This window comes from Haliotis rubra, unplaced genomic scaffold (assembly GCF_003918875.1).
Source record: "Haliotis rubra isolate DU_JTF1 unplaced genomic scaffold, ASM391887v1 Scf40, whole genome shotgun sequence".
NCBI lineage: Eukaryota > Metazoa > Mollusca > Gastropoda > Lepetellida > Haliotidae > Haliotis > Haliotis rubra.
Genome location: NW_025767080.1, coordinates 2,153,251 through 2,225,339, shown reverse-complemented (window position 1 = coordinate 2,225,339; position 72,089 = coordinate 2,153,251). Strand labels below are relative to the sequence as shown.

The 72,089-nt window shown below is 40.0% G+C and overlaps 2 protein-coding genes across 2 annotated transcripts in view; one reads left to right on the top strand and one right to left on the bottom strand.

Moving 5' to 3' along the window:
• Positions 1-16,530: 16,530 nt before the first annotated feature.
• LOC124287366 (neuroendocrine convertase 2-like) lies at positions 16,531-60,540 on the top strand. Its single transcript, XM_046723876.1, has 13 exons — positions 16,531-16,922; positions 40,216-40,320; positions 41,059-41,235; positions 44,493-44,601; positions 45,324-45,361; positions 48,107-48,183; positions 49,673-49,761; positions 50,482-50,657; positions 52,244-52,459; positions 54,867-54,967; positions 56,729-56,962; positions 57,560-57,724; positions 58,043-60,540. Exons 1-13 carry the CDS (start codon positions 16,725-16,727, stop codon positions 58,344-58,346), a joined length of 1,989 nt encoding a protein of 662 aa, XP_046579832.1. The 5' UTR covers positions 16,531-16,724; the 3' UTR covers positions 58,347-60,540.
• A 9,337-nt stretch (positions 60,541-69,877) lies between these two features.
• LOC124287401 (titin homolog) overlaps positions 69,878-72,089 on the bottom strand; it is a 124,149-nt gene continuing 121,937 nt past the window's right edge. The window contains exon 36 of the mRNA XM_046723935.1: positions 69,878-71,198. Within this exon, the coding sequence (XP_046579891.1) occupies positions 71,070-71,198 (129 nt within the window). The 3' untranslated portion in view covers positions 69,878-71,069. The remainder of the gene's footprint in view (positions 71,199-72,089) is intronic.

Genomic DNA, 72,089 nt, shown 5'->3' with positions numbered 1-72,089 from the left:
CGAACGGTAACATTCCATTTCTCCAAATTAAAGGCCCCACATTCGATTGCCCTCATTGGTACAATATCCATTTATGGTGTCTCATATCTTGAATTTGATGGCGTAAACAGGCTGGAAACCACAACTAGGAGACTCTTTACACGCGGGCACGGTGGGGTTAACTTGGCTCTCATAGTTAGTCTATCCATAGAGCAACATACATGCATGTACGTGTGGTTACTGCATAAATCGAGACAAATACTAATATTGAACACCCACCGAGACACAGTGCCGCACTGTAACTTGGATGCTTCACTTAAACACAGGAAGCTGAACAGACCGTTATATCATATTAGACCTCCTCCGTGATGTAGTGGTTAGAGCGTCTGCCAGGAGAGCGGAAGGTCGCAGGTTCGATCCCCGGCCGCGTCATACAAAAGGCGTTAAAATATGGTACTCGTTGGTCCCTGCCTGACGCTCGGCATTAATGGGTACAACACGAACTGGTCGGCTCGGAGTCAGTTTAATGTGTCTGAGTGGGTATTCATGCTTAACTGCTTCATCATATCTCAGTGAGCTAGCACTATAAAACCAGCCTAAGTCTGGGCTAGTACACACACATACACACGCATGCACGTCGTCATATGAGCGAAATACATGTATTCTTAAGTACGACGTTAAACCCCATTTCACCTCATATACATCATATCTCTTCCGATCGCCACGGTGGTAACATGTATGGTTGTTTGACGTCTGTTGAGGTAACGCAACCAGAGGATCGAACACCGGCATCCGCTGCCAGAGAGACGACCAATCCACTGGACCATGGAGCCGGTTCTGTATGTGACAAAAAACAACAACAACAACAAACAAAACAATGATGCATGATTGTGTGATGTCTGATTACGACTCTAGGTTCCCAGCTGGTATGATCTGTGCAGATAGTGACGGAACAGCAAGGTCAACCTTTGAATTAGTAGTACTGTAATTCCCAAAGGGTACGGACTTGTTTCACCAAGCCCCAACGGCACAGAGATATGCTCATCATATCAATCATTGGTTTACTGCATCAGAACCGAATTTTGCAGACCTCTGTAATGTAACTGAAACATTTGGCATTTGCTAAAAACAATTTGAAAACTTGATTCGACGAGAAGAAGAAAAAATACAATACTAGCAATTCAAATAACAAATCTGTTCCCAGTTTAGGAAATGTGCAAGGACATCTGAAAATATTTCTGTAAGAGGGATTGTAATTGAACGATACATGATAGTCACAGAGATCAGGGACGTTAATCCCCTCGATCCAGAACGTCGCATCAATTTCACATCACAGCTGGAGTGGCGTTCGGGGTCATGAAAAACGAGTGATTCCATTAAAGTCTTATGTTGCAGCTCTATAGGGTTCCACCAAGGCGGTGGAGCATCACAGTATCGTGTCTTCAGGCAGAACTCTTGGAGAAAATTCCTGAGGCAGGGTGCCACGACAGATCTCTTGAAACATTTGTAATTCAAAGAGATAATACGATAAATGAGAATATGGATAAACTGGCCACGGTGGCGTTCAGATTTCTTGCCTTGGCGTTGTGTATTAGCATTTGTGAGCGTGATTACACCATTACGACCACGAGGCCTTCGTGTGTTTTGATTAGTGTTACAATATTCAAAGCGTGTGGAAAGCTTTAAATCGTTTATGGCTGGCATGTGAAGGGGACTTCCGAATTTTCACACATCCTTACTTTGACTGCGCCCAGATGGTTAATGCCGTGCCTTTGCTTGTGTTTCTGACGGTACACCGGTTGGGCACAAAACGCTCATATTTTAGATAGATATTCCTCTTGATTTTGGGAAGGGTTCTGTTGCTTTTATCCAGGTCATCGGTCTGTGTTCAAGATGTATGTTTAGATGGTCACGTTGGAATGTCCGGGCGTATTTCCAATGGAGAACAAATATACTCTGCAAAAAAAAAGAAACGCACAGGTGATAATGAAATTTAAAATTAACTTTATTTTATTTCTATGCAAACAAAACCCGGTTACTTTAACCAAACATAATGTATACTTGTTCATATCCATTAAGTATCGCTCAAACACACCATTTCATGAAATATTGTTGTTTGATGATGGTTTTTTGAAAATATCATGAAATTTTCACGTGTAAATGACACTTCGAACGATATGCACGTGAAAGTTGCTTCACCTATGCACCAGTGTGTAGGGTATATGAGGAAGGCAGTTTAACGTGTTCAATTCACTTTCAACGCCAGTTTACTGACGAATTCAACATGCCACGACTTAGCGAAGCTGACCGGAACATCGCCATCGGACGTCTTGAAGCTGGCGAATCTCAGTCATCAGTTGCAAGACACTTCAACGTGCATCACACAACAATTTCCCGTTTATGGAGGCGCTACAATCAACTGGGCTCGACCCGCGACCGACCTCGGAGTGGTAGACCACGGGTAACCAATGCTGCACAGGACCGCTACATCCGGGTGTTCCATTTACGTAACCGGGCCGTCCCAGCAACACAAACAGCAGAGAACGTCCCAGGTCTTCGCCGCGTCTCCGCCCAGACCATCAGAAATCGCCTCAGACAGCACGGGATACGCCCTCGACGACCTCACGTAGGATGCACACTACGACCTCATCATCGCCTGGCACGTGTTCGATGGTGCAGGAACGTCCAGAGATGGAATTGGAGACATTGGCAGCGAATTTGGTTCAGCGACGAATCTCGTTTCCAACTTCAAAGACACGATGGTAGGACGAGGGTCTATAGACGGAGAAACGAACGTTACGCCCGTAATTGTGTAGTTGAAGCGGACAGATTTGGAGGGAAAGTGTGATGGTATGGGGCCACTTCTTACAACGGGAGAAGTGACTTGGTGCACGTCCGTGGTAACCTGACTGCAATTCGTTACAGGGATGAAATTCTGCAACGTCATCTTTACCTGTCATCAACCCTCAACGTCACGTTTTCCAACAGGACAACGCCAGACCGCACGTGGCTCGCATCACGATGGACTACCTGACGAATCAGAACATCACAGTTCTTCCCTGGCCTTCAAAATCCCCGATTTGAACCCAATAGAGCATTTGTGGGACCAGCCTCTCGAAACGCGTTCGACGTCGTCAGCCTCAACCCCAAACGTTGCAACAACTGTCTCAAGCCTTGCAGGAGGAATGGAGGAGGATCCCCCAAGCACGGATTCAAAGACTGATCATGTCCATGGACAGGAGGTGCCAAGCTGTGTTGCAAGCTCGAGGTGGTCACAACAGGTACTGACCTCCACGCCATCTGTACGCCCGGTGCAATGGTTTCAGAGACAAATGATAGCTGCATGTTGTAAAGCTGACTCTTGACAACATCCATGTGAAATTTTACGTTCGTGCGATCATTAGTTAAAGTTTTATTTGGAAACAAAATAAAGTGTTTACATTCCTGAGTTTTCACCTGTGCGTTTCTTTTTTTGCAGAGTATACCATGAGCATATTCCTTCTCTGAAAGAATACATCCACCGTCATGAATAAGCAAGTGTGTGAGATGGGTTTCACGCCTTAGTTATCAGTATTTCAGTTATACAACATCGTGTGAGCTCTTAGATGTTCATCACTTGGTGAAGTTCCTGCGCACTGGTATGGATCTGACAAACAAAGAAAACAATCAGGTCGTACCCGTGAACCCTTAAATCGGCAGTCCAGAGAGTTTATTTATCCAAGTAACATATTAACACTTTCGGGGCGGTGGGGTAGCCTAGTGGTTAAAGTGTTCGCTCGTCATGCTGAAGGCCCGGGTTCGATTCCCCAAATGGGTACAAAGTGTCAATCCCATGTTGCTGGAATATTGCTAAAGGCGGAGTAAAGACCCACTCACTCACTCACTCACTCACTCACTCACTCACTCACTCACTCACTCACTCACTCACTCACTCACTCACTCACTCACTCGCTCGCTCGCTCACTCACTCACTCACTCACTCACTCACTCACTCTCACTCACTCACAACACTTTCTCAGTACTTATCCACGTGTTACTACCTGTGTTTGGTTATGCATGTTATACAAGAATGTCCAGATGAAAGATGAGATGAAGCTGAAAAAATACTATGAATTTGCGTAGGCTTCCAGACAAAGAAGGCTTTTATTAACTGTCTGTGTGATACCCCTGAAACACGATTTCTTCTACATGGCATCAAATCAATTGTTGAATGTACTAGACAGCACGGGTTGCCTACAGACTATAGTGAAGTGCGTGGGTATATAACTGATGTTTTGCTGCCACAGCACAATGCCACGGTAATCTGTTCACAATCGTCTCTTTTACTTTCTCCCCCTCCTGTACTACATCTGTGGTTTACTGGACAGAACGTTTGCAGAAAAGAGCACATGGTTCGATCCCCTAGCTACATCATACGATATAACGTTCAAGATGGTACTTATGTGCTTGCAAATCATTATTAAAGTACCATTCCCTTAAAGTGCAATACGCTAGATTACATTGTATCAGGTGTCATCCATTTTCAGATATATGATGACCGAATTATACAAATGTGAAAGAAAGAGTCACTAAAGGACATATGCTTCAGTTCAGTTGCACTAGTGCAATATGCCTAGATACAACCGAACTGCAATAATACATATGATATTTCATTTGTGTAAACACGGCATATTGTGTACATATACTCATTCCAATAATGGTTGTCACCCCCTTCAATTTGTTTTATTGGAGAGGGTGTGTGGTGTGTGGTGTGGGTGTGTGGGGTTGGGGTGGGGGGGGGTGACAACCATTATTGGCATGAGTATATTTAACCGTCTATTTTTCAATAAGTCTTTCTAACACTTTTTCCTGAAACTTCTAAATCCACAGGTTAGCCTGACTAAAATAAAGTCCATGGTTTTGTGTTGTCTTCTTTTAAAGTGGTTATGTGAGTTACCTCCCCTAACCGAAAGCTCGGAAAGACCTAAAACTGTCTCCTGTGGTCAAACATTTTTCTAAGGTTTTGCTTTTAATTTGGTTATCATGAGTAAACTAATGGCTCTGAATAGATTTCGTGATCTGAATCGGGTAAAAACAATTGCTCAGCCTGCGGGTAATTAATGTCCTCTAGGATAGGCATGGAGATTGTTGGAAGGGAGAATCAGGGATTTGGATAAAAGAGTTCGGCTTATAAACAATATTCAGGGACTAAACTATGGGGTTTTCTCTAAAATTCGGAAGATGCTGCCTTCGACTGATGTCACTGATAATCTTTCAACCATTAAGAATGCGGGAGATACTATTCAGATGATCAACGGCTATCTAGACATCATGGCAGAGGCGTTTCTTTATTCCCAGTCTCTACTAGCGAGTCTTGTGGACCAATTGCAGGATCGTCATCTGCATAATGCTGTATTTGCAGCCCCTCGCCGATCATCGCTTCAATGGGAAATGCGAAGATGTCCTTAGAGTCCTGCAATGGAAGAAAGATAGGATTCTGGAAAAGGTTTCAGGCCAAGAAGGGTGGAAAGCCGGTTCTTCCCAGTCTATGATAAAAATGATTTCGACCATGGCCATAGACAATGATCATGTGTGGAAGAGGCCCGTGATTCCTTCGAATGTTTTTCGCCCTGTAGGACTCCGGAAACACAGGTCTTCAGCGGCCATGACAGTCACAGATAAGCTCTTGGACAAGGGGACTGTGATCGAGTTGAATCTTTTCGACACCCAGAGCAGGGTTCTTCTGTAGGCTATTCCTGGTCCCTAACAAGGATTCAACAGACCTCAGGATGATTATCGATCTAAAGATCCTCGACAGGATATACCTTAGACGAACTCCCAAGTTTTGGATTGAGTCCATACGAAACCTCAGAAAAACGATCTGTATAGGGGACTCTATGAGTTTTATGGCTGTCTTCTAAAATTAGTTTGGGGTTACTCTGGGCCCTATCAAGCCTATGTGGGAGTCACTAATAAAGTGGAAGAGGGACGTATTTTGGAACATTATCAACGATGACAATAATTCCTTGACTACTACCTCTAACATTCAGGTAAGGGCCAGCCCATCCTTCACCAAGACATCCCTGGGTACTTTACTTAAGGTACCCTAGGAAACATTATGAGCTTTCCCGTGCTTTCCGTTAGGGGAGATAGGGATGGATGACCACTGGGAAGACAGATAATACAAAACCCATGACAACCAAATAAATCAAACCTTAGAATAACACGTTTGACCAAAAAATTCAGAAAACGAGTAAACACATGCTTGCATGCATGCCACAGTAGAAATTGTGAGGTTTCGAGGGCCTCCCGTTAGGGGAGACAACTCCGAAAACCACTAAGAAGAAAGACGACACAAAAACAAGGACTTTGATCTGCTTAGTCAAGCTCAAATTATGGATTCCGAAGCAAGTTTCAGGAAAAAGGCAGTCAATTGTTAGAGTTGGTCATCTGGGAATTACTGTCATTGTTGATAATGTTCCAATATTCATTATTTATTCGTTCAACACTGAATAATGCACAGAGCTAGAGCATACACCATCAACTGGCAAGGACGTAAACGTAGGTTTCCAGGATAAAAATATCTGCGATAAGATTTAGGATGTAACGAGCACTTACAGTGACGGTACATATATCTCTCTGAAACATATCTCTGTGCATGCAAGGCTGAATGCAAGTCTTAAGGTTGTCTAAACAATGCAATAGTTCCAACAGGAATGTGTGGTAGATGTGTCATTAGAGTTTACCAATAGTTTTACAAAGCCAAAAGCATACGTGGAAAGTTCTGTACCTATGCAGGTAGCATATACAAACAAACATATATAGTCTTCCATGAAAGATGTGACAAGGGGTTTTCTCAATATGTTCAAAAGGATGACGCATGAATCCTGATAATACTTCTGATAAATCCCATTTGTAGTTGTGAGGATGTCGGCTTTTAAATCACCTAGTTCAAAAGATCGTAAAATACTGGCAAAAACCAGATCCTTCGCAATATGAGTCCCTTTAATAGTCACAGGGTAAGTAAATCACAGGAGGCCATTAACAGTGTGAGTCACAGTGTACGTCATTAACAGTGTGAGTCACCGTGTACGCCATTAACAGTGTGAGTCACAGTGTACGTCATTAACAGTGTGAGTCACGGTGTACGTCATTAACAGTGTGAGTCACGGTGTACGTCATTAACAGTGTGAGTCACGGTATACGTCATTAACAGTGAAAGTAAATCACAGTGGGCCATTAACAGTGTGAGTCACAGTGTACGTCATTAACAGTGTGAGTCACAGTGTACGTCATTAACAGTGTGAGTCACACTGTACGTCATTAACAGTGTGAGTCACGGTGTACGCTATTAACAGTGTGAGTCACGGTGTACGTCATTAACATTGTGAGTCACACTGTACGTCATTAACAGTGTGAGTCACGGTGTAGGTCATTAACAGTGTGAGTCACTCTGTACGTCATTAACAATATAAGTCACGGTGTACGTCATTAACAGTGTGACTCACCGTGTACGTCATTAACAGTATGAGTCACAGTGTACGTCATTAACAGTGTGAGTTACCGTTTACGTCATTAACAGTGTGAGTCACGGTGTACGTCATCAACAGTGTGAGTCACGGTGTACGTCATTAACAGTGTGAGTCACACTGTACGTCATTAACAGTGTGAGTCACGGTGTACGTCATTAACAATGTGAGTCACCGTGTACGTCATTAACAGTGTGAGTCACGCTGTACGTCATCAACAGTGTGAGTCACGGTGTACGTCATTAACAGTGTGAGTCACACTGTACGTCATTAACAGTGTGAGTCACCGTGTACGTCATCAACAGTGTGAGTCACAGTGTATGTCATTAACAGTGTGAGTCACACTGTACGTCATTAATAGTGTGAGTTACGGTGTACGTCATTAACAGTGTGAGTCACAATGTACGTCATAAACAGTGAAAGTAAGTCACAGCGTCATTCATCAACGATGACAGTGAGACATGATACACCCGTTCCATGTACAAGACGCTTAAACGATCGCAACGTGAAACATATCTGAAGAGTTGTCACTGAACGTGTAACCGATACGATAAAATCTACATCACCATAGCTGGACTGTGTGATCATTAAAAGTTCATTATACATACATGTTAAGCAGTGGATAAAGTAAATATATCAAAAACTAAAGATAGCTGCCATCTTGGTGTGGAGTCCATTACTTTATTGTCATCAATTTTTCACTGGTAATGGCGGTTCGCACAAATTCAGTTACCGATGTGAAGTCAAACTGTTTCCACTCTGTGTCACATCCTACATATATATTTGTGCTACTGAATTCCCACTGGTTATACGGATGTGTAAGTTGTCGGTATATACGTTATTTCTAGAATTCAACACCACATAAAAAACCGCACGAACGCCAAAGTGTGTCTTCCATACACTTATTAACGTCAGTTTCCAAGTAATGTGATCTGCCTTTCGTCACGTGGGAAATCCTGATATCAGGTAAATGTCATATTAAAACATACTACTTGAATTTGAAACGTTAATATTTCTTGCTGCCCACAGCAATTCGTACGATTAGTAAAAAAACGAAAGCGTTCTGAATATTTGTTTCTATATATTCTAATCAGTGTTATCAACTACTATTCCTTAAAAGACATTGCCAACCCGAAAGAATATTTAATGAAACATGAAAACACCTATTCTACAATACAGTACAACCAGAAATTATTGAGAATTTAATATTGTTTTAAAAAATAAATTCACTCCTTACTCACGTATTAAATGTGAATATTAGCAGAACATAACTCCAGATTCAAAGATAGGTGAACAGTTAGTATTTTGTCAAGTCACCATGGGCAGCAATGCAGGCTTCAATGCGGCGGGGCATACTACTGATCAAAGAAGTTAGAAAGTCGTGGTCCATGCTGTCCCAATATCGGACCACCTCTTCTTTCATTTCAGCAATATTTGTCAGATTTTTCTTATTGACACTTTCCTACATAAGTCCCCAAACATTTTCTATTGGATTTAGGTCAGGGCTATAGCTTGGCCAATCTAATAATGTCATAGTTTGGGTCCGAAACCAGACCTGTGAATGCTTTGAACGATGTTTTGGATCGTTGTCCTACTGGAAAATCCAAAACTTTCCATAGAACATGTGAGCAGACGGAAGAAAATATCCCTCGAGAATATCTGTGTACCGCTCACTGTTCATATTCCCTTCAAATACACAGAGGGGCGTTGCCCCTAACACAGATATGCCAAATTTCGGACTGTACTTTGGGCGCTGATACAAAGGTTTTTCAGTTTGTTTGGTCCAGAATTTCAGTGTATTAGGAAACAGCCACACAGAACTTTCATCTGAGAAAATCACATTGTCCCAGTTAATATTTCTATGCTGTAAGCACCAGTTCAACCTTCGCTCCTTTTGTTCAGGTTTCATGATCGGTGATGGAATTCCTCGACTTTTCTGCCAACCCATTGCATGCAGCTCAGTTCTAATTGTCTCCTTACAGACAGCCACAGTTCCTCTATCAATCATATCCAGCCTTAAGTTTTCTAAACTCCTTCGTTTGTTTTTAGAAACAAGAATACCATGCCGCCTCCTGTCACCGACAGTCAATTTTCTAGGCCTACCTGCGCCTCCCTGGTGCAATATTTTTCAAAACACGATAAACAGTGGACAAAGGGATGCCAGTTCTACTTGAAATCACTTTAGCTGATCTGATGTCCTTGTTATAATACTCTAAAATCAGCTTCCTCTTCTCTAAATCATCCATACTGAGGATCACTTAAAATGTCGTCTGCTAGCAAGTAAACAAAGGGGGATAACTCTTCACAAACTAATGAAAAACGATTAACGGAGTTGTCTCTCTTGAATAAAACAAAGCACTTGATAGCTGGTCTAGGTTGCTTATACTAGAAATCCAATTAAACATATTCCTAAAATTCTCAATAATTTCTGGTCATACTATACAATGATACAACCGGACTTTTGATTTGTAGATATTAGGCTAAGTGTGAAGTGAAGCTCACGCTGCCATGGGCAACGTGAATGGGATGTTCCATTAATGTTCAACTTATCATCAATGATTTCCGGGCCATGCAGCTGTAATGCATTAAACAAGGAATTGTGTGAAGCGTCTGCGATGTGGATGGACCATGTCATCCCCTAGCCTATAACGCACTTCACAATGGGGCCCCTCATGGGTATGGAGGTAAGGATGATCCCGAGTGGTGGTGAGGACGTTGATGGTAGGGCTTGGTGATGATGAGGACAGATGATGTGAGGTCGGTGATGGTGAGGACAGATGATGGTGAGGTCTATAGATAATGAGTGAGTAAGTGACTTTAGTTTTACGCCCGCACAGCAATAGTATAGCCATATGGCGGCAGTCTGTAAATAATCGAGTCTGGACCAGATAATCTAGTGATCAACAGCATAAGCATCGATCTGCGCAATTGGGAACCGATGACACGTGTCAACCGATGTTCCCGTTAGTCGCCTCTTACGACAAGCATGGGTTACTTTAGATCAATATTCTAACCCGGACCTTCACGGGTACTATAGATGATGAGGACAGCTGATGGTGAGGTCGGTGATAGTGAGGCCTGGTGATGATGAGGACGGCTGATGGTGAGGCCGGTGATGGTGAGGAGGGCTGATGGTGAGGTCGGTGATGATGAGGACAGCTGATGATGAGGTCTGTGATGATGAGGTCGGTGATGGTGTGGACGGTGATGGTGAGGACGGCTGATGGTGATGTCGGTGATGATATGCTAAAATGTATCTACGGCAGTTTCTACGGCCACTGATATTATCACCTCATTCAGCGAAACCTTGTCCGGAACTACAGAACTGATCTTGTAGGAGTGACGTATTTATCTGTACCCAGCAGCCTCACGCCCAACCTTTAACTCGTTAATCGGGACAACCTATGAAGGAGTACCGTTCAGATTGACATGGTTGAATTATCCAGTTCAAATCGATCTCACTCCCATCTCACTTACGCTTCCCCGGTGCTGCCCTGTGGTCAATTCAGTCAAGTCTCAGGACAAAGAGATGGATCATTCTGTCCATACACCCACAATCTCTCTACTGGCTGATGTGGGTCTAAATAAGCCAACTAACCTGCCACTGTTTCAACGATGCAAACACAAGATTAACACAGATGACATTCAAGTAACATTCAAGTAACGCATTTCCCATTTAAACGTTTCAAAATGGGAGCAAAGCAATTGCAATTCAATGTTATTGAAATAAAGAACAATAAATGTTATTGAATACATTAGCGGTAACATTTGCAGCCTGCAAATCTGGAACACACAAACCAGTAACTGACTGCATGAGCAATGCTACGTACAATCGGTGCACAATAACACGGAATCATTTGTCGATTTCGCGTACCTAATCTTGTCTCTATGTAACCTTCAAGTGCTTTAGAGAGTGTGTGTGATTTTTCGCTTCGTTTCACTGTGCGATTGTCGGATTTTCAAATAATGTCGGTCAATCGTAGGTCAACTTTCATATGCGTCTGTGACACTTATCACTCCTTCCTCTTCTGTCGACATGATTCTTCCTATAATGACAGTCTGGTGTACTGTCCTGTGTACATACCAGCCGAGCAAGATGTCCCCGGTTCCCAATCTATCGGCACATATTTTGAGATCTTAGCTATTTCCTTTACTCTTCACAAATGCCCCGCCCTCGGGGCTGGGGGATATATCACCCCATTATAGGCTGCTTCAGTGATCCTCGACCAGGTTTCAGTGGAACATAACATAACTGTTTTGACAAGAGGACGAGATCGATGAAGAAATCAATAAGTACTCCCTGTGATCTTACATCGGAGAGGTCAGTGGTCCCCAGACATGCCATGTGTAATTGAAGTCTCTGGATGAATGACAGGCTGGAGGGATGGGAGGGGTGTGGGGCAATGGCGAGGATACTTTCAAAGATGTTGTCAGGGATGTAGGACCTAGAAGGATGTACCTAACAAATAGAACGTGGTAGACGTGTTTTATTAGAGACAAGAAACTTCAAGATGACAATTGTGTTCGTCCAGTACGCAGAAATCGGGACCTATCATGGACGTCATCAAACGCTTCTGTACATTGGAATATATTGTTCCTGTTAAAATAATAGTTTCGGGTTCACTTTCCTCAAACGATTCTTCTTTGACTGAATCTTCTGTAGATCTGGGATGTAATTGCAAAGAGTGACACATTAACAAAAGAGCTTTCTCCTTCTTCTGGAACATTTCTTCATCACATTGCAACTTCCGGCTAAGTATACAAGACAATCACACGGGTATATCTCATACAACTGAAATGGAAAAGCATCATGTCTGTCTGTTTTCATTCACATTTTTATTGACCAACTTTCGTATCATCTATTTGTTCACACAGAGCGACACGGTGTAATTTTTCATGATTCACAACAGCAGAAGCGATTTGTCGAGAATTATTCTCGAGAATTATTGTCGAAAATAATTCTCGACAAATCGCTTCTGCTGTTATAAAACGTAAAGTTATAAAAAGATGTCGGTATCACGTTTCCTTGGTGACGAAGCATGACAAAGACTGTCATTGTCGAGCGGGGATGACAATCTAGTAATTAATGTATTATGGCCTTACTGAAATATCATGTGCACAAAAGGGCTATAATTATCCCTCATTGAAAGCCAAGACAGTCACTGTTATGTGTGATTAGAACAGACCGACAGGTGGGCACGGGTGTTAGGTTTACATAATGCCAGATGTTGAGAGATAATAGTCGTGACGTAAGCCTCCAATACAAGACATGATACAGCTGGCGACTGATCGGAAGTGTGTAATCAACAACCTGTTAACGCCGTTCAACAATCAGCATGATGAAATTGCTCAATTCAAGAACGACGCATATTATGCAATGGCCAACCATTTGACTGTCAGATCGTGTACAATCGATCACACTGTATTAGAACCTGGCCGTGGGCGACAACATTTACCTAATTTCATGGACCTTTATGAACCGAAATTGTTCGTTTTCGTGCAGACTGGCACCGGTCTATTTTCTCACGTCGAACTACGGCCAGTGTGAAGCAAAGTCGCTGTATTGTAATAAAATATCTTTCCTTTTATACAAATAGCCACATTGGCATCACCGTGCATACGAGTACATTACGAGACTTTTGTTTATGCTGCTTCAGTTACATCACGGCGTGTGACGTTGATGTAGGAGCGGTGGGGTAGCCCAGTGGTTAAAACGTGGCTCGTCACGCCGAAGACCCGGGTTCGATTCCGTAATGTGTGAAGACCATTGCTGGTGTCCCCCGCCGTCATATAGCTGGAATATTGCTAAAAGCGGCGTAAAATTAAACTCATTCAGTCACTTTGCTGTAGGAAGAAAGATCGAAGTGACCTAGGTCTCTGACGTTAGTACTTTGGTGAAACCCACAAGCACTGGTATGGTACCGTGACTACCGTCAAACTTAGAAACATATAATTATGTTAATGTGGACAAACAGAGATTCGAACCTACGTCCATATCATATTCTGGCATGTATCAGGGACCTTCATTAACCAATAATGAACATGTCATTTCCAATATGGTGTTGGCTTACTTCAAGCTGACAATATGGCAACGAATGAAAATTTAATTATTGATGTACTAGTAATACTGAACTAATTCTGAATAAATAATGTCATGTGGTCGGCTAAAAGTGCATGTATGAGCTATAATAAAAGTGGTGCGTCATTGGAGAATCAGTCATAAAACCTAACTATAAGATTAACTCAGTTTAAGTTTAAATTTGCAGCGGGATGTTTACTTCAAGCATCAGATGAATATATAATCTGACATCATTCAATAATGGTTTACTATTGAGCTCCCTTCCGCTAAAATACTGATCTAGAAATAAAAATGCAAGTAAAACCATCTCATCTGTTTCATATTTAGATCTGGCATTTTAGAAATTGATGAATAATTAGAAAGGTTCGATACGTTATGGACAACAATTTCTTTATCCATAATGTATCGTACCTCTCTTGTTATAACAGTCGAGGCCCCAGTAAAACTTTCAAAAGGTTTTCATGGTAGATACTTGGAGGGCATTTCAACATTTGACAAAAAAAGTTAGGCTATGCAATTCCCTATTTTGACTTTTACCATGTGTTCACATGTTTTCTGTGAACACCTGACTTGCCTTTGCACGTGTTTGTGACCGATGCAACAGATGGGTCACCTGTATGCGAATACCTGTATAATGTGACAGTGATACAAACAAGATTATGACATAGTCGGAATCGTATAATGAACTATGCTTGAAGCACATTTTCTTATCACGAAGGGAAAAAGAAAATGGTTTTGTGGCTTTCATTTGCTAAATGAACTTTACAATAGATACCAAGGACCATACATGTGAATGTTGTAGCATAATGAAAACCAACAAAATCATGACCCTTTGGTCTTTTGTGTCATAATAGATCTGATAACTCCTGTTTGTCAGGGCTAAACTGGAATCGGTAGTCAGGCTCGTTCAGTTTGCTGATTGTATCATCCCACAGCGTCAGCGTGTAGAGTTACCTGTAGATTAGCCTGAATGTCAACAAAGACGCATTTCATTGGTTTCATGTCAGTGGTATTTAGCATAGGCATGGAGTACTGATTTGCGGCGTTAAACAGTATGTACTGACTTTTAGTGCACACTTTGTGAATCGTGGGTTTTATCAGTGAAGCTAGATATACGTATGCACACCAGAAATGGGCTTCACAAATTGTACCCATGAGGGGAATGGACTAGTCTGAATGTTCTATAACCATATCCTGTTTTATTTGTTTACAGTAGTGCTGGTGGGTTGCTAAAAGTGCCCTCGTGTTTGTATAGCTATAAATAAACAAACTATAGACGTAAATACATTTGTTGACATAGCTAAAATGTTTACGCCTCTGTGCAGGTGGTGTATAATTACTGTTACACAATAGCACAGTCATTAATGTGCCCACAATGTCCTCTTGTATTTTATTGTACTGATGGTATTTGAGGCCTAAACTAATATACAGAGCCAAAGAAGTTAGAATCATGACTATTTTTAGAGATGTTTTTGCAGTGAAGACCGAACAAACAATTTCATGTTGATAATAATATCCTCCCAAACTATTCATGATCCTGAATTTTATTTGGTCAGTATACATTTCCCATTGTCATATCATCTTCCCTAAAGCATCTTCTCTATGGTTTCAATAGACACTCCAATACTTTACAGAAGGTGTACGCGAGACCAGGTGATAGGCCAAATTGGCCCTCGCTGTCTCGAAACCCATTTGTCCCTGGTCAAGTCACCATTAATTGATAAGTTGCTTTGTTGTGACGATGTCCCGCAGAGGAGGGGCGGTCGATACTACTTACGCTTAAACGTAATTGCACTTTTATTACAACTCTGGTCGCAGTCGGCATATTGTATTGCTATCAAGTCATGGCAGATCCATGAAGGTGAACGTGTAGACCGATTGATATGCTGAACGTCATGGGTTAGACATAAACAGTTGAGTTTCAAACGCCACCATGTCAATAACGACAGACACGGCTCTTTTAATTTCTTTTTTGTATTTGGAAAACCGATAGGTCACGACGTGGGGAAAATGTATGCATTTGCTGTCCCAAAATGACTCCGAGTTCTATGTTAAGAAGCTTAACGGATTATAATTAACAATTAGAAAACAAACGCAACCACCTCCGTTTCAAACGCATGATATGACCGATTCCGAAAAGTCGAATGAACTATCTTAACTCAAAAATTCAAATTTATAAAAAAAACAATAGCTGCTTTGAGAAGAGGGATTTTTTTATACACCAATTATCCCATATCTACCTCGGGCGTGATGATTTGGAGATGAACAAAGCTTTGAAAGAACAGACATCTCTTCAGTGAAATTATTTTTGTTTATTTCCAAGCATGTTAAAGCAGGCTGGTGCTACTCACATGCACGATGAATGTTCTACTCGAGGTCTATATTGTTCTTCGAAATTCACAGTCCATTTATAACAGTTCATTATACCTTTAACAAACAAGATAAACCTAACAACACGGAAATGTTTGTCTGTACGACCGTGAGGTGTTGGCTTTATGTCGATCATTAATGATTTATCAAATCTCTGCGCTATTGTCTGGTCTTTTCAGTGTTACCTCAACGGACGAGATATAGCAATTGGCCCCGGGCGGCAATCGTTCACGCACAAGACTTCCCTGCTAAATTTAATTACTAGTGAAATCGATTAAAAGCATTCTTAGGTGGGGAGCATAATAGCCAAAGTAAGTTGTATATGGTGGGAAATTGCATGAGATACTGTCTTGGGGTACCACAATTCTAGACGATCGGCAACAGGACGATTCTTGAAGGAGGACTTAACGAAACAAGGAGACATACTCCCAGTTTCATCAATCTGCAGCCCAGACCCATCTTCGGGTGCATCTGTAGTGTCAAGCGGCGTTCTGTTGTCCGCGGAATTTTCCCAATAATCCCAATCGATCTGCCATTATGGCCGCCGTTTCCTAGGATGTGACGTCAAACAACCACGTGACCAGAAATTGTTATCGATCGCGCGCCATCACCGCGCGAAGGCAAGCGAATATTTTATTAGGTGCTTTTTGCCAAGAACGACCAGGTCGGGGATTCAAGCAGAGGAAAGGAACATCAGATATTGAAGTAGGAACACCGAAAACAGCACCTGAAGATTGTTGTTGGAAACACAAGAAGGACAGACCGGAATTGAGGGCGTACTGTTTGAAATGGTTAATTTTCAGTCATGGAGAACTAGACGATTTCTGGGAATATTGGTAACATTGGCTCTAGTCCTTCCAGAGCTGGTCGTATGTAAGGAGGTCGAAGTGCTTACTAACTCCTGGCTAGTGGAGCTTGAGGCCCCTGGAGGAGCAAGAGTCGCCAGAGATGTAGCAAAGAGAACAGGATTTACCTATGTGTCTCCGGTAGGTAACTGTGGTTCATGGGATCTTCTCTTCTTGTCAAGTGGCCGTGGTGATGGTCAACGATGGTTGTTGTGGTCGATGCGAGTTTGGAAGGCCAGTAGTGCCCATTCCATTCTTGCTAGAGCTTGGTTGATACTGTAGCACGTATATCTGTACGCTTATTACTAGTTCTGAAATCGCTATCTATAGATATGTGAAATGTTGACTGAATCAATGCATTTATTGACTTATTTCATATTGTCAAAATGTATAATCTATGACAAATGGGTTTACTTTGACATGAGATTGTTGGAAAGATGACGTTTTACGGCATGTTTGTATCGTATTTTTACGTTTTCAAATAGTCATCTGCAGCTGAATATTGGAAAATATCTATTTCAGAATGGAGAATATACCATATAGAGTATTCATTAAGCATCGCCATATGATTACACAGGTCTTGCTCTTACCCTGACAGAGTAATCAGATATAGTACTTTTTTGTAAGTCATTGGTGGTGGTCACAAAGGGGTGTTAGCACAGGCGAGAAATTAAAATTGAACCTTTGTACCAAACAAGTTGGCTCTAAAACACCTTGCAATTATGTATTTTTGTATTTGTAGAGTATGAAATGGTTGGTCCCTTAGCACCTCCAGATATTGTATCCCAACTACGTCATCAAGCGGAATCGTTAGATTCGATGATGGCACCAAAACAAGAGCCCTCGAATCCTATCGATGTTTTCACACTTACTGTGCAGGTGCTTAAACGTACATCACTCAACGCACACGGCACGTCATGACTCACGGGTTAATACACGTCTAACAAACGTGACGTGGACGGTGTTTCACCTCTCTAAGGACCTGTAGCGGCATGTCGATCAGAACTTGTGCTATAGGCGTACACTCGGCATTAGTAGTATATTACATCACATACCATTAAATCTGTTAATATAATACTGGTGTCGCCACTATCAGAAAATTAGAAAAATTATAATTTTTACTTGATGTGTCGGGCAAAAGAAAGTTTCAACTGGTACTTGGGTTAAACCGAACTATCTGAAAGTTTAACAAAACCTTATTGAGCTGACACGGTAAGACAAGAGTAATGTTCAGGTTCAAAACGCAACTATGATATTCGTATTAAAATACATCACCACCATTAACATTCCTTGCTTGATTTATGCTTAGCCATTGTCGATCATGGACGTGTACTGTTTAGTAAGGTAGTTAAGCTTTGTGACATATGGCGATTTGGAGAAGTTGGAATTATCAAAATAGTCATCACTTGGTGACCTTTGTGATCTCTCAATCATGACTGAGTGTTGGTTATCGCTTCCCGTTTTGTCTAGATATTTCTCATATTTCCTATTTCTGATATGCATATGAACACTTCTGTGGTATGGCTGTACGTTGTTTTGTAGCCAATATTCAGTAAACTACGATTTATGAGATTCCCGTCACTGGGTTTCATAACGAAAGCTTCTTCTGGAACAGGTAAATTAGTCCTTACCACGTGAAACCCTGTTAATCCAGATGGCACAATCCCAACTAAAGCACCCGTGTTAACAGACAGGTATTGCCACTGACCTGGTCCCTGTTTCACAAAGCTATCGTAGCTACGACTGTCGTAAGTCTATGTGACATTATAGGAGTTACGACAGCCGGACCGCTACGATAGCTTTGTGAAACGGAGCCCTATACAAAACATGTTATTGAATCGAACTCATGGTGTTTGTATTTGCAATATGTCAGATTGGGAATGAAAAACAAACCTTTTTATAAGTTGATCTCAACAAAATGACAGAAGAAAACGAGTTTACAGTTTCATTGCATTTCATCTGACAAAACAAAGTCATTATCTTACGTTTCGTTTTTATCAAAGTTAAAGATATCCTCTCTTTAATTATAATTGCTTTGTCCTTTAAAAAGGTTAGCCATGAACAACCTATACTATATATGTTTCTGCCTTAAAATGGCCAAATAATAGTATTTCTTTTTTAATTTCTCTATGATCAAAGATGGAACTGATCTTTCTTCATTTTTAAATATATTTTATTTCCCTCACGATATATCGAAATTATGTTATTGTCCATCTAGACATTCTAAATGCCAATTTCTATTTTAGTCAAATTCATAACATTTCCAGATTACACATAATTGGGAAGCTGTATATTATTACAGCAACTCCCACGACATTCTGGCCATAATGTTCTAGATACACCACAACATTTAAACATATCACGTCAATATTTACCGGCGCCAATTATTCAGAAATCAGATTCTATCTCATACTTCATTATCTCAGTCAGTTCAATCTCATGTACAGAGTGGCAGGCATCCTTGCATTCTCAAGACATGGTAACATGAGTGCGACTATTCACATCTCCCGTCGGCTGTAGAATATTCACGTATCTCCCGTCGGTTGTACAATATTCACATATATCTCATCAGCTGTAGAATATTTACATATCTCCGGTCGACTGTAGAATATTCACGTATCACTCGTAAGCTGTAGAATGTTCACATATACATCGTCGGCTGTAGAATATTTACATATCTCCCGTCGACTGTAGAATATTCACGTATCACTCGTCAGCTGTAGAATATTCACATATATATCGTCAGCTGTAGAATATTTACATATCTCCCGTCGACTGTAGAATATTCACATATATATACATATTTCCCCTGTCAGCTGTAGTGTATTCTCCCGACAGCTTTAATTGTAGTCTATTCACACATCACCTTTCATCTGTTGGTTGTTCGCATTTCTCGAGTCAACTGTTGATTGTTGAGATTTTCTTATTTCTCCCACCAAGTGCTGTATCATAAAATACATTTTACACACAATCTAATGGAGAGAACTAACATACATAAGTTTGAAAACTGCATGTTACATTGTATCATTTTACGTGAACAAACATTCTTCTGTTGTTAACATAAGATATTTAAACACCACCAATAGCATCACTTACTATAAAATATGATATGCCGAAACAGCTTTAGGAAATTTAATGGAAAATAGGATTTTCAAGATCGGAAATGCCTTTAGGCTCATATTTGATTGTAAATGAAAACTGGAAATTACACAAAAGCAGGAATTAATGTATAATATTTTGAGCTGACAATTAGCCTGATTTGTTGTCTCAATACCATTATTTATATACTACTATTTACAGCTAAATGTGATCAGCCAATTTTCCACAACGATCGCTATGCAAATAGGAGGTTTGTCTGTCAACTACTTGCTATGCACAAACAGGCCATACCTTCCCGGACAAACAGTAAATTGCCCGCTATTATGACGAAGTCTAGGATATCGCTTGCCTCGCATTTAAACCCTGCCGTGTTGCCTAACACTGGAGCAGTTCTAGGGTGGCGGTATGACGACTATTTACTTTCATTTCCAAATTGTACATAATTAATAATGTGCGTCACCGAGGAAAACGTTTCCGTAAGCGTGTTATAAACACTTTCAAATTTGCATTGTGCTTGTCTCCGGGTATTGGTTTGTTTCTTCGTCATCAATAATTCACTCATTTAAAAAATAATTATGTTCGTTGTGACATATTTCTGAATCCCTAATATATGAAGCTTTTTCAAACTATGTGAATATTTATCTTTTTATTCGGTTCTATTGTATGTCAAAGGTTCATTTGTTTTTTATTCATTCGATAAACTTCACTCTTTTGGGGGGGATTTCAGTCTTTTCATTGAGTTTCGATGACGTTTGAAATGTCCAAAATTCATAAAACCTTACTTGAAATGTTGATTGACATAAAGAAATACAAGTAGCCAATTAAATGCCACTGAACCTGAACGCTCCAGTTCTGTAAGTACTGTTAGGTTTACTGTGCCGTAGACGTGTAAGGAAGTGCTAGTCTGGGGTTCGAATCCCAGCTTCGACTCAGTTTTGATATCCACTTAGCTTATAACGGTGCTATATATGAATAGCCTGCCGGACTGTGGTCATTCCCCAGACGATATGACATGTTATAATCAAACTGTTCAAAAACAGAGTAACATCGAGCACACTAACACACCAAGAGTGAGTGATTGAGTCGTGTTTGACGCCGTTTTGACCAGTATTCTAGTGAGGTGGGAAGTAAGCGTCGTCCATGACAAACCGGAAGTTCCTAGGTAGTAAGTACCAGCGAAAATGATGTAGGTTTTAGGGTTTTACTCGCTTTAATTAAGATTTTGAACCTAAATTATCGTTAAATCAGTATAAAATTCCTGATTTCAATCGCTGTAGCATTTTAGCAGACAAACAGACAGACAGACAGACGGACAGACAGACAGTTTTTATTTACCTCTCACCTCATAATATAAAATACAGACATAGAATTTATTTAAAAGTACAGCGAGCCACCCCAAAAAGGGTTATGAGAGACGATGTAAAACGAAATGACATAAGATATTTACATAAAATAGCAATATATTGCTTACCACAAAGTGCATTAAAAGTACATAGGATACTTAAATAAGTATACATTGTAAAGGTATTTGTTAAATATGAATTGTACACAAGGATTATAAAACCCAAGCATGTCAACACTCAATGATATTACTTTACTTTCAATGTTATCTGGCGTGATAGCAACGATTAGCGAAAACCTGGGCGTCTGACAGCGTGAACACATTATTTATTCAAACTAGTGTACGTTTGTGTTAAATTTAGTTTTACTCGGCTATTTTAGGATTTGTGTCAAGATATAACACGAGCTGATTGTATTTGATTGCGAAGAATTGTACTCTCACGGTTGTTAAAATGAATAAAACTGTCTGGGTAGGTAGTATGTGAACCGATTACACATTTAAACAATAACAGGATATTATGCAATAACCAAGAGCAGCTGAAAAGCCACTGTTACGAAATAACACTGAACACTATATCTTCACCGAATCGACACCGGTATAATGACTACAAGTAGTCAAAATTGACACAATTGCAGTTCCCAAGGAACCCACGTGCATATACCGGTTCGTACTAATGCATTACCGTTCTGAGATTTGTTATGTGTTCTGTTTATAACCGCCTTGTAATTTGCTTGTTTCTATATTAAAGTCGCCAATGCTAATCTCGTCGACCACGTAGGTGTAACCTCCTCCCATGCCGCCTCTGGCGTCCTCCTGCTTCCCGTCACAGCGTAGGATCATCGCTGATAACGCTATGTTTAGTCCGTTACCGTAGACATCCCCGCGGCTCGGGTGCAGTAGAGGAGCGCCATCTGGCCATAATTGTTACAAGTTGTAGTGTTTAACTAGATTGTAGTCGATATTGCCACACCTACGATGGAGTCGTAACCATGATAAAATATTTATGTTTTGGTGTCGATTTTGAGCTTATATAACCAGTTCACAGTGGATGTTCTGATATCTAATGGCAAGCGTCTATGGAGTGATTGTAAAGAGGTATTATGAACTGACCTGTTATACATCATGTTGTGTTAGTTGATGTACATACTAATTCAAGCTATTTGAAGACTTCGTGGATTGTTGATGCATCATTTCGTTTTTGATTATCAAGTTCAGAACTATCACTTGTCATCTGTTTCTACTTTTTTCTTGTTTCTGTCAGATACGAATATGTGGCAGGTATAACTATGTAATACGAACATGTGCCGGAGGTACAAATATGTGGCAGAGATACGAATATGTGGCAGAGAAACAAATATTGGCACGCGAATGCTCTCAAGACATTGACATTATAAATACAATTTTTCTCACTACAAGGCCGCATGCCTCACTTTACTACAGCTTGCTTATGTCCTCAGTGACTTCACCAATTGAGGATATCAGAAACAGGCAGTTGCATTATACAGTTACCAAGCCAGATAAGGCATGGGTTGTTGTAATTGATATCTAGAGTGGCAAATCCCTTAAATAAAGCCTTGTCACGTCGAACAACCATTCTATTATACGTAATCCGCGACCATGACCACGCGAGAGTTGACTCTGTGTAGCTACGGTGTACAGTTCATCGATGTTTGGATAGCGTTTAGATATTTATAGTAATTGGATGGAAAGGTGAGAATGTTTATAGTTAGCTGATAATGAAAAGATTACCGGAAGTTTACTAGATAGATATGACGTGACACTTTTACCTTAAGCTACAAGGTAGGTTTTTAAGTCATAGAGTAGTTTTTTGGTGACTTAAAGGGTAAGAGTCACAATACTGGTTTGATGTGTCTTATGGGGTAGGTTTACTGTAAGTCGATGTTTAGGTTTACTGCTATAGTCCGTTTGGCTCAAAATCGATGAATTGCAATCTAACTCGAAAACTACTAAACATATAATACTCAATGAAACGCTGATTATAATCAAAACATCAGACCAACTCTGTGAGTTTTTTTGCAGAATTTAAGTCCTAAAAATAAAAAAAGTTGTTTAACAAACTACCATTAAATTTTTAACACCGTTCACTATTTGTTACGAGGGAGGGGTGCAAAGAGAGGAACAGCCAGGTGTGCGAGAAAGGATGGAGACAGCACAGGTATATGATTCCATAACTTTGTGGGCACTTGTGCACGTGCTCCGCGTACACCTGGCTGTTCCTTTCTTTGCAGTCCTCCCTTTGACTACAGTGCCTATCTAATTTTGAATTCGTACTGACGTTGTTTTTTCTGCTGAGTATATTTTATGTATGTGAATAGTTTACAGTAATGAAGCCATTTGTACGACATGTGTAATATAGTTATTGATTCCTTTCATCCATTTATGATTTTTTATTATCCTGATCCAGATTATATCCAGTAAGTGTTCTAGTTCATGCACACTAATATAAGTCATAGTACTTTAGCCTTCTGTACAGTTTCATTATCATCTGTATGTCAGTGAAATGGTTCATGCACACATATATAAGTCATAGTACTTTAGCTCTCTGTACGGTTGGGGAGGTGGGATATCCTAGTGGTTAAAGCGTCCGCTGGTCAAGCCCATTTCTGGTGCCCCCCACCGTAATATTGCTGCAATATGGCTAAAAGCGGCGTAAAACTAAACTCACTCACTATGTACAGTTTCCTTAGCATGAAATAGTTCAGGCCCACTACCAGCAAGTGGTCCCCCCCTCGTTAAAAATAGCGAAAAGTGAAAACAAAATAAAGATCGTTTGTTAAACAACTTTTCTATTCGGGTGTCTAAACTTATGACACTCATCATCCCATCAGAGTTGGCCTGTCGAATTCATGTGACTGTGCCAAATTTGGTTGTGTTGCAATTATTAGATTGTGTGTTAGTAAGCAATTCATCGGTCTAAAATAAAGTCAAACGCACTACATAAGCCATCTGTCTGTCAGTATATAAGGGAGAAGCGTCAGCGTATAAGGTGTCTTGGGCCATCTATTAAACAAAATGCCATACAGACAACCATTGCTTTGCTCTGCGGCTCAGATCTCAACGTAACGGCATGATTATGACTACAACACATTACCATAATGAAATAGTCATGCAATACCGAGCCTGCAGACTGGGAACGAGACTTGTGTTACTGCACACAGTTGTGGCGATGTACATTGAAATAGTAACATTCACCCACACCCATAATCAGAACTTAGCTTCATCGTGTTGTTGTGGTTTGGGGACCACAACCGATGCTGTGCTAGGACATGCGGCATCGGTCTCTTGAACAAACTACGCTTCAATTGTAGCCTAAAAGGATATTTTCAAGGTGCACAAATAAATTACATATTTTTATGCAACATTATGAAGTATAAAGCATACAGTTTCATGTGTATTATTCCGTACTTGCCAACCCGGAGGTAAACGTATTTTGTTCCTGTTTACTGAAGCAAACAATCCACATGTGGAAATAAGAAAAATCTATGACTATCCTCAGTATTACATCTTAACATAGAAGAACATTAGCCATAGTCAAGTGTACTATTTTGGAAAGTCCGGATCTTGTATGTGCTTAAGTACCGCATAATTATAAGGAAAGAGAACAAGATTACTTTAAATGATTCCTTTACTGCATGCAGAGTGAGATGTATGCATGAGGGGCGGTGGAGTAGCCTAGTGGTTAAAGCGTTCGCTCGTCACGCTAAGGACCCGGGTTCGATTCCCCACGCTGGTACAATCTGTGAATCCCATTTCTGGTGTCTCCCGCCGTGATATTGCTGGAATATTGCTAAAAGCGTCGTAAACCAAAACTCAGGCACTCACTCATGTATGCGTGTAGCAGGATGTATACCATTTTTAACTGTGCATTAGCGTAAACATCTATCTGTGTTCCTGATATACGCTTCGCAGAGATAATCATCGTTAAGTGGAACTATATTAGAGAACAAGAATATCCATAGTCATGGCCTCGTTGGTTGATGTAGACACCACGCTTATCTTGAACTTTGGATAACTGATATTCATATGACGTTTAATACTTTAACATATATCGTACTATGAGTTTGTTAAAGGTTATCATACATGAGTTATGACTGAGCTCGAAGTATAGGTTGGAACACACATGAAACTATCCCTGATGATGATGGCAAAGTTACTGTTCCCAAGAATCACCCAAGAAGTTCTAACGTATTGGTTGGGGCACACTTCAAACTATCCCTGATGATGATGGCACAGTTTCTGTTCCCAAGAATCACCCAAGAAGTTCAAACGTATTGGTTGGAGCACACTTCAAACTGTTCCATATATTAATGGCAATATATCTGTTCATCCAAAGATTAAAATAATATTAAATCAGTGGCACCTACAATGAGAAACGTCAAAGAATGAATATTCAATCAATGGTCCTTAAATATCCAGTAGTCGAGGTTCTTGTCACAACCGATCATGTTGCAGTCGTCTACTGCGTTGCTGATGTCGCAGTGTATGTCCACGTTATCTTGGTTTGAATGTCTACGAATGCAGAAGATGCCTATCCTGTTGAATATTGTAAGAATATGTACTCATTGACTATGGATAAGATCACCTTTTGGCTTTCCCCTACCAGAGTTTCAGGCAAACTCCCTTGTTAGATTGAATTCCTGAGTTTCATCTATCCAGCTGTCAGATACCGAACAAAACAATATACAAAATGTATGAGCTGCCGGCGCTACCAGTGGGGCAGGATATGCTAACCCTTTTGGCACAGTGACCAATTCATATAATTTCAACCCTTTTTTTCTCATGCCCAGTGGCATCTATGTCTTCGGATGACCGAGACTGATTATATTCTCTTGCGTTGACCTTTCATATGTAGGATTCCAGCTTGGTACACAAGCTTCTTACAGCATCAAGGATAGTGTTTTGTTCACATAATGTGACAGCTACTATGAGGATCTGAGCCTCCCAGTTGGACGAGAAAGTGTGATGATGAGATGCTATATCGCTATTCCTTCTTCGTGTAATTCATCAATTATTTACATGGTACGTGTGCAGGTGCTCACCATGACCCAGAAACGCATCCGCGATCAAACTGAATATTTCAGCTGTCATCCTGGTCATTACCTCACGGGTATTTCTGAGACTGGAGTCGTTCATACAATAGCGGTTGCGGAGAATCAATAGACGTCGTAGACGCAACAGCGTACATTTCAAATTTCCAGGTGCAGAAATGATTGTAAATAATAGTCATGGTTGAATGATCACTGTTTAGCAGTACCGTGTTTATGTTCATACTTATGTATGTGACTGTAGTAGTGTTGACAGAAGTGATATCTGTAGTAACTGTAGTGCCTAAAGCAGTATCCTTGGTAACAGGAATGACAGAAGCGATGTTAGTCTGCCATGCAGATCCCGAAATAATATACCCAATACAGCCCATGCAAGTTGAGAACATGTGTCGTGATCTAATGAAGACAGTCCCTGGGCTCTTTTTCATTGTTTTATGAAGATATTTTAGGAGGATTTTCCTCTGTAACTAGGGACTAGATATTTGTCTAAAACGATATTTGTAGTAATAGGTATGATAGTCTTGATAACTATAGTGGTAACAGTAGAAGAAATTGTAATCATAGTGTAGGCACACGTAGTGATAGTTGTAGATGCAAGCAGCAGTATTAGCAGCGTTCGAAATTAAGGCCCGAAGCCGACTGAAAAACATTCGGACCCACAGCTTTTTCTTTTCTGCAGGTCCTTATGGCCGACAGCTTTTTTATTCCAAAAACTAAGAGTATTATTTCCATATTAAAATATAGGGCTTACACATTCTGATCAGGACCTACAACTTTTTATGGTTCTGGGTCTCAGGGTTAAGGGCAAACACTGGTATTAGCAGCTAAAGTAGATGTAGTAACACCTGTACTCTAGTAGTATTGGCTCAGAAACAAGATCAGCAGTAATATTAGTAATTGAAGAAGTAGCAGCACCAATAGCAATATGAAGAAGTAGAGACAATAGTAGTAGTAAAAGTTGCAGCAGTGGTAGCAGTAGTAGAAGCGGTCGCGGGGGTAGTGGTTCCAGAAACAAAAAACATGGGCAGTTATAGTCGTGGATAGTTTTAATGGTGGCAGAAATAAAAGCGATAGTGTTAATACTAACGGAAGTACTGTTGAAGCATAACACGAACGCCTGTGTCTTTCCATCTGAACACACCCGGCCGGATCCACCCACACGACATTAACTGCAGCAACTACATCAACATGCCTCACGGGCACGATACGCTCACCCTTTTGCACCTGGTATCATCATAATTTGATAGTGTTTCATAAACACATGCTTAGGAACTGTGCCATGCTCCTTCCTCTTTGCAGAGACTTCCTATAGCTGTACACGTGTTTTTGACTTTAGAAATCCATTCAAGTTGACGGAAAAGAGGTATTGGTTAGAAACGTTCGTGACCATGCGTTTGTATGGAAATGTGAATCTCTTGAATTTTGCATTCTCAATCGAATACAGTGTTTATACAGTGACAATACATTATTGGATTCAGGAGCTCTCACGGAACTCCCACGGAACTCCCACGGACTCTCCATTAGAGCGCCTTCCCCAAAGACAGGGGACCACGTTATACACAGGAAATATCCCCTCGACTGACGACGTGTAATGACGTCACATACAGCACGGACGACAGACAATGTTTAGCAAATAGCTTTGTCAGGCAATAGAAGCAATCGAAGTCATTTCGCTGCGCGAACTGCCATGGGGATATCTTGTACCAGTAGGTCTATTTCGCTATTGATCACGTAAATGGGAATTGCACACACATTGTGACGTCAAACAGCTGGCAAACAGTTCCCGGGTAATTGCTTCGCGAGTGACGTCATCAACATGCTTGTGTTGGGACTGGCCAAAAGGTCAGCCGTGTTGGTCAATACACACCACACCAAGTGACCGACGAGCTGCGTGGTCGATATGTAGCCTATCTGGGACAAACAGAATTATCCAAGTGCTCTGCGTAGCCATACTTCTGGGACCGAGCTATGACTGCCATATTGGAGTTCACACTGGAAACTGGATCTATCACTTATTCGTTGTGATGTACCGCGTGAAGTAAACGTGGACAACGGCACTGTTGATACAGGCCTTGCTGACTAAATATAACTCGTACCTGATAGACGACGCTTCTTCATCACTATATCAGACATTTAAAGTTCCATTCCAATTTATGTGTGAGACCACATTCTCCATTTTATGATGCTTTTGTTTGTCCTTTTAACTTGGATGGGTTGAAATAAATATGAAAATTACTGTGTGTACCGCACAATTATCAAATCAGGCATATAATTGTTTGGGGTGGAACATATATTGGCAATTCAAAACTGTAAGAGAAGTGAAGCAGAATGTTTCATGTTTTTACTGTCTTCCCTGCATTCCTTACATCAATACAACCTTAAACCTTGTGAGACTATTTCTGGTACCCCCCAATTACACAATCTCTAATGTCTAGCCACTAGTGGAAAATAAAAAACTAACGAGTTAATTTGATTCTACCAAAACATTCCAACACGACACCAACTCAGTTAGGTCGACCTACATTCTGAAATCAATGACCAATAATACCTCCCATTACGCCCCAGTCCCTTATTTTGCAATACAGAGGCACTCAACAGAAAAATAGACCTGATCATCCAAACGAACGAACGTAATAAAGTGTCTGTATTTATATCAAACTCCATCGTATCTCCGGCTTGGCTGGCTCTTACAAACGTGAGTAACGGGATATATTTGGGCCAGAAATACATACAGGGTCCCTATTTTGTGATATATGCTGTTTAATAGTCCGTCGGAATTGCAGTTCCAGTTTCTATATGTTAGTCAATAGCAAGATATATAACATTAAAATGTCGACTATTTCACAGGACTTTCATAAGATACTCAATATTGAAAGCACATAATGACTGATTTAACAAGATCTGTTCGGAGAAGTAGAAATGTACATTTCTTCAAAACATTTCTAAATACGTTTAAAGTTTCCATTTTTGATACATAGCTCTTAAAGAATCTAGTATTTCTCATTTTTTCAGTACATTGCATTTTAAAAGTTGGAAACATTTTGTTAGATATGTCTTGGATTCTTTTTCCATTTGTTTGCAAATATGGCGGCACATTCTTCCCTGGCGCTGCCACCTTTCACTGTCCAGACAGACAGGCCAATCGGGTTATAGATCGGTCCAAGATTAACAAATTACTATGTCATCATCCACGCCAGTACCTGGCTCTTGTCGTAAATGTCAAAAATGATGACATGACTTCAGAAGTCTCAGGAAGCTATCGAATGTTTACACGAGCCACTTGGCTTTCAGCGCTTGTTTCTGGGGATTTGCAAGTCGGTGTTCCGTTTAAGTCTTGCATGCATAACTATGATGAACAACGTGCTCTAGCTTCAGCACATCCTACTTGTGTCTAATAAAGCTGCACACAAACTAGATGTTTGAGTTTCAATAGCCGTTGCCATCAAAACACGCCATGATGACAGACGGTCTCTGGGGAGGTCAGGCAAACCTGGCAAGGTCAAACCATTGTCGTTCTCTTGTTGTCGTGTGTGTGAGAACAGTATATCCGTACTAGTTGACCAGGGCAAGGATTGATCTACCGGACAATGTATCACGTAGTTTCACAGATTTTGTGTTATAGGTAGTGTTACCGCACTCATGATATAAGTACCTTGCATAACATACGCGTTAATTACAGAGAGAGAGAGAGAGATACGCGTATATATGCACAACATACGCGTTAAATATAGATGTGTGCGTGTGTGTGATGTGTGTATGTATGTATTTATGTATGTATTCATGAATCTGAACGGAATGCTTGTACTAGGTAGAATGTTGCATTTTAACCCACTATAATTACTGAAACTGAAAACTCATGCTAAAGAGCAGCTGGCTAATTGTTTAAGTATTGGATCAGGATCGAATCCCAGTCCCAGCATGTGTCGTGTGACAGCATGTGTCGTTTGACAGTTGTAAAAGCGCAGCATAAACTTGTAACATGAACTATACAGAAATTAAGGAATTGGGTTTATGGACCCATATGTAATGTATACGCTGCCTATGAGAAACTGCCTTGTTTCTCAAAATACTAGTAGGTTTCATGGTAGAACCTTTGTTCTTGCGCAAATAATTTTGGTGTATATTTAAAGGCTTTTGACCATAAGTCTTGACTTGTCTGAGTACAGACGCCCTCAGCAATACTTCCTTCTCACATATACTATAAATAAGTCAGTTGGTAAATATTTGAAATACAACATCTATTCCTTTCCTTTAGCCCAGTGGGTGAATCGTTCGATCATAAAGTCCAAGATTCAGGTTTGACTTTTCCGTAGGTATTATGTGTGGACATGTCCTGACCACGTCTTGTGTATGCTCGAACACTGCTCAAGGCAACAGATCCACGCACTCACCATCCTTGCATTCACACATCCTTACTGAAAATCAATTGATCAATAAGTCAAACCAAACTATATTCACCTTGCTGAACTACCTTGAATTGCAAAGGACAATTTCATTTATCTTTGTTGGAACGTATTAAGGAGGCATGGGTTAAAAGCATTCTGTATTCATGTTTAACATTCGTTTGAAATTCCACCGTTTCCACCAAACTCATTTCGACCTCCGAAGAAAGTTGAATCCGTAGCAAGTCGTGTGGATGATTAATAGCCTCAAGACAGGTTTCATGAGTGTTTTTCTCTAATTTGCCCATGCTTGGAATAGTAACTTCCCCTCATCATCATTGACCTACTTACTGTACATTCATAATGCTGTACTCTCACTGAAGGCCACAGATCTTTATATTCTGATGTATTGCTTCTACAAGGTGGTTTACAGAAAGGCATTATCTCGACAGCAAGTCTCGTATTGATCGCTTGTCTAAATGTTTACGTATTACACACTGGCAACCTTTCTGTGTAGAATATACTTGAATGTCTTGCGTGTAATGTGAAAAACATTGCTTTGGTTTTACTGGTGTTTTATTCGCGGCTTTTATTATTCATCATACACATTGTTTCTGGACAAACCACTGCGATAGGTCTGCAGTGAAAACCCGTTACACCGCTAGCCTGTAAATTGTACTCTTGTGTTTTAGAAGAATATATTTTAAAGGTCTACAAAGAACAAAATAAAAATATTGTATATTTCACAATTCATCCAAGATTACATGGGCGCCTTCGTTTGGTTTGTTATTGTAATTATTTTTATGGTGAACACTAAACCTCAGTTTCTCAAATGGTGTGATATCACTCTTTAGGATTATGCTTAAGTGGGAATATACCACAGAGGCAACACAACACAACACAGCACAACACAACACAGCACAACACAACACAGTACAACACAACACAGCACAGTACAACACAACACAGCACAGCACAGAACAACACATCACAGTACAACACAACACAGAACAACACAACACAGAACAACACAACACAACACAACACAACACAACACAGTACAACACAACACAGAACAACACAACACAGTACAACGCAAAACAACACAGTACAACACAACACAGTACAACGCAACACAACACAGTACAACACAACACAGCACAGCACAACATAACACAACACAGTGTTCTATATACGAAACCCAAACACACACAATGGAAGATATTGCATGTAATACTTTAGTTCTTGTTGGAGTATATTTGCATTGTGTGTTTGTTTCTTGTTCTACGGAATATTCCAGCTCGATCATCGTGAACTCTTAAACGTTGTTTGACAAACGGGTGGTTGATGTCACGAGCACCGTTCCTATCCGTGGAGTACGAGGAATCGCCTTAAACCAAACTTCCTTGCCTGGCCATCTTTCTTACCCAGCCGCCTCCTAAAAGCAATACCGTGTAGAATCATTAATTGGACAGTATCATGATGCAGTTTAAAGTGTTGTGATTTGGAGATTAGAAATACATGTGGATCATCCAGTTCTTACGTAAGGAGTTTATTCGCTGTCCAGAAACCTATGTTAAAATTCAGTTTAGCCTCAGCGATGACCATTGCTTTGTCATGAGTTAACCCTACTCGTACATTTCAAGACCTGATTCATTTCCGGCTTTACTGTCACACTAAGACGTGATTGTATTGTTCAAAGCGGCATAAAACACAACCATTTGTACTGAATTTGTATTGTATGATTGACATAGCCGAGTGTGCCTGATCCTACCCTGACGTCAGGTATAAATACTGGTGCTGTCAAGGTCTGCTTTGCCTGTTCCAGACGTTATTAGTCACAGACTGATCCGACAAGGATATAACTGACCATGAATGTATGAAACAAAATATTATTGATTACATCTCCTTAAAGCAAATCATTCATATCAAATCCCCTTGACAACTGATTCAGGTGCATGCAAAGTTATATAATGATCATTAGGATGGAGATGCTTCATACCGTGCAACGAAATATGCTTTATGTTGCAATAAAAACGCCTGAAGTCTCTCTAAGGAGTTACATTATCCAAGAACAATACAATGATGTCATTTTCTCATTTGTTCGTGTCCAGCCACTATAATCAATGAAGACCACCGACGTGCCTACTGTGTACGTATTTGTTTCCAGTCAGCCTGCTATCCCTGGACTATTATCTCATGCATCGACTTCTCTAATTATCAAGGAGGGAATTTTTCCCTTTCCATCACAGGATCCATTGCCTCCTGAAATTTGGACAGTTTCACGATAAAACTGACAGGAAATCGATAGCTTTGGTCTTTAAAGTTACCAGGCATTTCCCTAGGCACGTAGAACTATCGTTATTCTTCCAACACAGGGCTATAAGACACGAACACTTCAGGAACTAATTATTAGTGAAAGTCCCTGCGGTAAGCAGGATACGTAGATTTTTACCGTTAGAAACGACCCGATTGTCTGTTATATCTTACTTACAAATCATTTATAAAGCGTCCTAGCTTGTTTCGAATCATAAGCCAGAGTTGTGTGTATTTTTATATTCAACGGTATTATAGAGTATTTGTATCCTGGGAATTTATTCGCACATTGTATCGGGTATTAAGTGCAGAGGGTGGAATTCCGTCAAAAACTCGATCAAATTCGTGATCGTTGAAGGATGAAATGTAGATCTACAGGGCAAACACCAAAATATGCAACTATTAGACATGTATTTCAATGTATACTATGTGTAAAGGAATAACGTCTCATTGCGTGAGTATTTAAAACAATGGATGGTGCTATGTTTCCATGGTGACTGCCTGTAAAATTATAAGAGGTATTGATATCACAATGCACAACCGTGCTGCAAGGGAGGGATTTTAATACAGTAATTACAAAAATGTTTTCTTTCGCGTGACATGCTAACATTTTATCTTACAATGACATATGTGATATCACCTTGTTATATCAACACTAAGAAATCCAGAACATTAACTTTCCAGATATGATCACACCAACATACCAATCATTGAAGATCATAGACCATCGAAACACCAGGCTGTACTGTTTTGATATACCCCGCTTATAATACGTTTAAATCTCTAAAATGATGCATTAAAGACATAACAAGCAAGACACGAACGCCCTTACACCCCCACACTCACTCACGCACGCACGCACACACACACACACACACACACCTGGGTTGATGATGTTTTTCCTTTAGTCAATGTTTAGACTAATGATAGCGCGCGCTTGGGAAGTTTAAGGTTTCCAGTTTCGATAGACATCCCTGCCTTAACTGATTTATTAGTCTAGATATTGACTTAAGGAAACCATCATCAACCCAGGTTTCCAGCTCAGCACATAAACATCCTTAATGTTTATCTCTACGTGCGTTGTATGGAGTGTGGATGGCTTCAAATATAAAGAATATTCGCATGGGCATTCTCGGTATTACACCGCATACTGGAGCTTGTGGTGTAGATACCATACATACCCCTTTCTTGCGTAGCTTCTGGCGCCGCGTTTCTATGGAAACAAGAGATGCATCGGAAGGCTTCCGTACATTAGAGGAGACAGAAGGTGTAGGGGGAGCAGGTGGCTGGGACATCTTGAATCAACCACCCTAGCACTTTGGAAGAAGTGGAAAATCTATACGCTTTCTGCTAGAAAAGTGTCGTTCGTCTAACGCGTATCTATGACCTTCAAGATCATAAGAATTAAATAGTTCTATAATTTTTGCATTATGGCCTTCAAGTACTTCTTATCGTTGGTGACGGAATTGCTAAGTGGTATGTTTATGCATTTGAACATTGGTTTTTACATTTACGCATGATATATCATTGTAGATTTGTAGATTAATATTTCGTGTCCTATTCCTTGTAACCTTGACATTAGTTAGCTTTCGTTGCTTAAATTTCCTTTCTTACAAGGAATACAATAAGTCTTAAAATACAGCGCCTCGAATATAACAAAAAAACACAATTACCAGTGTCTGAGGGTGCTTGGTAGTCATTCACCTTATAGGAAATGCTCCAGTAGGATGGAGAATACTTGCAACAGCGTCGTATCTGATCGATAAGCTTGATGAATGTAAGACAAGACTCAAACATTGATGAAGTTACCCCCAAGTAGAAGCAACATTATTCTGTATTAGTACTTACTTCCCACCGGAAGTGCTAAGTACTGTAAAGGTCGCTAGTCGATCCAAGCATACATTCACTAGGATTCAAGCAGCACTCATCGTGCGAGGATTGGTAACTAACCATACCAGTGTTTCCAGGAACAGAAACAGGAAGTCATGAACAATTGATGTAAATGGTCATGAGAACTGGCCATCCATGGTGGCCAAATTTCGCCGCCACGCTTAACGACAAATGCCTTCTTATGCAAGGTCCATTACCAGCAACGTGCTATAAGTACCAATTCTGTTTCCATGGTAACTAATCCATGTCCTACTAGTTGTTCATAACACAATGTGATCCATACAAATACCTTTCCGCCTACATTAGGATCATACTGGCTTCCTTCTGTTCCCGATTCTGGCCATGTGGAGTATCTATAAGATTCACTGATCCCTCAATATCCCCACACTTTACTGAGAAAATATGTTGGTTATCTATTAATGGGATTAAGATAAGGACTGGACGACTCGGAGTCCGTATGAAATATCAATGTTTAACTTGCGGAACGGTATGTGATTGGGCTTGCACTATCAAACATTAGTCGAGGCCAAACACGCACGCACGTACACGCACGCCCACACATACACACGGTCAATGAGGAATCCCTGCTTTGTCACACTGCACAGTGAATGAGGTATTCTGACAGCAGGGGCACTGAGAACCATAGATCCAGAAGTATTATACCTCAATCCTCTCATTAGGTGAGGTGAGGTGAGGTGAAATTGGGTTTTACGTCGTGCTTGAGAATATTTCGCTCATATGACGACGTGCATGCGTGTGTATGTGCATGTTCGGCTGCTTGTACTAGCCCAGACTTAAGCTGGTTTATAGTGCTAGCCCACTGAGATACCATACCGCATGCCAAGCATGAATACCCCATTCAGACACATTATACTGACTCCGAGCCAACCAGTCCTTGTTGTACCCATTAATGCCGAGCGCCAGGCGGGGACCAACCAGTACCATATTTTAACGTCTTTTGGTCCTCTCATTAGGGGTCAAGGGGCAGAGAGAAAAATGTATCTTTTCAAAGCGCTGACTGACCCTAATTCTTGAGTGCGTGAGTGACCTCGGGTGTTGGCAGTATTTCAGCGATTAACGCCTTGAAGGTCCCAGGTGGAGTCGCAAATTAAATCTGGGGAAGGTAATTCTGTGTTCTGGAGGATAGAAAGTTGAGAAAGGTCATTGATGTTATCTGCTTACTTTCATACATGGCCTTTACTGACAGAGGTGACGCTTCAGACCGCCCCTGTTCCAGATTAGGCCCAACTAATTCAATAAAGCAGTTTCTGAAATGTCAATGGGATCTTCCATGAAGGCTCAGACTTCATAACGGCCTCTTGATAAAAGGGATGCTTATTTTCTTAATGTCAATCTCGTACGGATTTCTTGCTAAATTAGGCGTCACGACCGTCCCTGGCGTCTCGGTCCCACAATGCACTGTGTGCCTCATATTCTTGCCGGAATGCTATGATTGCTGGTTCGAATCCAAGATGAACCATGATTAGGATTGATTCGTCAGTGTCTGTGTATGTGGTTTGACATTTCTTGATGTGTACAAGTACGTGTTTTAATCGACGGTAATCCTGTTCTCACTCACTCATTGTTCATGACATGTGTTGTTGCATTGTCATGTTCATGTCGAAATATAAGACATAACATGGACACTCAGCAAACTCTGACTGGATCAGGTAGACACACGTGGTGACTTGATTGTTTGCTTTCGTCGTTGGTCTTAACATCAACCACTAGTTTCACTGGTTTAGCCCTCCCGTCGTTATACAGTTGGAATATTGTTGGTTGGCGATTAGCAATTACCACAAACCACTTGTCAGTTCTTGACACGGACGGGAAGTAAAGATTTGTTGGTCATGGTTTACCTATAACATATCTATTTATCTTTACAACTATACTCATGCCAAAAATGGTTGTCACCCCCCTCCCCACCCCAACCCCACGCACACACCCCACACATACACCACACCCCCTCTCCAATAAAAAGAAAATGAAGGGGGTGACAACCATTATTGACATGAGTATATAAACAAGTTCAATAGCTTATAGATATACTAGCAGCTGAACAGTTTTAGATTATGCTCGTTCCAGGACAAATAGAACTAAGTAGAATCTCTACCAGCTTTAATGGAGATAAGCATATCGCCCAATGTATAGAACTCATCACATTTCATTGGCTTCTCATAAAAAGGGTATTAACTATTGATTTTGTTTTGCTTGTAATTGCAATAAATATCGAATGACACTGACAACCATCCATGCAATGGTTTGGATTGGCAACTAGGGAATATTTGTTTGATTATTGTCCCCGTAACGTTTCGGATAAACGGGCTTTTTATTTTACGTTTTAGGTATTACTTAAATTAAAGTGCACAAAACATCATTTAATTTCCAAATAGCAACTTCCTCAGTTTCCATTCAAACCCACTTAAATCCGCTTCAATCTTCCACCACGATAAAAACAAGACACATCTCTGGAATGAGTCTAATTGACGTCAGTCTTAATCAAGCAGCGTTGGTCTTCAAACTGACATCAAAGCTAACCAGTGGCAGTTCCAATCTTCTAGAGATGGCCTGCTCCTGACAGTAATCGCTTGAGCCTTTACAGCTGCACTGTCACTGGGGCTAGCAGCCCAGCGCTTCTGGTACCTGGATCTCATTTGGCATTCAACAAAACGCCTTTCTCATCCTCTGTGTAGCACTGTGGCCATGTCACGGGCATCACCGAGGAACTCGAGTCGGATACTGTGGTGATTGCCGAACTTCTGGTTGTTCTGCTGATTACCAGATAAATTATTCATGATATATTTACTGTTATTCTGGGTAATACTGACACGGAAACCTTAGTGTTAGGATGCGTTGGTTTGTTTTGGATTTCTTTCACAAACGTTTTGATTTAGCTTATTTTGAAATGTCAGAATGGGGTGAAAAGAAGTCATTTTGAAATGTTTCTGTACAAATGTTTTCCTCCTCTGGGTATCTATATTCATAAATCGTTTTGATTTTCGAAATCTATAAAACAGTTTGAACTCATTTAAAGTGGAATGATATATTTTAAAAATCAATTCCATTGCTTCCGGACAATTCATTACGACAGGCAACGCAACGCATTCTTGCTTGTGCTTATACATAATTTTACTTTTATATATACTTTAGCATTAAATGAAAGTAAAACTACTGTGACTATTGCCACTTTGCCGTGATTACATAACCCAACACCCACACCCAGCAAAGTTGGCTTTAATGTAATATCCTTATTGTCGCTAGGTAGTGTTCACACATGGGCTTTTGTGCAAGCTATTATTCCTCTCCTTCACTGTTACCATATTGAGAACATATTGAAATGTTGAATTGAACGAAGATCACTGGGTACATGTTGTCATTTCTGCATTCCAAGTTGATGGATACGTAATGTAAAAGTGATTGATGAGTGCAATACATGGCAAGTATAAATGTATTGCGTACAATTGGTGATCATTCTGAATATAAATGTGAATAGTGTAGATGATTAGGACGTTAGTCCTAGATTATTTTCAAATCTATCCGTTACATCGTTACATTTATAAAGTGAAACTTCCTCAGCCAGGACCGTCTTTCTGTAACTCCGCAACTGATATAGACATGACCTCTTTCTTCTCTCAGCCATCGTGGCCTGGTAGATTGAGCATCTGCCCGGAGAGCATAAGGTCGATTGTTCGATTCCCGGCGGTCGCATCATACCAAACACATTATGATATGATCTTTGTTGTTACTCTACCTGATGCAGGGGATTATGGGGATCTTAACGACTGGTCGACGTGACATCAGTGTGAGACGTATACCCGGTAGACTGCAACATGGTCTCTCAGTTAGATTTAGACATCCATCTCAACGCCAACTGCTGTGTCCCCAGCTGCTCAAATTACCTTAATTATCTTTCGCGAAGTAGTTCGCTCGGCAGAGGTGAATACCATATGAAATATTGATGATGATCTTGACCGTCTGATGACAGGCATTGTCAGGCGGTGTGGAATCGTATGTTATTTATGTATATCACATGCTTGTTTCTATGAATATAATCATATATGTCTTCTGTATTTTTTTTCATACTGAACCATTAACTTGCCTTATCTCTGGAGAGAAATAACACCATTACTAGTCGTGTGGGCAATTGCTTGAAAAACACATTAAATTTGTTGTCTTTCGGCTCGAATCAGCTCAGTCGTTTCCGTCCATTCCCCTGCATGATCATTAAGTTGCTTCTACATACAGAAATGATGTACGAGAATGCCGACCCTGTCTTGTCAAAGATTGTCATCAGTCAATATAAACATTATGCAAGATGACATGTGTTCGTTTGTTTTAAGTTTGCTTATTAAGCCGAAATATTCCCATGTGTATAAAATATACATTAATAAACTAGAAAATATTCCAACTTTGAATTACAACAAACGAAACTAAGGTTCTTGAGAGGCATATAAAAGTTGGTATTCAAGTATAAGACAAAATATGATGGATGTGAACTTCTTCTTCTTTCATCTGACGAAGGAGCAAGAAAACGCCCAGAAACGATGTTGACATCCATGATATTTTGTCTTTTAAAAGAAATTAGTTTCTCACGGTGTTTTGTGTCAGCTCCATGGAGTGTCGGCATCGTGCTTGTAGTCACTGGTGCCACCTATTTATAACAAGTCCACCCCGCATCTCCTCCCCGTTAAGGTGACAGACCATTACATGCCAAAAATGGATTGAAAGTGTCGCAGTCGTGTCCTAAATAAACCAACGATTGCTTCAAAAATGACAGGCTAAAACAATAGTTTTGTTTCTTCTAAAAACCGGTATTCTCAACACATGATGGATGTCTTGAACAACCGTTATTTGACTTGCAGCAGTTATATATAATCTTTCTCAAACAAAAAACAACAATATCCCCTTTTCCAGAATCTCTCGCATAACAGACTTGTCAATTACAATATAATTGACAGCACAAATCAATATTTATACCATACTTATTTATTTGATGGATTTAAGATTGCAAGACATACCATGGTTCACACATGTGGATTTACACGAATCGCAGCATTGATGGCATTGCTAGTGATACAGATGCATGCGATATGATACCATGGAATAGTCATCTATTAGCTCAATTATTTAATGATTCTGTCATATATTCAGCATTAACAATATTTACAGGATTTACATAATTTACATGTTTTAAGGCGTTAACAGAGAACTGGTGCAAATGTCATGTACCAAAGACAACCTGCCTTTGGAACTTTATTAGGCAGCTATTTAACTGTTTAGAAACAAGTTATTAGCATTTGTGAACTGTGATAATTATTTCAATTGCAATTTTGTTTCAGGTTCTCAACTCACAAACACAGTTTCATCTCATCCATAAGGGAGTTCACCATGCCAGATCAAAGCGAAGCATACCGCATACTAGACTCTTAAAGGCACATCCCCATGTAAGTATAACTGCTGGCTGGATTAGATATTAATTCACACGTTGCTCGATGCAGTTAACTCTGGGATGGTAATGAAAATAACGATTATCTTAATAGTCTATAAAATCATTCGAGAGCATGTATGATTATGTGTTATGTTGAGATTCCTGTCCTTTGGGGGCGGTGGGGTAGCCTAGTGGTTAAAACGTTGGCTCGTCACGCCGAAGACCCGGGTTCGAATCCCCACATGGGTAAAATGTGTGAAGCCCATTTCTGTTGTCCACCGCCGTGATGTTGCTGGAATATTGCTAAAAGCGGCGTAAAACCAAACTCAGTCAGTCAGTCAGTCCTGTCCTTTGTTTTCATTGTTCATTCTGTTCAAACATTTCGGCCATTTCGGCCATATTTAACAAAGCATGCTATTATTTTCTGTCTTAATTAATCACTGGCATGCTGTATGTAGGTGTGCTGTATAATGGTATAATTATTTTATATATGAATGTGGCTTATACGGCTCATTACTTATGACATATGTACAATATAAAAAAGTCAGTGCCAGAATATAAATGGTCTTCATTGTTCGACAAAACATATTCTATCTGGCGTAAATGCCAACTAAGAGGTGAAGGTTAACGTTATTTGAGTGGTTCACTGAAAATCAGTGATGGCACCTGGAAAAAGGTAAGGAAATTATGCATGTATCTTTTAAATCGTTTAAACTACATCTTTTAATGATTTTGCTTTTCCTTCTTTTCATAGGTAAAAAGCGCCGTTCAACTCACCGGATATTTACGTCAGAAAAGAGGCTATAAACCTTTGGATGCTATACTTACGGATTTTAGGCTACAAAAGCCCAAAATAGTAAATTACCCAGTTTTTGAAAAGCCAAAGCCAAAATTACCCACAGATCCAGATTTTGACAAAGAATGGTACTTGGTAAGTGCTTTCGTTTTCATACTTAAGGGTTTTAAGTATTTCTTATGAGTGAGTGAGTAATAAAATGATGTTTGAAATGTTGAAACTATATCACAACCGTTTGCAACGATATCCAACCTGGGACAGACACCAGTCATGAGCTACCGTCGCCACCATTGGTTCATGATGACACACAATCTACCAAGTTACCATTGGAGCCATCCAGTTCAGATGAAACTCAACCGATTTGTGGTCAGGCTCAGTGATTCGATTGTGTCATCAATTCTCATGACAAACACTGGATTGTCTGATTCGATTATTGATACAGCTTGAATATTGCTGAATGCAGCATTAAACAGCAAACAGCTTCGGGATATCCATTGGGCATTGTGTCTAAATAAAAGAAGACCACCTGTAAATACTTACGTAATGATGAAGTTCCAGTACAAATGGCACACAAGAGATTGGATGTTCAGTACAACATGTTTCGTGGAAAAGAATATATGAATGTATTATTCATTTGTTCGTTTAAGATTTTATCATTAGGAATATTTAATGTTGTCATTGAGAGGTCTCGATTGAACGAAATACACAGATATAGATTAAATCTATGCAAAGTACACCCTCATCAAATAGCAACTTATATAAAATGTTCAAAAACCACATTCCTTATTGATTGGTAAGAGGTCTGTGAGTGTTCAATGTCTTCACAGACAACAAGTGGGACACACTGTCACACTGACCAAACATCCTTTCAAAGTGTCGTGTTGGAATCTATTATACATCTCTCAGTGAAATCGCGTGAAGATGCAATTAATACCAGAGAGTGGCAGAGAGTTCCAGGACTTCCCAGATAACAAGGTATTTAATTTGCTCAATCGGAAGTACTCAGCTTTCCTCTTAAAGAGCGAAACAGCTGACAACTGGCCGGATACCAAACCTTCCTCACTTCGGACACCATTTATCCGTCTTGATGCCGATTCTTTAATGGTTGCTTGGTAACGAGACGATTTACTGGAGACATGACAAGTTTCAATTGACACTGAAGACAAATCTGTTTCCCCATATTTGTTATGACAGCCTCTCAATAGCTATTAACATTTCAGTAGTATCGGTCTCATCTGACTGTGGTTAGAATGTCACGGCATAGTGTTGGTGTGTGCCTACTCATAATAGTGCTTATTGTGAGAGTAGTTTGGGTGCACACACATCAAACCAAGGGATAGGATGTTTAACCTGGCAACATCGGTATACACTGTATATTGATTCAGTGATGAAGTTTACAGGTATATAGTTTATAGCGAAACATCCGAAACATCCTGGTCTCTCACATAACACAAGTTATCTGTTGAAGATTTACAATGTACGCCTGTGTCAAGCTGGTTCATATACTGATTCCGGTTCAAGGTTTGACGTGATGTAATTTAAATACTACACAAAGCGCCATAAACCAAACTCACTCACTCGAACAATCATCCAATCAAGTCAAGGCCATGTTTTCACAGTAAACAACACATATGGCTATTAAGCATATTCCGAAAACTGAATTGAGCATAACATCTAGATAATATTTTCAACACGGTGTTGTTGCACAAATCCTTGCACAAAATAATCAGTTTGTTGTGCCAGTTCTACTTCACTAACAAAAATAACAATATGACTAGGCTCACTGCCTTGATTGACACATGTCATCGGTTCCCAATTGCGTAGATCGATGCTCATGCTGCTGATCACTGGATTGTCTGGTCCAGACTCGATTATTTACAGACCGCCGCCATATAGATGGAATATTGCTGTATGCGGCGTAAAACTAAACTCACTCACTCACTCCAAGGGTGGTCCAGTCTTCCAAGGTACAGCAGCTGGTTACAGGTTGGGATGTTCGAACCCCAGAGTCATTAAGTTTCCAGGTCATGCCCGTGATTGTCGTTACTTTCACATCGGTACACGTCACAAACACAGACCACTTTCCGATTGTGTCAAACACCAGTCTGAACACTGGGACATGCCTACAGTTTATAGTGGTGAAATTCACCTCACTCACGCATCACCTTATACATGGCCGCATGCCGGTGATTCCTGGCCGTCATTATTGCTTGATATGATGTTTTAAAGGACACGACAGGAAATGGACCTTTTGCGGAGAAAGTGTACGAGAATCATTAACTGGTTATAATGGCTGACATCTGGTCAGTTTTGTTCTTTCTTACACCTGCTAGTTTTGAACTTCGACATGATCAAATACATGTAGCTAAAATGAATTTTCAGTCTAGTTTTCAATTTGGATATTTTGCTGTGATGTGGCCTGTCAGTGTCAAGATAGTCTAAAATATTATCTCATCAAATGTGAAACTATGTGCTAATGGATATTGCTAGTTTGCAGATAAATTTGAAATCGCTATTCAATAATACAAAATTATTTTTTAATAATATAGATTATGAAACATGACACGTGACTGTTGTTGATACAAGACCCGCATTTCGTAATGTGTTTATAGTACAATTGAAACTGTTATTTGCTTCTGTGCAATGTAACCCTTTCTGTTTTTACAAAAGACCTTTTTCCTTTATTGAACAAACATTTGGCAACGTGAAAGTTACGACTTAGGTCGGTTGCCAAGATATATTTACGTAAAAGACGGTTTTTGATTCTCTAAACTCATTTTATAGAAAGCATTTGAAATGTCAGAGGTGGTTCTTTCTGAAAGATCGTTTTATAACATGTTTTGCAACCTCCGCCAAGCAAGTGGTGAAAGCACACTTTGCTTAGCCACCTGAGGCTTACTGGCCTTAATGTAATAGTTTCCCCGAATGAGAAGTATAGGCCAAGTCCAGTTGTGGCAAGTTGTAAGCATACTGACGCTCATCCAAGTTCTTGTTAGCTCTGTTGCGCTTCCGTGATGTAATGATGATTCAGTGAAACTATATATTTTTAGCACGAACATATAATCGATCGCGAACGGTGTGCAAACACATCACGTTTCGACCTCGACTGGGGCTCCACTATGTCGCGCTCCAGAGGCACTCTAGAAATATTTTTGATGCACTATTAACCACATAAATTTATTTTGAAATTCTTTTGGAATTCTTTCCATACAATTAAAAAAGAATATCTTAAAATCATTTCACATGTCCAGCATCAATACAACAATTCTAGAAACAAGTTTGTTTCTTAACACCTTTGAATGCAGGGTTCATGTGCGTTCTGTCAATACTGCCAATATGTTCTTTCAGTACTAACAATATGTTCTTTCAGTACTGACAATGTGTTCTTTCAGAGGAACACCGGACAGAGCGGAGGAGTAGCCGGCCTTGACCTTAACGTAGTGGAGGCATGGGAGATGGGCTACACCGGAACAGACGTCACCACCGCTATAATGGATGATGGTAAGATCCAACTCGTGTATCCTATTTAAACTTCATAGCTGTGGGGGTTTTAAGCCTTAATAAAAATAATAACATTTTAAAAACAAATTTCTTTGAGTTGAACAATGACCCTGTGACACGCAGATGTGTTTAGGATGTAAATGACGTTCTCTTTGAGATGCCAGAATTAATAGTCTGATAGCCTTCTTGTGCCTGAAAAACAGGAACCAGCTGGGTTGGTAGGTGTGTGTGTGTGTGTGTGCGTGCGTGCGTGCGTGTGTGTGCGTGTGTGTGTGTGTGTGTCTGTGTTTGTGTCTCTGAGTGTGAAAGAGAAGGTGTGGTTGAACTTTACTTGCACCAATCATAACTGATTTTTAATCTAATTAGACTATTTGTGTTCCCATTGCCCTTTTTAACCCATAAACTGAGGTCATTATTGCAATGAAAGTAACATAAAAGAATGCTGTGCTGCCAATCGTATTCTATAATGGGGCTGTAGTTATGGGCTATTATAAGGATCACTAACATCTATCACAAGTGAGATTCAAGACAGGTCGTTAATGTCCCCCTACAACTGTGTGAACATTAAAAGGAAAATGCTGTTCTCGTAGTAACAGATAAGTACGAGAGTTAATGATAACGTATAACAGTATTGTCTGATTATTTAGGGACTGTGCATCCACGAAATCACTCAGGTGTACAGTACTGGAACAATTATTTGATGATTACTTGTGTTTATTTAGGTATCGACTATCTGCACCCCGACCTGCGCCACAACTACGTAAGACAAACTGTTGTGCAGCGACAGTGACACGAGATTGTTTTAGTTTTAGTTCATTTCTTTTATTCTTGTTGTCTGTTGAACTAACGAACATGTGTTGTGTGTTGTGTTTCCATATTGTATTTACACCTGTTCCTAGAACTTTGTTAAGAGTCAAAACACAAACGTCTGGATCGCGACTTTGGCGCGAACGTTTCGCGTCATCGTCGTGAATTTGACGCGAATAGTTCGTGATCAAGGGAATGTTTATTTAACAGTTTTAATGCTAATTCTAGGTTAGTACGTTCAATATTATATATATCTTGACTATAGACTTACGCCGTTTGAATAATTATCGGGCATCCCAAGCCTTTTGTTAGAGTCAGGATTATGTGAAGAACGAATACAAAAAGTACAATTTGAATCATGTGATTAATTGTGTACCCTCAGGCCACAGATATGGGCTGACACTAAATACCGCTGACATTTGTAATAATTATTTGAATAGGCAGAAGAAAAGGGATGTAATTCAGCAATTTATTATTTTAAAACAATTCAATTACTAAAACCTGGGAATAACGTACTGTCCGATTTGGATGGTCTCCGAACTGCGGAAAAAACATATCTGGAACTTGAAATTTAACGTTCGTAGTCTGAGCGAATTACCTTTAAACATGTATTATATGAACAAGGATTCAAAAGCAAATTGACCCTAATTGATTCAGCAAATTCAGTTAACTGTCAAAATCAGAACATGATCGTAATCATGAATATTGATTATAGCTGATGATAGCTGATGATAGCCTGTATCGATTTCAAGCTTTGAGAAGAACATTAACTCTTTCAATCATTTGATTACATCTACTGCAGGACCCCACACTGTTCTGATGGTGTTGTCTGTAAAGACGTTCAGCATTAGTCTGTCAATTTATATAGACCACCTGGTTCAATGTGTAATCAGTTACAAATTGACAAATCGATTCAGCTTCATCTTTCTCTGCGGCCATATTCTGTATAGCGACACCAACATGAGCTGCCATTATCACAGCATCGCTTTAACGACATCTTGACGTACATGTTTCCAACACCATAAAAACGTGAAAATGGCCTATTGTCCTTTACGCCCTAAAGACCCCTTTCTGTCGAACAGCATGGGATAACTCAAAGGAATTAGAATACCACGCACATTGACGTAAAACGTTTTTACAAATTTCGTCGATACAAGTCTTCTTGGTCGCAATTTACAATCGGTCGTTATTGTTGCACTTTACAACCATTGGGTATAGTCCTCGGTGTTCGAAATGTCAGGTTCCTGAAGCGAAACGAAATAAAAGACCGACATGATCAATGTGCTGATTTATGATGAAAAGGACACAGAGAACAAAGGGAATTGACGTTCAGAGCCAAAGTTTAGCATAGTCAACTGTTGGTCTGTAGTTGTTGCTTTTCATTTTTGTGTTTAACATTTCAAAGGTTACCTGAATGTCAACGAACCACTAACCGTTATATGTGATTGTTGTGAAACAGTGCAGATCAATGGAAATACGGGATAGTTACAGTGGGCACCATGAGTTAACTGTAAACCTCAACATCCCGGTTCACTAACACGTGCATGTCGTGTGTACACGTGAGACCCGCATGCAGCTTAACTACACTCGTTATTCCGGACACTCGAATCTGCAATGAATACATTTTGACCAGTAACTTCACCATACGCATTAACGAGGTCATACCTTGTTTGGGTGATTGTCATACAGTAGAGATTTGAACTATATTACACCGGATTAATCGTAAACCTCAAAAGACGGGAGCAGAAACGTTATATATAAAACAAAGCTATTTTAGTACTTGCTGCTGGCTGCTTGTAACACTTCCTTTGGCTATGGTAGAACAGATGTCACGTTTACAAGCACGGACTTTGACAACTACACAGCTGTACAGAAATTCCTAAATATATATAAACAATACACGGAAGAGACGTTTAAGATGTTACGTTGTCATCAGCTAACTTAAAGGATAATTTAAAATGATCTCACAAGGATCTAACGATGACTGATCAGCGTCTGCATGGTTTTAATGTGTATTTTTTCACCTTGTAATTTGACTACAGTTTCCAGCCTTCACGTTCTTGTTATATTCCGTATCTTTGTGACACATTGTTTTGTATGAACCCTGACTGTTGTCGTTACTAGCATTTTCTTCTTATCTATTTTCTATAACTATCCTCCAGTCCAGTCACTCACGCTTTCATTGCTTTCTACGTCAAAGTTACCAAAATTCTACACGATTCTTAAGATGTCAAGTATCATTTGCGAGTAATTCAATAAAAAAAACCAATATCCAAGTAATTCCATAAAATGAAAATCAAGTAAAGGGGCCCAGTTATTTTCTATTTACTTTGCTAAGATCTAACTGCCAAATCCACACACTTCCTTAAAGCCTCAGATAAGGCAATAAGAGGTGGTCAGTCGACCCCTGTTGTCTGATCTATATACACCGGACTCTATATGCATTGCTGTGTGATTGGCCAACTTATCCCCATGCCCGGGTGCGGACTCCAGGTTAAATCCCCATCAATCTATGCTGCCACAAGTAGCAAATACGTAACTACGTTCAAATTCTGTGACTCGGTTGATTGCGTGTTGATTCTGGTCCAGACAGAATTTCTGTCAGGCCACTGTTATAAGCTGGAATATTGCTGAGCCTGGCGTTAAGTAACACACAAACATAAACAAACAAACAAAAATATTTACCTCTGTTTTTCAGAATGCCGAAGCCAGTTATGATTTTAGCAGTAACGACCCCTATCCATACCCTCGCTATACAGATACATGGTTCAATAGGTAAGTTTCTTTCTTAATTTAATTGTTCTTCTGGTGTGTTTTATACACAGCGTTAGACAGCATGAACTGGAGACCAATTTTTTTCCAGACACCCATGGTACAGACAGATACTTGATACAGCTACTAGCGACAGATTACTTTGACATTTAGAGATGTCTTTATCCTTGAATATCTAAATGAAATTATTTCTTTTCATCAGATGGTAATCTATATTCACTGACTTATTGCAGCCGTGGCATTAATATTGAAGAGTGTTCAGATGGAATTAAGCGACAAAACTCTTTGTATGTATATAAGATATATGTGCTTGAAGCGGATTCCATTGCACGATTCCGATCATTACAAGAAGTATGTGTTTATGACTCACTTTCAAATAATGTTGATACAAGGTTTTCGAGGAAAGATGAGCGTAACCCTATAACAGTCCTAGCACGCACACACAAATATCATTTTAATCATTGCAATTGGTGCTTTTATCATTGAAGCCATAACTGCACAAATACGATATCAATACCTTATGCTCAGCTTCTACTTTTATAAATCCTCAACATGATTGGGCTATAGATTTCTCATCTGAAATATGTTATGTACAATAGAAGCAAAGTATTTCCTTAAGGGCGATTTCACAATACTGATCTCTATCTCCGTCCGCTGAAACCGACACGACCACACGCCTACACCTTAAATGGACGTTTGATTTCAGAACCAGTATGATTAAATACATACTGTCAATGATAACGCTTTATGTGCTTTTGACAAAACCTTTCAGAACATTTGGAGTTTTCTTTCACCAAGGCGGTCATAAAGTGGTATTGTCGTCAGTAGGACTTGTTGTTTACCAAACGTTTACAACAATCTGAGATGTCTTTGAAGATTATTACTGTATTATTTCACTTGCAAATGTTATTGCTGTCGGTACACGATGAAGATTCAGATCAGATTTCTATGAGTCATGTTTGGAATTGATTTCGAAATGAGAGGAATATATTTCAAAAGCAAATTTCGGACTCTGTTTCATGCAAGGAATGATTTTCATCTTTTTCCAAGTTACATAGATCAGTAGACAAGAAACAAAACATGTCGATAAATGATACATTTATCTTTGATCCCTTTCTGTAATGTTTGTTGAAATTGAACACATGTGTTCCAGGCTTTGATCGAAGGAACATGTATGAACATTTTGCTTACAAATGTGTTCTATATAGATCGCTGCCACACGCCTTTTTGCCTGTTCCTGGGATTGATAGCAAGACTGTCATGTATTATTTGACATTCCTGTACAGACAACATGTTTGGCAATTGCTTGTCATCACAAATAGGTCATACAGACTGGCAATTATCAGGAATCAACGTTACTAGGGCTTTCAGTCCCGTTATTGCTATCATCGTCGTCGTCATCATTGGTATAAGTTCGTTTGAAGGTAAACCTGAATAACTGCTTGCGTTATATGGATACTGGTTGGTGACGAGGATGGCGTTTATGTTGTAGTCATGGGACTCGATGTGCTGGCGAAGTATCCGCCGCCAGGGATAACGGTGTTTGCGGAGTGGGCGTGGCTTATGGGTCAAAGGTTGCAGGTAAGGCTTAATAATATTAACCCTTAAGAACGAATATAATATGTTAGCTTAAACACAGTTTCCACTCAGTGGTGAATGGTTCGACCGCCTCCCAGTTCGTACCAAACAGGGGCGGTGGGTTAGCCTAGTAGTTAAAGCGTTGGCTTGTCACTTCGAAGACCCGGGTTCGATTCCCCACATGGGTACAATGTGTGAAGCCGTGGTGTCCCCCCGTCGTGATATTGCTAGAATATTGCTAAAAGCGGTGTAAAACCATAATCACTCACTCACTCATACCAAACAATCTGAAAGGTCTACCCTGCCTGACGTACCAAGACAAGCTATATATATGTTCGGTATGTGAGTGTGGTATACATGTTTAAGTCTCGTATTTCCTTTCATATGTTTTCGTATTTTTCATATCAAAGAGGAAAATTGTTTTGAAATGATCATAGTTGTCTCCAAATATTCACAAACGTTCAAACTAGGTGACAATTGTTCACCAGCGTTACATTCTGGCCAGATACTGTTGGCAATCGTTCACGATTAATTGGTTTTGTTCATGATTGTTTGGTCTGGAGTTTTCTGTTTGCCTATTGCTGTCATCAGTTGGCCGCTGCCTTTCTACATTATTCGCAATGTTCATCATGGTTCAATGCAAAGAATATCTAACAATACTCCCTTCTCCCATTGTTTGGAACTGTTCACCATAGTTCAAAGTGTTTGTATTTCTCTGATTAGGTCTGAGAATGCTGGACCAGCCCTTCATGACGGATCTGATTGAAGCCAACGCTATGGGCCACATGCCAAACCTGATCGACATCTACAGCGCCAGCTGGGGGCCCACAGACGACGGCAAGACGGTTGATGGCCCCAGGAACCTTACCATGAGGGCCATCGTCAACGGCGTCAATAACGTAAGTACTGCCGCAGGCATGCGCCGTGATTTGGCATTTGGAAAGCTCCCTCACGGCCATAAAACTAGAAGTATTGTCTGGTAGGAAATAGATGTATTGTGCTCAAAGGATGGACAAAGGGTTATATAGCGCATCAAGTATCAAGCCTATGACTGTCTGAGGACTGTATGGCTTCCGGTTTCATGAACTACTTTTTATCCTGCTGATGTCTTCATAGTCGCTTAAGGGACTGTTTGTTTTCCTACCCATGCCAGTTTCCTCTGTTTCTGTCCGTAGAGACATTCTAGAGACATGAAAGGTTGTTTTAATGTCCCCATTACACCAAGAGCAAATCAGTTTACTTACATCTGGATCTTTGTAAACTTCTCCAACCCATCAAACTCTTACATGATACAAGAGAAAAGAAACAAGATACCAATTTAACGTCGGTTAGACAATAAAACAGATAATAATAAAACATTCGCAAAGCTATTATTCCAACTAAGCAGGCTAAGAGAAAAAATACAACACAACTGAGATGATAGAATGTACGTAAGAAACTAAAACATATTCACAGGAAATCACAGCGGGAATGCCTTCTATATTTTACACATTGCAGTTTGGTTATGGGGTCTGGCCTTTTCCGAAGACGACTTCCATATGACGCAGCTTTTAGAGAGGCATTTCTAGATTCTGGGCATCTTCTAAGCAAAAGACTTCAGTCCAAACTTAGATGTTGATACCCAGGAATCTCACTTGTAATCCCGGCTGAGGGGATACGGTCTTACCTTGAGCCTGAGTTACAGTTAACAATGGATTGTCCTTCCCCATAGAGTTTATGTAACATTTTGATTTTCCACCTACGCAATACTGTCAATATGCTCAGTGACCCAATGAATAACTGGAAATGCAAATAAAGATGACTCTTTGATAATAGGTTTGCGAAAACGTATTTGGATAGGAGTGATTCCTCTAATCGGCTTACGCACTGCGTTTTAAGCATTTATGCAATCTTTGTAGAACGTCTTTAGGAATTACTTATGAGTCATTTATACTGAGGCGGTCTCATTGCGCGCACCTTAACGTCTCCCGACAATATCAATCGCTATCTCAAAGCTCATCACAAGTAGTCTAGACGGGCGGTTGTGGCATAAACGACAGTGATATGTTTAGGGGTCTTGTTGGTATTGAACACTGTGGTTACTGAATATGATGAACATGTTGTGGAGAGATTGTAGTTGCTTTCAGCATATTATAAGCAAATGCATGCGATCACTGAACTTTAAAATGTTTAAATGTTTAACACTGAACGAATTACTCTTTAATAATTCACCATCAGACATTTTCCTGAATAATTTGTTCCATTACCCGGAGCTTACTAGGAGACTGGATGGCCCACTTAAGAAACCGAACACAGTTTCAAGCTCGTGGGGTTCATCAGTGTGGATAATGTCCTTTTAAGTTGAACGTCGTAGTATGAGTTTTACGTTTTCATGACGATGGAGATTATGATAATGACTACTTGAAATGACGACGACGACGACGACGACGACGACGACGACGATGATGATGATGATGATGATGATGATGAAAATGTTCTCCTTCAGGGTCGTAATGGCAAGGGCAACATCTACGTCTGGGCGTCAGGTGACGGCGGCCCCAATGACGACTGCAATTGTGACGGCTACGCAGCCAGTATGTGGACCATATCCATCAACTCCGCCACCAACGACGGCCAGACTGCCGGCTACGACGAGAGCTGCTCCTCCACTCTTGCCTCCACCTTCAGCAACGGCAAAGCAACGTCACGAGATGCTGGAGTGGTGAGTAGCATTTCAGATAATTACGTTGAATTTGCTGGACTTTTTGTCACGATCGTCCAGTGAAAGAAAGTATTATTAGTTCTGTGATCAATCAAGTTTCCTCAGGTCTTTGAAATCTGACGAGATGAAAAGGAATGTTGCAGACGCTATACTTTATGCGTTTTCTTTTAGCTCATAACATTCACCAACGGATGTTCTAAACGGAATTCGGATCGTTTTAACTCGCGTAGGTGTGTGTGTTAGATGTTGACGACAATGGATTATCATAACAGGTTCGAGCGGACTGAGAGGTAAATGTAGTAATATGAACTATATGGCTTTGCAGAGAAGTCAGTTGTCTAACCGCGTACACAACGAAACGCACTGGAGTGAAAATATAGTCTTACTTCAATTTAATTTTCCCTTTAACAACAATTGCGAAAAACACCCGAATTGTTAGAAACTGTTTGAGATATGTTCATATTTCAAATTCACAATTTTCGGTGTAATTAAACCAGAGAAAAATTAAACTCTTAAAGGGAAAGTGTTTGATTCATATACTTCTGAAACATAACGATGTTATAGATAAAAGGTCATTACAGTTACTCTTCTTTATGATGACGTAACAAAGGAAGATCTCAGACCACCCGATACTCTCTTTGCCTTGATATTCTAGACAAGATGAAATCTTCTAATTACCCTACGCTGATAACACCCTGTAAGCCATCGGGTAGTTCTGTTGGATTAAGTCTGTTATCTGTCATGTTCCTCTTTATCATCATACTCCTCCACACGTCGCTGTCGTTCAATCACTTTTCCCATCACCATCCATGTCCCTGTTTCGACCATTTGGAAATAACTATTCCCGAAATAATTAGTAATTATGTAAATCACTGCCTCATAATAACTCCTATCATTGTCTTTTAAACAAGCACTTACTCATTCTGTCTATCATGGCGTGTAATGTCATCCCGAAGGAAGTCCCACTGTTAATATATCAGTCGCTGTTCGGAGCTTTTGCGCTCTCCCACAATGCAGCTGACCGGAAACGTTATTGTGCACTGAGCACAGTGAGGGCTTCAAAACGAATGATCTTAGGGGAAAATTTGATGGAAAACTCTATCAAACTGATCACAGGGGAATTATGGGTAATGTCAACAAATATCACAGGAGCATGGTGTCTGTCTTGGTGACGCCAGGTTGAGAGGGGCATGTCTGGAGCAATAACAGAACAATAATATTGCGCAATATCCATAAAGGGATCTGGGAACCTTGTTAACATGATAACTACATCAAACAGAATTCTTGTTCTGCACGTTCGGAGTCAATGGCGGAATGCCATAAATAACGAGGAAGTGACGTCATACTCCTTTACTTGACGTACGTGTTATCACGGGTAGGCTATGCGAAATGGCGTAATAGCCACAATCTACAAACGCTACAGTGAGTGTATTAGTGTCAAAGCATGACAGATGCTGCATGGCAGGATTATTGACGGTTTATTGCCGTGCTTTACTGCCGTTTCCACTTTTCTGTCGCAGTGAGAGGAAATATTGTTTGCTGAACACCATTAACACTTCAGCGAAACCACTTTATCCATACTCTCTTTATCACCTCATGAAGAAATCAGTACTACTGACAATCTCTGTTTTGGTACGCACAGAAAGCACTGATCGGGCAGGACAATCGAAAACACCTGGTGAATTCCAGTTGTTTATTTACATAAATTTCACCTCTGTCTTGCTTTTTAACGGAATCTGTTTCGATAATCCTGGGTATTATCTAGCGTTGACTTTGTATATTTTTTAATTGTTTCAAATTGATACAAATTTCACAAATTTCTGTTTAGTTTGTCAATATAATATAAGAGTTTGCTGTTGTAAATATAGTAAATACGAATAATTTTGGAGATGGCAAAATGTAATAATCAAAAGCAACAGTTTGGTATGTGGACAGGGCGATTGCTTTCCTTATGTGTCATTCACCCAGGGTTTTCCGTCATACCAAAGTAGTTGCCCCCAGACCAGTGTTATCTCAATTCCACATCCTCAAAATCAATAATCGTGTTATATGAGTCCTCAAAAATGTACGTAAATTTGCGTCAGTTATTCTTCTCACGTCGTTACATCCGATTTTGAAAGAAAATCCGTAAGAGACAGCTCGCAATCCATTGGCGCTCTCCATCAAATCGTGGGTCAGTGCTGTTAATGTCGCGGTGGACACGTCAGCAATCCATCAGGAACGTAATAGGTTGTGACGGCGTTAATTACACTCTGAAAAACAGCAAATTTCGTTCTCAGCCAGAATCATTAATTTTCCCTACAGTGGTCAGAGTGGGTGAATCGGTGGCCATGGTTTGAAAAAGCGAGTATTTGTATTTCGGAAATTAAAAAAGTAAAGTATTATATATGTCATCTTCATCTTCCAGGCGACCACCGACCTGTACGGCAACTGCACCGCCAGCCACTCCGGAACATCAGCAGCAGCCCCTGAGGCAGCTGGAGTTTTCGCTCTAGCCCTTGAAGCCAAGTGAGTTGACCTTTTCCTCATTCCCCTTCCACAAACTCTGTTAGCTCGACCCCATTACGCTCAGATAGATGAGGACCCTGGCAAGTTGAAATTCAATTCAGAAAACCCTGAGCCATAGATAGTTGCCTCGGGTTCACTGGATTTGCTCTTGCAATCAAAGCGGAATGACATTTGTCTCGCTGAAGACCATACCTGTCTCCTTGGAATATTGTACTCCTGGAACTGTTCCTGTTCTGTCATTAGGTCGAAGTTAAACAATAGTCTGAGAATACTGAGAAAAAGTGAATATTGTGTCCCGGGAGTTTCATCGCCCGGCAGTAAAATGGCACTCACAGTGCTATGCGAATCCCTTGTTCATCTGAAAATACATTCTAAATGTATAGTTTGTATACGTAGCCTTTGCGGAAAGACATAATGGATAAAGTATCGTATAGGTAACGAAACATACGATCCCTAGGGTCCCTTGTTGTCAGTATGGTGAATTAACCTCCTACTAGCCATCTATAAGTTCACGTGATACCTATTTCTTTACAATAAGTCATAGCACTCGCATTATACACAGTGTTGCCGAGCCTCTCCCTTTGGCGATATGTTACAGTTCCCAGATGACAATATGCTACAGTACTCATTTTGTTGAAAAGATTATACAGAACTTCCTTTGTTGTCAGTATGTTACAGTGCTCCACTGTTGACAATATCATACAGTGCTCCATTGTTGACAATATCGTACAGTGCTCCATTGTTGACAATATCGTACAGTGCTCCATTGTTGACAATATCGTACAGTGCTCCATTGTTGACAATATCGTACAGTGCTCCATTGTTGACAATATCGTACAGTGCTCCATTGTTGACAATATCGTACAGTGCTCCATTGTTAACAATACCGTACAGTGCTCCATTGTTGACAATATCATACAGTGCTCCATTGTTGACAATATCGTACAGTGCTCCACTGTTGACAATATCATACAGTGCTCCATTGTTGACAATATCATACAGTGCTCCACTGTAGACAATATCGTACAGTGCTCCATTGTTAACAATACAATATCATTGTTGACCACAGTGCTCCATTGTTGACAATATCGTACAGTGCTCCACTGTTGACAATATCATACAGTGCTCCATTGTTGAGAATATCGTACAGTGCTCCATTGTTGACAATATCATACAATGCTCCATTGTTGACAATATCGTACAGTGCTCCACTGTAGACAATATCATACAGTGCTCCATTGTTGACAATATCATACAGTGCTCCATTGTTGACAATATCATACAGTGCTCCATTGTTGACAATGTCGTACAGTGCTTCATTGTTGACAATACCATACAGTGTTCCACTGTTGACAATATCAAACAGCATTCTCGTTGTTGACAATTGGTTACATTGCTGTCCCTATTCTCCCGTATCCTGCAATACTAACCATATGTCATATCAACAAACTAGGGTGCGTTATGATCATTTGTCTCCGAAGGTTGCTTTTCTTTGTAATATCTAGAATGTGCACAAGATAGGATTTTGATGAGATTTGAGTAAGCCTTGGTTGAGGTTTAGCATCACTGTGTAAAGTATATCGTGTTCGTACACCATGTGGTGTAAGTAGGTTAAGTAGCATCACCCTCCTCCTCTGCGGGTGATAGGGATTCAGAGGATAACATGTCATGCGTTAAAATCCAATCACCCTTGTGAAGGTCGCTAACAGATCCTTATTTCCCTTGACGATGTACTGTCACATCCGTTCACTTGTTGTACAGCCGGAATCTGACGTGGCGTGACATTCAGCACCTGACTGTTCTCACCTCCAAGAGGAACTCACTCTACGACTCCAACGGAGTCCACGAATGGAAGTACAACGGCGCCGGCCTGGAGTTCAACCACCTCTTCGGCTACGGCGTGCTTGACGCTGCCGCCATGGTGGATCTGGCCCGCACTTGGAAGGGACTTCCCGAACGTTTCCACTGTACCGCCGGATCCGACAGCACTGAGAGGTAAATATATGTGAGGCATGAACCACGTAGTGACCAGGCAAGGGGGAGATAATACATCGTCTAGCATGTGTCGTAAAGGATTGACCTCCCTTTATTCCTTGTCATATAACCTTGACCTCACTATAGTCGTAGATGGAAGTTCATCATGCAATCTGTTTTGGTCCCAAAATATATCGCGAGTATTCTCGAGTATCTGTTTTTCACATTTCCTCTTCAAGAGCCTATCGCTTCAAACAATCACAGACACGTTCATATCATCTGCTTGGTCTATTTGCACTTTAGGTATTTTATTATAATATACTTACTACCTGTGTGACTACTACGTTTGAAAACAACACCAAGATGACTCGTCGTGATATAACTGGAATACCATTTAAAACGACGCTAAGACGAAGTCACTCGGTTGGAGAGCATGTAGATACATTTTATTTGTATTGAGGTTAGACTTCTTGGTCAAGAACCGTGTATCAACAGTATTTACACAATAAGTCAACATTTATACCTTCCACCAACACACAGGCACAACTGATGGTTTCATTGAACTAAATCACCGATATTTGATACCCTCCAAAAAGTTACAATGTTTGTCATTTTCAGGTATTTCGATATGACCAACCCCATCCGTATCACCATTGACACCGACGGTTGTGCCGGAAGTGACAGCGAAGTCAACTACTTGGAGCATGTGCAGTCGTTCGTCACTCTGCGAGCAACGTTCCGAGGGACCGTCACCATCTACCTCACCTCTCCCATGAATACCACGTGAGTGAGACCAGTAGCCACCGAAATAACAAATTATCAACTTTATTTTAGTTGTTTACAAATAGAACAAGAACGTAGAACACATATTTGTACTATTTGGACTATTAACGTTCACATTCCACCGATCATCAATCAATGATGTATTTCGACAATTCCTTTTCGTAAACAGATGATTTGTTTGTGAATACCGACCCAATCTCAAATATAATCTTGAAAATGTTGTGATTATGCTCGAACGCAACAGGAAACGAAGAGAACCTTGTGGCCCACAATTCCCTATTCACTTCAGGCAGTAGTTGTATCCTTCTCTGTCCATAGATCGATGATCTTGAGCCAGCGACCCAACGACGACGACAGCAAGAACGGCTTCACCCGATGGCCCTTCATGACTACACACACCTGGGCCGAGATGCCCCATGGCCGCTGGACCTTGGACGTTATCCTGGAACCAATCATCGGTCTGAAGACCAACCACGAGGAAGGAGTCTTCAAGGAATGGACCCTAGTCCTCCATGGATCTAAGGAACAGCCCTACAGGGACCAGCCTGTAAACAAGGCAAAACATCAGAAGCTGTACAAGGTCAAGAGACAGCATGCTAGTGGCATTGCTTTCCGGAAGTAAACGCAGAGTTACCCCCCGTTGCATTGGACATAATGGCTGACAGCTCTCTTGCTTTGACGGTTACCGTCACAGCCAGTGTCTCGATGCTTAGGGCAGGTATTGCGTTTCAGCGTTCTGACAGCAAGGAAATAAAATATTATCGAGTTACAAAATTTGTTCAATTGTTATTAAACGAAACATCGTATTTTAAACAATCCTTCTAATTTGGGTGATTCATTGTCAAAATTGTCGAAATGGTATTTCTTTTAAAACTTGGATATTTGTGATACCGTTTTAAGTTAAGATCACATGGAAGTGCCAACGAAATTGAATTATCTAAAATGGCAGTCTTATTTCCAAAAAAAATTATGACAATCTTTGATGATATGAATTAAATATTTATATATTTTGCCATTCTTCAAAGAGATTTTTCACTTATTTCTCATATTGATGGAAATTCATCAATCAACATTTTTCACATTTCCATTTTTAAGTTTTCAGAAGAAACATACAAATATACTATTTTTGTTAGAAACTGGTTGTAATAATTCCTTATAAAAGCTCTGGCTCGGTTTCTGCAATTGTTATCGTTATAATTTTATCACATGTGATAATTTCAGTGTAATACTGTATTTTTTGTTTATGACTATTGCACTGAAACTGTACAAACAATATATAACATATTATTACATTATTTTCCTGTTATAGAATCAGATTTCACACAATATTATGCAGCCATTCATACCGCAAGGAGGTACTATATCATGGTCGTCAACTCCGGTTCTTTCCGCAACTTTCGAACAAATCCGAAATGAACCATTCGCCACCACACGTATTTTTCCGTTCATTGCATTCCGGAAAATCACGAGTGATAATATGGTAACGAACACGTCCGAATGTGGCGTAAAGAACCGAAATTGCACGAACGAAAAGTGAAAGGGAGGAATGAGAGAGAGAGTGTGCATATCGAAATTATTTACACAAAGTATTATTTTTAAAACCAAAACTGCATACTTTAAACATTTGGCAGAGTGTGGAGTTTTACGACGGCGTTTCTGTGTTGCGCATTGCACATTCACTGTTGAGGCAATAAGCTGCGAGGTTAGCTATATATGTTGTGTGTTCTCCACCACGTCCTTTGTACATGTCAAATTTAGCTCACCTGGCTGTGTTCTATAAATAGTCATTGTATGTCGCGGTGTGTTATTGTCAACTACTTGAACTTGCTAGCAAATCGTGATATTCTCCGAAAATACATTAATCATTTCGAAACACTGCCTAGATACATATTTTACTATTTTAGGCAATTATTCTGTGAAATTTTACAGCATTGATCATAATCTATTTGCCATCGACGTATATATTTGCAATAGGTATATATATATCTATGTTTTCTATGGAACAATGTGGTCGTGACTCAAGCACTTGAATTTCAAGTTGCATATGTGCATTAGTTCAGCCCGTAATGCTCAGTCCCACCCCTGTTTGCCCTACCCACACTAAGCCACCCTGTCACACCCGCACCTCCCGACTGCTGATAGGTGCGCCCACAGTGCGTCTTTTTCTGCTTGCATTACCCATGTTCCTGTATTCGTAGACTCTTCTGTGCCCAAAGACCAATTCTACTGTGCTAAATATTTGCGAACCCAGCGCACTATTTTCCTGGTATGTTTCACAGGAACCAATTTCATACCCTTAACGCTCGTTTGACTTAGGTGAACAAATCTACCGCTTCTACAGTCACCATCACAGGAACTGTTATTTAGCATATAGTTGCTAAGTTGTTGGTATTGTATGGTTGTGCTCAAGACTACTCCTAGTCCCCTGGTACAGCTGGTTGTGCTCGACTTGTTATGACAAAGTTGTCCAGTGCACAACAGTATGTCCCCATGTTCAACTCTGCTGTATCGGTGAGCTCGCCCGGCTGTTCCGGTAGTCCATCTTGTCACCATCGTCTGAATCTGAAAACATCCTAGATGTACCGTTTTCTGGTTGATCCTAAATCAAAAATTATTTGATTATCCTGTTTAAGAGTTATTTTTCAAACAATGCTGATAGTGACGACAGATCCACCTCTTCGTGCCCCGCCTGACCACACTCACTAGACGACCAAGATCAATGTCTCGCTTATAACATCAGTTGTCACTAGCTGTATATTTGTAACTTTCTGTGATGTAAAAACTGTTGAGTGAAATAAAAGCGTTTGGCAAACGCAGTCATGTCTCTCTTATTCTTTCCTTCAAAGTGTGAGTACAACAATGACTTGTTACTTACGCAAACACAAAATATTTTCCATCTATTATCTGAACACACACAGAAGGCATTTACCATTGGTTCTATATTGGAAACACGACACGTATCAGTTGACAGACCAATACCCTAAGAATGCATTTACCACTTATTTATCCCACACGAAACATATTTACTACTTATTTGTCCAAAATGCCAACACAACATATTTACAATCTATTAGCTTCATCACGCACACAATGCATTTGCCGCTGCTGCTAATTAAACCAACACGCTACACAACCACGGAGAGCAACACACAGAAGCCGTTATATAACAGTTTTATCTAAATATTGCATACTGAGGCGATAAGTGACTCTCAGTCACTAGCTTTAGCCAATGGGTTGTATACAGATTTTAGAATTGAAAATCAGGTGTGGTTACTTGTGAAGTGCTAATCATTGGCCGTGTATATGACTTGGATGATAATGCCGATGAAAATGAGTACAATATCAGGGAAGTTGTTCGAGTGCCAATGTTTTCCACTGTTTTGAGGTGCTAATGTGTTACATCATTCGAATTCATAGAGTATAAACAATGTAGATATAACCGTGTACATGAACACGAGTCCAAGATGCAGATCTCATCAGATATGTATCTTCAGTAGGTTCTGCCTGTCCTGACAGCCGACTGGTTTACGGAGGAGCGGGGTTTACATTGACTGATCTGCCAGATGGCGTGTCATAGTGCCCAGACGGTCAGAGCCAGTGCTCGTGGTGTCAACCACAGGATTATGTACAGCTGCAAACACGACTGGAATATTGTTGACAATAGCGTGCCCTCCTACTCCGGTCAGCTGGTCACAGAAAGATGTGTGTTCAGGTTTGAGAAACATTGATTTCTGCACCCATCTGCACCCTTAAAATTCTCATATCAGAGAGAGGGGCTTTTGTATCCAACAAAGGTAATTTCATATTATTGCAGATGTTAATGCGTGTGATTAATTTGTTAAGACTTAAAGTAGCCCTACCGAGAAATATTCAGATACTGACTGACTGACTGAGTTTGGTTTTACGCCGCTTTTATAGCAATATTCCAGCAACATCACGGCGGGGGACACCAGAAATGGGCTTCTCACATTGTAACCATGTGGGGATTCGAGCCCGGGTCTTCGGCGTGACGAGCCAACGCTTAAACCATTAAGCTACCCCACCGCCCCTAAATATTCAGATATATGTGTGGGTTGCTGCATTTCTTGATTGAAAATATATCTGTCGAAACTAAGACAATTAATGATAGTTCGGGGTAATTACTTAAATCGACACACAGCTTGTCAGCAATATGTGTGATGCTAGCCCATGCTCATTCTCTTCCCACAGAGGTTACTTGTGATATCTTCCTACGAACCTCTGTTCTAATACGGCCATATTTCCCGGTTCTCGTAAAATCCCCTAGCGGCAAAAGATCGCAACACGAATTATCTCCCTTCTTTCTATCCAATCAGAACACGTGTTACATCGACTTAGATTCAACTTGACTAACACAAGCAAATGTGAGGCCACAAATATCCCCCATCTGCCGGGGACTTGTGTTGAAGTTACACACAAGATGTTTAATGGCTAGCTTGTCCGTTGTCAACGAGGGCGATGGAGACGCCACTGATCCGCCATAACATGACTGAGTTCTGTCTAGCAGAAACGTTGCGCATCGCGCAGGGGAAGAGGTTTAGTTTTCTCGAAGTATACGGAAATTACCGAGGCCTTGCGAATGATCACTTTTGAAACAACGTCGCTGATTGCACAACTAAATCTGATTGCCTCCAATCACGAGTCTTGAACGCTCACACCATGAAAGGGCCGTATTAGAACAGAGGTTACGTAGGAAGATATGACAGGAGTAACCTCTGTGGGAAGAGAATTGCCCATGCTGTGTCCTTGAAATGTTGCTGTTGTCTAATTACTCATCCTGGAGTCATCATTGATGTGTAGTGATCCATTAACAATATTTCCGTCACCATTTTGCCTTTAACCCCCCATGGAATCTGTTTCGACAGGTATTCGAAACTAATTACTCCCTCGCGTTGGAGGTATTAATTTATCATGGCATTTGTCTAACCATGTTACTCCCGGTTAATTTGATGAGCATCTCATGTGGCCCCTACGTCACACAGGGTCGCGATCACAAACGATTTGGTCCAGAGAAATCCTATCATATTCCAATAAAACGGATTCTCGCATGAAGACACTTCTCAAACCATCTTAATGCAAACATCAAATTGTCAGTCAATAGATCTCCAATTCGTGGACGTGTTTTGGCGCAATCTCGTCAATGATGGGCCCTGAAAAACCTAACATATGTTATATTTGGGATTACACGTTCTTAGTAAAGTACAGATTCTAGTACTTTTTGGGTTGAGTCCCATCCGGGATTCGAACCCACACTCTCAGAGTCAGGCACCTAATCGCCAACACACAAAGTCAGACGCCTAGACCACTCAGCCACCGCGGCTTCCACAAAAATGGAAGTCGGACAACTAGTAGTCTAGACAGCGGATTTTGTGTACCCCTCTCATAAGTGTTAATTGGCACGGTTCCCACAGCTGAAAGGGGTACACAAAGTCCGCGGTCTAGACATTTGACCACTTTCTAAAATGGCATTGTGTACCTGAAAAAACTATACATCTTTTATGTAAAAAGAACGATGTAAATATTAATACTAGAGAGAAAGTGTAGATGTGTTTTGGTCTCCACAAATAGAATTTTAGGGGAAAAGTCAAATTACAGTACACCGTCCGATTTTACAAGTCGCACACCAACAGCGTAAGGCCATATCAGAGACCTCACGGTAATTATCCGGAGACATTAAACCTTCAAGCGGAAAATTTCAAAACGAGCAATGTTTGATGTTTGCTGAAATAAAGATGAAAGGAATTTCCTCAATTATAATCGTGAGTACACAGCCACTCAACAGTTTGTGAGACAATATTAACGTTGACATCAGATTTCAGATTGATTTAAATCACATGAACCTATAACGATTCACTAGATGAGGCACATGACCAGAGATGGTAGTTCAACACCATTAACTTAATGTCCTACTGTACAGTTGTGTTCTGTAGAGACTGCTGAACGTTTCTAGGTATTTTGTAAACTCAAAAGTATGGGGTCAGGAATAAATATGTTTATTATGCAAGCATATTTTTCCGACTACCTAATTGGTCGAGAGGCGGTGGTCACGTGACCATCGACAGAAAGCATATTGACTCCAACCAAAAGTCATATTGACCTGAGTTACTATGATGTCAAGCTATGACGTCATTCACGTCAAGCTATGACGTCATTATGTTGTTTACATGTCACAGCATTGTTGACACAACGTTATTGGTTTGCAGTGAAAATAAAATTACTTTTTTTTTGACTAAATGGACATGTTTTGGATTTAAGAAGCTTTTTTTCGGTAATTACATAATAAAACAATTATAGAGTGGCGAATTCGGTCAATACCTGTTTTTATGGATCCGCGAAAAGCAATATTGACTTCGTCCTCGGTCAATATTGCTTTTCGCGGGTCCATAAAAACAGGTATTGACCTCATCACCAGTCTATAATTGTATAGAAATCCCTTCCTCTCACCAGTATGTAAAATGTACCACATAAATACTTATCATTAAGCTCCTTGAATAACAATCCACCATTATGTGAAACTAAGGAAGGTCTATGGAAAAATACATATTACTTATAAGATATCATGTGTCTTTTTGGTACATACATTACATACTATACAATTATAGACTGGCGAATTCGGTCAATACCTGTTTTAATGGACCCGCGAAAAGCAATATTGACTTCGTCCTCGGTCAATATTGCTTTTCGCGGGTCCATAAAGACAGGTATTGACCTAATCACCAGTCTATACATGTAATTGTATAGTATAGATCCGTTTAAAAACACACATGATTTGGGATTCTCATATGTAATGGCACGAAGGAGATACCTTGACATTCCCCCAATATGATTACACGAAACTGTTAAATCTACCGCTTTGATAATTTTCTCGCATACTTGAAACAACCTGGCATATACAGCTTCCTTCACACACATTTGCACAACAGGATCCTGTGAACGTGATAGTTTGCCTTATGAATATCCTCACGCATGCGTATTAACTTCCTTTATGATAGATTTTTCTCCGAATGCGGAAGCGCAACATAGGTGTCAGTCAGTGCCGTGCCAGTTCTGTTTACTGGTTCTGATGCTCATAAATGTCACTTTGCTGGATCGTTAAAGCTGCAACGAACGTGATGATAGATGCGTTTCTAATTCTTGTGAGAAGGTTTGCCTCTTTGATAAAAAACTACTCTGTTTAAAGTTAGTGGCTATGTTCCTTTAGCAACACAGCGCCGGAAATATCAGACTGGTCGGCTCTTACATAAGTGAAAGGAATTCACCACTGACTTCATTTCCATTTGTAATTGAGCGATTTTCTGAAATAACTGCTACTGTCTTATAATTAAGTCAATGGGAGTGAACCCCTAAATGACAGGCAAAGACTCGCTGAATTAAAATTATTCATTGAATCATAACTGAACTGACCTTCTTTTCACCTTTAATATACTCTTCAAGAAATTGACCTTACTTCTCACCTTTAATATACTCTTCAAGAAATTGACCTTACTTCTCACCTTTAATATACTCTTCAAGAAATTGACCTTACTTCTTCAAGAAATTGACCTTACTTCTCACCTTTAATATACTCTTCAAGAAATTGACCTTACTTCTCACCTTTAATATACTCTTCAAGAAATTGACCTTACTTCTCACCTTTAATATACTCTTCAAGAAATTGACCTTACTTCTCACCTTTAATATACTCTTCAAGAAATTGACCTTACTTCTCACCTTTAATATACTCTTCAAGAAATTGACCTTTCTTCTCACCTTTAATATACTCTTCAAGAAATTGACCTTTCTTCTCATTTTTAATATACTGTTCATGAAACTATACACAAGGATTAAACATAGTTTTAGTTATTGTATAACGCCGCCCTCAGCAATGTTACAGCTATATGAAAGCGTTTTCTCAGCATCCATCAGTCTAACCTCAGTTTTGTAACGTCAGTCTCACGACCTCCATCTGAGATCAGCAATCTGTCAACGTCAGACTAACATGTTACTGCCAATATCAGAATGGCAACGCTAATTGGGCTTGGGTAATACAACAGCAAAGACTTGCAATTAAGGTAAAGAAACACGAAGTTTCCAAATATATTCCTGCTCCTTCACCAGGTGAATGAATACGTACTTCTATATGCACATAAGTGGACATTACAGTGATAAGATAACAGTGTTGGACACTTGACAGGGAAAAGCAGTAGTTAACTGGCGCTGGTTGGTATTACTAACAATCGCCGTTTTCCTCATAATGTAAAAGGAGATTGTATTGCCCTGAACCCGTGAAGATCCGGGTTAGAATTGATCTTCAGTAACCCATGCTTGTCGTACGAGGCGACTAACGGGATCGGGTGGTCAGGCTCGCTGACTTGGTTGACACATGTCATCGGTTCCCAAATGCGTAGATCGATGCTCATGTTGTTGATCACTGGGTTGTCTGGTTCGAATTCGATTATTAAAGTTACAGAACGCCGCCATATAGCTGGAATATTGCTGAGTGCGGCGTAAAACTAAACCCACTCACTCACTAGTGCCCTGAGTAATGATCATTTAGCAGAAGAACACATAATTATCAGATATAGTTTATTCAAAAATGCTGACAGATGGTGTAGATAAATCTTTTCAACACGGCATGCGATATTAACAACAGTAAATATATAAAGAATAAACGAACACTTCAGTAATACTGGCATCACAGGTATGGTTGTCATCTACATCAGTGTACATACATCATACAAGGGGACTGATAAGATTCCTTTCCATGTCCGCTATATCGGTACTTCAATAAGTCCACCTGCATGCAGTTCTTTTACTAACCCTGCGTCATTACAGGTTTGTTTCCATCGAGCAAAACACCATGAGCCTTATGTTCCCTGAACAGTGTTTGTTCTGTAACACATGGAATAGTCACTCGACCAAACTGGTTTCTGTACCGGAAGTCTATACTGACGTAACATCCGGTATTGTAATGAATATGCATGAAGTGACTAAGAATGACTTTGGGCGACAGGTAATGAAGGGGTATATGATTGCCTTTGATCTAGTAGTAAACAAATTGATATTTACTTCAACTACAGTCATTGTCATCAACATCTTAATGTCACACAAATATTGATGTCTGGAGACGTACAACTGAAACTGAACGGAGAAGATAAATCTAGTATATTTCCGTTCATGTGATAATTCCCTCACTGGCCTGGTCAAATGGATTATGAAAATAACAACATACTAATATAGCTGGCACAACCACATGTGGTGTTTTACCCTACTCTCAACAAACTGGCTCTAGTATTAGCATTGGAATCTCGTATTTTAATACATAAAAAATAGGACAATGAACAATGAAAAAAGCTCTAGTAGTTAACCTTATGCATGATAACACTAACGATTGAAAACATGCTGTGTACTGTTATAAGTTCGAATTAATCCAAGTTTGTTTGTTTTGTGTGACGTTTTTGTGATTTTTTTAATATCACAACAAAAAATATTTAAGCAATTCGTAAACATGGCAAACACCATTCAAAGAAATCCCCCAAAGAACATGTAACACTGCAAACATATGTATTGACGCAAATAGCCATGTGTGTGTACCTTATGCATGAAAATATTGACACATTCAAAATAAATCCAATTTACAGTTATACGTTGGCAAAATATCTATGGCATTTATACTTTCATCTGTTTAGTAGTAAACACTCAATATTCATTCAAAAACATCATGTAGATCATTCAAGGAAGATGAAACCATAGTTATTGCAAACAGGTGAATGTGTTATAATACCTTACAACAGACTGGCGTGTTGTCTGTAATGCTGTACACCATGCATAATGCTACCACGAAACAATCGTGAAATTTGTCATTCATTGCACATTGCAGTTAACTAAACACAAAGACCCTGAATTCCTGACCTCCTTTTTGTTCGGGACTGCTCCTTTCGGGAAATTAACATATTTATATTGGGAAAAGAATCAGACTAGAAACGAGTCACCTTTCCTCGGCCACATCGTTATTTACGTTGATTTGAACACATAGAGCCTATATCCTGTTTCATCCATTTGTTTCATCCATTCTACAAGGTAGAACAACGGTTCCAATTGGCCCACAACGAATGTCAAGATTTAAGGTTATTACTTAAATAGGTCCATTATTATGCAATATATGGAAAATAATAAGACATATATGCAATAAATCGAGACAATAGTTTGTTGGGTTTTTTTATATTTACACAAGAGTGGCTACATTATTTTCATATTTGATTCGTATTTTAGGTAATGCTTGATCAACATTGATCTGGACGGATATTTTCAGTTCCGTGCACATATTTACAGTCACAATTTAATAACAATGTACGTATATTGATTTGTTTAAAAAATATTTTAATACGGTAACTGAATGCATAATTGTGTAAAATCAAACATTTACCTATAAACAATTTCACATGCAGAGAAACATAAAACATTAACACTGTCCACTAAATTATAGACCAATATATCCTATTGTCATTGTACATTACATGTATTTATGCTCAGAGAACGTCGATGGAATACACAAACTCGATATATTTAGATGAAAATATGATTACCCTGATTTGATCTCCCTTGTGGAATAACTAAATCAATAAAAAGTGTCTCCCGTGTCTGAAATGTCAGTTTGTGAAGGTATTCTAGAATTAACCCGAAAACAACAAGTTCCCTTGTTTGACACAAAGCAGATGGTCTCAAGAATGAAATCGTGATATTAATAGTGTGTTACAAATGAGTCTCTTGATTCGTTATAAACTGTAGTTTAGCGTAGTTGATGCAATCAGTACCTTCCGGTCAACTCGGTTTTTTTCGTCAAATTCCGTTTTTGATTTGTAATTTCAGAAGCATCTATCGATAACACTGAATAACACTTGATAACACTGAGTAACACTCAATTCTGGCGTTGACGTTACATATTACGACAATAATTCGGAAAATGGAGTAATGATACTGAAAATCGCATCACCAATCCGCCTCATGTAGTTGCTGGAAAGTGACGTCATATATTTGAAAAAGGCATATTCTATCATACACAGAAAAAAACGTATGAAATGTGTATCGAGCACCAATCATGTAACGGTAACGACTGCCGCCAGATTGCGTCGTATTAACAGCACGTAAACGAGTGAAACTAATAAATACACATCCGATATCCTTCCACCAAATACTGGCTGGTATTACCTGAGTGACTGGCGACAGTCGCGTGGTTATAGGTAATATAGAAGAAATATCGCGTAGATATTATTAAATATGAACAATTTGAAGGTTTATAATGTGGCGATTTCAGCAATGGGTGTTTTTCTAAGTGTAATGACCGCATCAAGACTGAGGGTGATATACTCTTCACCTGCAATAAACTTGACGTACTACCGATAATGAACAGGGAACTAATGATTTGATGTGGTTAAGGGGTATATTTACAATACCGTGGCCTTGAATCTAAAGCCACACTGAAATTCCACATCACGTGCATGACCAGCACGTGATGCACGCGCACATACAAGCCAAATTGCGTGTGCACTGTTAGAAATGACTCAGAGACAGTATCTGAATATATAGACAAAATGGCGAATTGTTGTAAGACCGAGGCGAGGACGTCTATGTCAACCATCTGTTTGTCAACAAATGTAATTTTCCCCCTTTGGACAAGTAGTGGAAGGCGGATTGAGACCTTGAAAAGATCGTATCATTAGGGACCGTTCATAATTTATGGCTAGGGGGTGATGATGATTTTAATGGGGGTTGCGGTGGGGGGGATCATTTTGTTCTGGGGAGGTAGAGGGGTCATCAATATCGTACACATGTACTAGGGAGGGGGCAGCAATTTTGTACATGGAATATTAAAACATTATGCTTAAAAAATATGGGAAGGGGACGGGGACATTGATTTGTACATGACACGGAGGGGAGTCACTTACTTTGTACATAAATTTTAGGGGGGAGTCACTCACATTGTACATGCTTCTCCATAAAGGTCATCATCACCCCCACTAGCCATAAATTATGAACGGTCCTGTACATTGTTTACACTAGGCAATTTAATCAAATCACCTGTTATCAGTAGATACTCCCGCACAATCAGGTAGGCGAAAGGCGAACTGGTGAGGACATTTGTCTTTCAACCGCTACGTTGACGAAACTGTGCGCCGTGTCGTTGTCCTATTCGCTAGCATTATCAGCAGAAATTCTGTACTGTAAGACGACGGCAATTCCAGGCCACATCGGCCCAGGTTTTCAATTGTTATCTCCGGAGTGTCCTCTGGCAGGTCACCCGAGAGGGTACGCCAGAGAGCGACCGACGTTGCCCAGCTTGTGAAGCTCATCATGTTACGCCAATGGCGCCAATGCAAGTTAATCAACACCATACCATCAATGTGTCCTACATGTCTTGCCCATCATGATGGACGCACCAGACATTGATCAACGCGCCCGAAATATATTTTACAGACCTCTTTTGTTATTACACCTTCATTATCATTTCATCAGTCCCCCTTTTGTCGGTAGTACATATTTCAATTACTAAGGGTCTCTTTATACATTTGACGTCAGTTAGGCATTAAATCCTTTAATCGATATACATTGTGTAACGGATGCGGGTAAACCGAGGGTGAGGAAATGTGTGCTCCAACCTTCAGACGAACAGACGGTATCAAACAGTATCAACGGATCAAGAATATAAATGTTTGGGTGGGCGACCCCGAATCCACATGAGCTGTTAATCCGCTACAATATAACCTGATATATTTCATCCATGTACCTGAATGAAATATTATAAAAATTCAATTTCAATCTGGCAGAAAAGGTCATATGGTTATACCGACTGACTTCATTTAATCTGTTTCTATGTACATACATACCGAGAAATATGAAACAAATATACTTCAACGATGGAATAAACAAACAAATGAGTAAACACTGGCCTGTGATTATAAACATATTTCAGTAAAAGGATTCAAATCAGTAATATCAATATATTTCGCTATTTTGCTTAGAAGTAATGCTTTTCTTCGAGATATTTTTACACAAAATCGATGTTTCTCGGAACATGATGCTGTTGTATGTGCTTCAGTATTAGCTTTTAATGGAAAACCCATTAGACAGATGACTTCGTGGTTGTTTTTCACAGAAACATGCGCTACATTTCCCCTAATGAATCTGAACGCCATACGATACGTTCTTTGATACTAAGTAAATATAAAATTGACGCTTTCAGTAATGTGCTTATATAGGGCACATGTGATCCAGCATATCTTACAGAGTTGTCGTCTTTCATTTAGCGTCTTTGCAGATGGGGAATGCTACATCCGGGATATTTCGCAAGTCAAGATTGATATTTCAAAATGGCGGACAGCAGCTTCCGGTAATCTCCACTGCACTCGCTCTGCACGACATCTTCCAGGGACTTCTTAAAGATAGCTTTGTAGGCCATCATGATGTTTACCAGGTCGATCTGTTAAAGATAATCAAGTTTAATTGTATCAATATATGCTGCTTGCATTATTAGTTGTGTGACAATGATTATTGTAACTTGGTTAGACTAGTTTCATCGGCTTCGACAATCTTTCCGACACGTGGCACAAGAGCTTCATCTTTAGAAAGGTCTTTGATCGTTTTATGGATATAATAATCAGGTCACTCGAAATTGATACCTGATGCGTCTATATTAAGGAGCAGACTGATAAATGAAAGAAAAACATATCATATTTCTTATGAATGATTAATGATAAACGATAAGGTCATATATGATCAGTGAAACAGTGCATGTTCTTCAATATTATCTATCGCACGAAAAAAAGGCAATGACATTAAATTTCTTTGGCCAAAGAATGTTTTCTTTGTCCAGAATACTGTTCTTTAATGACGGTGTACGAGCTCGTAAGTAAACAGGTTTTCGAAGTAAGTGCTTCCACGAGTAGTTTGAAGGCACGTACAACTAAAGTGCAGTGTAAGTCTGAATACGCCATGTTGGAGTCAGTATCGTCCAACACCAAAGGCATACCCTTGCGACAATTTGATTTCACACGAGTGCATACAATTGTGAAGTAAACAGACAAAAGTCGATATGTATGTGATATTTTACATCTTTGACAGCATAATATCAGCTCTATCACAGCTCTATAATCAAGTCGAATCCATTCAAACAAGTCTTTGATATTATGAGCTTTTTTCCCTCCACTTGAATTCAAGGTCAGCGTTTACCCCACGATCTATAGTATCAGTCACCGTTACGACTCTCGTTTGACCAAAGCATTCCACGCACAATACCCATAGGTACATGTCCGATAGGTACTGAATGTTATAAGAGTACATGTATGATATAAGTAGTGTAGTATGTAGTAGT

Excerpts from the sequence above, each read along its gene's own strand:
- LOC124287366 (XM_046723876.1), top strand. The coding sequence starts at position 16,725 with ATGGTTAATTTTCAGTCATGGAGAACTAGACGATTTCTGGGAATATTG. Across the intron at positions 44,602-45,323 it reads CACCGCTATAATGGATGATG|GTATCGACTATCTGCACCCC; the intron begins GTAAGATCCAAC and ends GTGTTTATTTAG. Across the intron at positions 49,762-50,481 it reads TTATGGGTCAAAGGTTGCAG|GTCTGAGAATGCTGGACCAG; the intron begins GTAAGGCTTAAT and ends TTCTCTGATTAG.